The sequence below is a fragment of the Pongo abelii genome, chromosome Y (genome assembly GCF_028885655.2).
Source record: "Pongo abelii isolate AG06213 chromosome Y, NHGRI_mPonAbe1-v2.0_pri, whole genome shotgun sequence".
Classification (NCBI taxonomy): Eukaryota; Metazoa; Chordata; class Mammalia; order Primates; family Hominidae; genus Pongo; species Pongo abelii.
Genome location: NC_072009.2, coordinates 43,833,696 through 43,905,784, shown reverse-complemented (window position 1 = coordinate 43,905,784; position 72,089 = coordinate 43,833,696). Strand labels below are relative to the sequence as shown.

Here is a 72,089-nt window from a genome sequence, read left to right as displayed (position 1 = left end):
TCCTCCTACATGCCACATCCACCCACTGAACTTGGGAGCAGATCTGTTTTCCAAACATGAAGTGACTCTCCATTTGAAATGAATCACGAGGGGCCCGGCTTTCTTGGGTTGGCAGGATAAAGAAGTCATTCTGTGGCATAGAATGAGATATGCCTTGAGTCTTGAATCTCCAGTTAAAACCAATGATGGTGGCCAGACCCAGTGGCTCATGACTGTCATCCCAGCACTTTGAGAGGCCAACGCTGGTGAGCACAAATTCAGGATTGTGAGATCAGCCTGGTCAATACGGTGAAACCCTGTCTCTACTAAAAAAACAAAAATTAGCTGGATATGGTGGCACGCACCTGTAACGTCTGCTACTTGGGAGGCTGAGGCAGGAGAATCACTGGAAGCAAGGAGATGGAGACTGCAGCCAGCTGATACTATGCCAGCACCTTGGCAAGAGAACAAGACACAATTTACCTACAGGGATAAAAGAACAACAGGGTCCCCACAAGGATGGAGTTTCCCTAGGCAGTGAGGGAGAAAAGGAGGGGCCTCCAGAAGAGAAGGAGAGAAAGCAGTTGCCTGAGGCTCTGTGAAGTTGGCCAGGCCTCCCTCACGGCCACCTTTCAATAACAGTGGCCACTTTCAATAACAGTGGCCTTTCAATAACAGTGGCCATTAGATGATGACCTATTTATTTGAAAAACAAAACAAAACACAAATTAATTTTGAAAAATTGCAATTTAGGCTGGGTTCAGTGACTCACACCTTTTATCCCACCACTTTGGGAGGCTGAGGCAGGCAGATCCCTGAAGGTCAGGAGTTCAAGACCAGCCTGGGTCACATGGTGAAACACAGTCTCTAATAAAAATCAAAATTTAGGTGAGTAGGTTGGCATATGCCTGTAATCCCAGCTACTCAGGAGGCTGAGGCAGGGGAATCGCTGGAACCAGGGAGGCGGTGATTGCAGCTAGCCAATAAAACACCACAGCCTGGGCTAGAGAACAAGACTATATTTAAAATAAATAAATAAATAAATAAGTGAATGAATGTATGTAAAAAAAAAAATGCAAGGAAATTGTGGGACACAGGAAGGCTCCACTCATTCCAAAAGACCAGAGCAGAAAAACAGGACCATCAAGTTCATACACAGGCCATTTTGAATCTGTTGTCACCATGCTCAATTGGTGCCAAAGAAGAGTAGCTTTCTGTGGCACCCGTCTGTCATCGCCACTCTTGTCAAGTAAAATTGCAGGGTCATGACTACACAGAGATCCCTCAACCCACTGAATGCATCCAGATTTTTATGAGCCCAGTTGGGAGAATAAACAGGATATTTAGAAAAGTACTCATCGTGCATTCTTCAGTCTTCCATGTCTCTTGTGAAACCAATCACATTTATGGTCCATCTCTTTCTTTCCAGCCCTTGACCATCCATAGAGTATGTAAATAAAAGAAGAGTGAATGCATTTTATGGAACAAAGAAGAAAAACAACAAAGCGAAAGTCTCAGAGGCTTGTGATACACAGGGGGATACAGAATTAGGAGACCCTTCCAGAATCCAAACAAAGACAGACAGATGGAGGGATGGCAGGAAATGAATTGAGAAAAGAGAGACAGCAAAAAAGATGAAGAAAAATAAATGTAAAGAAAAACAGACAGATGTAAAGGGAAGAAAGATAAAGAAAATGGAAAGACAGAGAAACCGAAAAAGACAATAAGAAATGATAGAAAGAAGGGAGGAAGAAAAAGAGAGAGAAGAAAGAAAAAGAAAAGAAAGAAAAGGAAAGAAAGAAAGAGGAAGAAAAAAGAAAAATGAAGGAAATAAGAAAGAGGGAAGTGCATCACGGCTTAACAACTATAATCCCAACCCTTTGGGAGATTGAGGTGGAAGAATTGTTTGAGCCCAGCAGTTTGAGACCAGCCCTGGCCATACAGTGAGACCATGTCTCTACTTTAAAAAAATAAAATAAAATGTTAGCAGGGTGTGATGGCAGGAGCGTGTAGTTTCATCTCCTTTGGAGCCTGAGGTGGGAGCATCACCTGGGCTCCGGAGGTGGAGGCTGTGTTGGGCCTTGGTCAGTCAAATGCACTGCAGCCTGTTGTCCAGGCTGGTCTCAAACTCCCGAACTCTAGCCAAGTGCCTGCCTCAGCCTCCGAAATTGCACTTGCCATATTCAATGGCCCTGGGGATATCAGTGACAGATTTTAGTAGACATGGATGTTATGCCATATTACCCAGGTTGGTCTTGAACTTGAACCCGGGAATTTGAGGCTACAGTGAGACAAGGTCATGCCACTGAACTGCAGTCTGGGTGATAGAGCAAGACTCCATCTCTAAATAACTAAATAATAAAAACAATAACAATAATAACAAACAATAATACAAAGAAATAATAAGAACAGCAATAATAATAAACTAGTGAGAGAGTGAAAAATATAAAAATGTAAAAGGTAATTTAGATCACAATTAATTGTAGTGATTTCAAGAAGTTATTTCTTTAACCTGTCTCTCTTACTTTCTGAAACAGGGTCTTTCTCTGTCACTCAGGCTGCAGGTCAATGGCGTGATCATGGCTCACTGCAGATTCGACGTCCCAGAATCAAGCTATTCCTGCAATCTCAGCCACTTGGAAGGCTGAGATGGAAAGATCACTTGAGGGAGACTAGGAACATTGAGGCTGTGATGAGCCGAGATTGCATTCTCACACTCCAACTTTTCAAAAAAAAAAAAAAAAAAAAAAAGAAGAAGAAGTAAACGTAAAACCACAGCAACTTCAGTGTGTAGAAAAAGGAGTAAGAAAAGTAAAAGGAAAAAGAAAAACAAACTGAAGAACAACTGAAAATACTGTGGAAACAATTGGAGAGGAAGAAACGACGTAGTGAAAGAGCGACATCTAGTAGATGCAGGTGGTAGTGCTGCTGACCAGAGTTATCCGTTCTACCTTAGAAATCCCGAGTTGATGGTCAAGTCCAACGCTCCCCGCCGACATCCTATGGACCCAGGGCTCGCGGAGGGACCCAGTTGGAACCTTATCACAGCAAGCGGCCCACCTTTGATGCCATTTAATTCCGCCGACCTGCCCGCAGTTCCCCACTGTCCGCTGGTTGACTAGGAGAGCGGAGAGAGGAGGAAAGCACAAGAGTGACTGGTTCATATCCCATCCCCGCGCGCCTGGGGTAGAAAGAGAGGCCGTGACCCCAACGGCCACCACTGGGCACGCGTGAACACTAGTGGGACAGGAACCGCAGGGGAACACCCTCCGACAACCACTCCTCAGTCATTCTCACCAGGCTCGACGAATCCAGTCTCAGGCCCTGGAGGAGTTCCCAGCGGGGTGTGGGAAGGAGGTGGAATCGGAGAGGTGGAAAGACGAGCAGGGGCGCCACCCCTACCTCAGCAACCCCTGGTGCGGCACTTTGGAAAGCCCGAGGGTGGGGACGGGCGCCTCCCGAATGTACTGCGGGAGCCGATGAGCTCTCGCGAGGGACACCCACTGCGTGCTCCAGGGCTCCGGGGTGGCTGGGCATGAGCGCGCCAGGGAACGAGGTTCTCCGGAACAGGAGAAAGGAAGGAAGGCATATGTCAAGGGCTGAATTACACAGGACACGCCACATCACCAGTTCCCCCGCACACGGGTGCAGAGGACCTTGTGTGGAGGTCTGACTTTCAATACATAGCATCCAGGGAGCTGCTCTGCTCCTTAGAAAACCCTGACCCAGAAGCAAGACGTCTACGAATAGTTTAGCATCAGGTTCCCCACAAACACGTTATGTGATGGGTCACGGGGTGACCGCCTTTCTGGCAGCAGCCTGTTTCCCAGGATGAGGGGCTCTCTGCACCGGATTCCGGTTCCTAGAGCACTGCAGGACTTGCCCAGCACGGGGCGGAGCGGCCCCCTAGAGGGGACTGCAGAAGACCGCCTACCCGAGGCCAACAAAGGTTCCGAGGTGCTGCCGTATCGGTCCTCCTGGGTGGGATTCTGACTTAGAGTCCTTCAGTACTAATCCCGCGTATGGTAGCTTTACCCGATTGGCTCCTCAGGCAAGGACATACACCAAATGTCCGAACCTGTGATTTCTCTCCTACTGAGCAGGATTACCATGGGAGCAACACGTGGGCAACAACACATGGGGAACACAGACAGTAAAACTAACCTGTCTCCCATGGGTCTAACTATAATGCTTTCCAGGGCATGCGCTCGTCTCTCCGATGAATCCATTCCAGTTTGTCTTGCCCTTCGCAAAGAAAAGAGAACTCTCCAGGGGCGGTGGTTCATGCCTGTAATCCCAGCAATTTGAGAGGTTAAGGAGGGCCGATCATCTGAGATCAGGAGTTCAAGATCAGCTTGGCCAACATAGTGAAACCCTGTCTCTATAAAAATACAAAAATTAGCCGGGCATGATGGCAGGTGCCTGTAATCCCAGTTACCCAGGAGGCTTAAGTGGGAAAATCGCTTGAACCCAGCAAGAGCACATGCCACCACGCTGGGCTAATTTTTGTATTTTTAGTAGAAACGGGGCTTCACCATGTTGGCTAGGCTGGTTTTGAACTCCTGACCTCAAGCGATCTGCCTGCCTTAGCGTCCCGAGTTTTGGGATGACAGGCGTGAGCCACCGCACCCAGCCTATGTGTATAGAGCTCCTCGAGAGAAAAGCCTCTATTATTTTCATTGTAACAGTAAAAAAAGTAGTTCTTTTTTTTTCTTTTGAGTAAGAGTTTCACTCTTGTTGCCCAAAATGCGGAGCAATGGCCCGATCTCAGCTCACTGAAATTTCTGCCTCCTAGGTTGAAGCTATTCTCCTGCGTTGGCCTCTCAAGTAGCCACCAGGCATGTGCCACCACGCCTGGCTAATTTTGTATTTTTAGTAGAGACAGAGTTTCACCATGTTGGTCAGGCTATTCTCAAGCTCCTGACCTCAGGTGATCCATCTGCCTGGGTCTCCCAAAATGCTGGGATCAGAGGCTTGAGCCACTGTGTCTAGCTTTTTTTTCTTTTCTTTTCTTTTTTTTGAAATAGTGTCTCCTTCTATTTCCTAGGCTGGAACACAGTGACATAATCCTAGCTCACTGCAGCATCAAACTCCTGGAGCTCAAGCAATCCTCCAGTCTCAGCCTCCCAAGAGCTAGGATTATAGGTGCACGCCACCATGCCCAGGTCGGTTTTTTTTTTGTTTTTTTGTTTTTTTTTTCTTTTTCTACACAAAAATATCTTAACATCGGTTTTATTTTATTTTATTTTTTGGCAGAGATGGTGTCTCACTATGTTGCCCAGTGTGGTCTCAAAGTCCCCACCTCAAACCATCCTTCCAACTTAGCCTCCCTAAGTGCTGGGATTACAAGCATGAGCCACTGCACCCAGACCCAATAATTTTTATGTTCTTTTATTTTTTTGAGGCAGAGTCTTGCTCTGTCAACCAGGCTGGTGTGCAGTGGTGTACTCTTAGCTCACTGCAACCTCTGCCTCCCAGGTACAAACAGTCCTCCTGCCTCAGCCTCCTGAGTAACTAGAATTACACACACATACCACCACACTTGGCTATTTTTTGTATTTTTGGTAGGGACGGGGTTTCACCATGTTGGCCAGGTTTGTCTCAAACTCCTGACCTTAAGTGATTCACCTGTCGTAGCCACTCAAAATGCTGCGATTATAGGTGTGAGCTACCACACGCGGCTCCCAAGAATTCTCTAAAGGCACCTAGTGTCACAAGAACAGACAGCTAAACTGTATCTGAAAAAGTGGCTCAAGTGGGGAAATTTTTGGTGGATTTGGGGAAACTTAGGGCAAATTTTAAACATGAGGCCTTTTGTCAGATCACCTGCATTCCTTGGATTCTATGTGGGTTTGTCACAGATGAGTGGTTTGACAAATTACATGGCTTCTACCACTTCATTTGATCAGTCTCCCATTGACTTTCAGCTAAGTCCTACAGAATTGCTTCTCAGATTGTATCTTTCCGCAAGACAAATCTATTTCATAGTCTCTAACTTCCCCATTTTGTGGCTGTTAATTTATACTTATGTGTTTTTCAAGTTCTTATTCTGGTTTTCTTTTTGTGAAAGCTTCAGCCTGTGCTATTTTGAGGGAAATACTGAGGCATATATAAACTTTAAAAGTGTTTTTCACCCTGGCTACAGACACACAGTGAACTACTTTTTCAGATGATAGGAAAACCCATCATCATGAGAATGTAGCAACTTTTATTTTGCAGTAACTGTTAAAATTGTAGCCATGGTGCTCAGTAAAAGGGATCTTCCCCATGTAGGTGTTCAGGGAAGAGTGAAGTCCTGTCCTCCATTTTGTTAGTAACCTGCTTATGGATGGGACATTATCACCCAGAAAGGAAAGAGATATCATGGTATGCAGTTACACGGAGCTGCAGCAAGAACAAGACAAAGAAATTCCCTCATGTCTTCAATGCAGAGCCGGCATTTAGACCTATACCCCAGGCAGGGCCCACAAATCTCTGGCAGCTGTGAGTACCTGTTTTGTTTCTGCCTTCTTCCTGTTGGCAATTTGGGGTTTTTTTGTTTTTTTTTTTTTGTTTTTTTTTTTGTTTTTTTTTTTTTTTTGAGACGGAGTCTCACTCTGTTGTCCAGGCTGGAGTGCAGTGGCGTGATCTGGGCTCACCTCAAGCTCCGCTTCCCAGGTTCACACCATTCTCCTCCCTCAGACTTCTGAGTAGCTGGGACTACAGGCGCTCACCACCACGCCCAGCTAATATTTTTTGTGTATTTTTAGTAGAGACCGGGTTTCACCATGTTAGCCAGGATGGTCTCGATCTTCTGACCTGGTGATCCACCCGCCTCAGCCTCTAAAAGTGTTGGGATTTACAGGCGTGAGCCACCGCGCCAGGCCTTTTCTTTTTTTTTTTGTTTTTAAGACAGACTTTCACTTCGTCACCAGGCTGGAATGCAGTGGTGCGATCTCGGCTGACTGCAGCCTCTGCCTCCCGAGTCCAAGTGACCCTCTTGTTTCAGCCTCCCAATTAGCTGGAACTACAGGTGCACACCACATCGGTCAGCTGATTTTTTTTTTTTTTTTTTTTTTTTTTTTTTTTTTTTTTTTTTTGAGACGGAGTCTTTCTCTGCCACCCAGGCCGGACTGCAGGGGCGCTATCTGGGCTCACTGAGAGCTCCACCTCCCGGATTCACGCCATTCTCCTGCCTCAGCCTCCCGAGTGTCTGGGACTATAGGAGCCCGCTACCGCACCCGGCTAATTTTTTTGTATTTTTAGTAGAGATGGGGTTTCACCATGTTAGCCAGGATGGTCTCGGTCTCCTGACCACGTGACCCGTCCGCCTTGGCCTCCCAAAGTGCTGGAATTACAGGCGTGAGCCACGGCGCCCAGTCAGACAGCTGATTTTTTGTATTTTTAGTAGAGATGGGGTTTCGCCATGATGCCCAGGCTAATCTTGACCTCGTGATCTCAAGTGCTCCGCCGATCTCAGCCTTTCAAAGTGCTGTGATTACAGATGTCAGTCACCTTGCCTGGTCTGTTGACAATATGGGGGGCATGTAAAATATCTACAGCCCTTTTAGCCAGTAAAACACAGAAGACTATAGTATGTGGCTTCTCCATTCTCCCTCTTTCTCTGCTCTCCTAAATATTAAAGGGTCCTCCTCTTCCCAAGCCCAGCTGCAAAGCCTCAGGAAGGGTGGAGGTATGAGAAGCATCCAAAGGGATCCCATCAAGTAACTCCAAGACACTCTCATTCATTGCATTGGAAGTTCCTGTCATCCTGTATGCCCTGGACGCTTCCTAATGCAGGCAGATAATATCCTTGGTGTGCTGTTAGGATGGAGAACCCCTCATCTTTGCTCTTCTGCTTGAGAAAAAAAAGATGACTGCTTACGGTGGTTCACGCTTGTAACCTCAACACTTTGGGAGGCTGAGGCAGGTGGATCATTTAAGGTCAAGAGATCGAGACCAGCCTGGCCAACATGGTGAAACCCCATCTCTACTAAAAATACAAAGTTTAGCCAGGCTTGGTGGCAGATGCCTGTAATCCCAGCAACTCAAGAGGCTGAGGCAAAAGAATCGCTTGAACCCGGGAGGCAGAGGTTGCCGTGAGCCAAGATCACACCACTGCCCTCCAGCCTAGGCAACAGAGCAAGACTTTGCCTAAAAATATATAAAAATATAACATAGAAATATATTATATTTATATATACAAAATTTTTAAATAAATGAATAGAATTCATCACCTAACTTCTAAAGCTACTTCTCTGGATGAAATTCTGGGCACTTAGGAGCAAGCAGTGGTATATTGAGTGTATGGTTCTTGCTCACAGGTGCGTCTTTTCTGTCGCACGGCAGGCGGCACAAATAGAAGGCTTCCGCAAAGCTGAGAGCTCCTTTTACCCATGGATCAGGAGCAAAGTTTGTAGCTACGCTGTCAGGCTGTGTTTGGATGTCAGAAGTTAGTTTAGCTTTGAGTCTTCAGAACAATTGTTCTTAGCTACTCAAAAAATAAATAAATAAATAAATAAATAAATAAATAAATAAATAAAAATAAAAGAAAAGAAAAAATAAAAGAAAATGAAAGAAAAGAAAACTTAAAATGTTCTTCATTGATCATTCAGGAGCATACTGTTTAATTTCCATGTATTTGTACAATTTCAAAAGTTCACCTTGTTGTTGACTTCTAGTTTTATTCCATTGTGGTCAGGAAAAATACTCGATCTAATTTCAATAATTTTAAATTTGTTGAGACTTGTTTTGTGGCCTAACGTATGGTAGAATAGACCAGAATAGGGAGAATGTTTCTTGTGCTGATGAAAGAATGTGTTTTCTGCATCTGTTGGATGAAATGTTTTGTAATTATCTCTTTGTTAGTCTAAAATGCAGTTGCTTTTTCGTTTTTTTGAGACAGAGTCTCTGCTGCCCAGGCTGGAGACCAGTGGCATGATCTTGACTCACTGCGACCTCCAGCTCGCTCCTATGTTAAAGCAATTCTCATGCCACAACCTCCCAAGTAGCTGGGATTACAGATGCCAGCCACCACACCCAGCTAATTTTTGTATTTTTATTAGAGACAGCATTCTACCATGTTGGCCAGTCTGGTCTCAAACTCCTGGCCTCAAGGGATCTGCCTGCCTCAGCCTCCCAGTGTGCTGGGGCTACAGGTGTGAGCCACTGTGTCCAGTCCAAAGTTCAGTATAAATCGTGTTTTGATGTTGATTTTCTATCTAGATGATCAGTTCAGCGTGAGAAAGGGGTGTTGAATTCCCCAGCTATTGTATTGGACTCTGTGTCTCCCTTTAGATCTAATAATATTTGGTTTATATTATACACCTGGGTGCTCCAGTGCTGAGTGCATAAATATTTAGAATTGTTATGTCCTCTTGCTGAATTGATCTCTTTTTCATTATATAATAACCTTTGTCTTTTTAAAATCATTTTTGACTTCAAGTCTGTTTCATCAGACACAGGTACAGCCACCCTACTTGCTTTTGGTTTGTGTTAGCATGGACTATCTTTTTCCACACTTTCAGTCTATGTGTGTCTTTACAGAAGAAGTGAGTTTCTTGTAGGCAACCTATAGTTGGGCCACGTTTTTCAATCCATTCAGCCATTCTATATATTTTAAGGGAGGAAGTTTAATCAGTTTTCATTCAAGATTATTATGATAGGTGAGGACTTCTCTCATTTGTTAATTATTTTCTGTATATATATACATATATCTATATATATATAGATATATATCCTTTGTTCCTTTCTTCCCCTCTTAATTGTTCATCCTTGTAATTTGGTGGTTTTCTGTAGTGATAAAGTTTGATTATTTTCTCTTTCTCCTTTGTGTATGTGTTCTACCAGTGAGTTTTATACTTTTTTTGTGTGTTTTCTTCATAGTAATTATCATTTCACTTGCAGATGTGGGAATCCCTTGAGAATTTCTTGTAAGGCTGGCCTAGTGGTGATGAATTCTGTCAGTTTTTACTTGTCTGAGACATTTCAGGCATTTAGCTTCAGGAGCTGATTCTAGTTCCCTGCCCTGTGGCGACAAGTAGAAACAGATCCCTGGTACCCTGCTTCGATAAAAAGCCAGCTAGATATGAGCAGATGAGAAAATTAAATCCTTCTATTTTACCAGGGATTAATTCATTCCCAGGATTGTAAATACTACATTTCACTTTTCATCTCACTGAACCATGAGTTTAGAAGTTGAGCTGGGCAGCCTGCTTAGCAAGACATTATGATGTACACAACAAAATGAACTGCTAAGGAAGTGTCTTTAAAGGCATTTGCAGCACATAGCTTTTTTTTTCTTTTAACTTTGCTGCTCTTTATTTGTAGTGGCAGGTAAGGAATTAAGAAAGCAAAAATAGGTGCTTTGACTAGTCTTTTGCCTTTAAAGTAGCATTCCTAAAATCCCCCCCTTTTTTTTTTGTATAAACTTTACTCAATTCACTCTGCCCCCCAGCACATGTGTGTTCACATGCTGTTCTTGTTGCTCTCGGTTTTTAAAAGCTTATTCCAAAATTACATGAAAGCAACCCCACTATGATGAAATCAGAATTCTGGTAGGAATGGCTTACCATGAGGCTGTTGAAAGAGGCCCAGCAAGACTTTAGTACTTTTCATTTCAACCTCTCTCAGTTAAACCTACAGTTTGGTAGTTGATATTATTACCTCCCTTTAGCAGGCCTGTATCTCTGCCTTGGAGAAATAACAAAGTCCAAAGTAGTCTCCTCATTCAAAGATGTTTCAAATGAAGTCTTTTTTGATCTTTATGTATTAGCATTTGGGTTTTAATGCTTCTGGGGCTCTTGACAGAAAATTTATTTAAATTTATTATATAATTCTAAAATATTGGACATATTTGTCTCAACTATCTGTCAAAATTCTTACTCCTTTCATTCCACGTCTCATTGCCCTCATTAGTTTTCAGGTCCTACTGATTTTTGTCTCCTAAGTATTTCTCAAATCTGTCTTCTCTGTATGTGTTGTTGGTTATATAACTCCATATCCGTTGTCACTGTGCTGCTTTGGACTATCTTTTCTTTTCTAGATCAGTGACTGACTTACATTATGAACTACATAAATTTCTATCAATGAATGAATGATTCATAATCTCAGCAACTGCATTCTAACTCTTAACTGAAACAAAATCTTAGATCTATCTTCCATGTAAAAGCATCTATCTAAAATGCAAATTTTAATTTGATAATCTCCAGCTTAATAAACCTCTTAGATGGCTCCCAAACATCCCCAAAACCATCTCTCATTTCACTGATCAAAAAAAAAAAAAAAAATTTAAAGTTTTAAAACTAAAAAAAAGTGAACACTTTATTGGTCAAAAAACAAAAACAAAAATGATCTCTGAGCATACCTCACTCACACCCCACCTTGCTGTGCACCCCTCTTCCACTCGCAACCTACAGGGACCATCCAATAACCTCTTCTTTGCTGCAGAACCCTTACCCTCCTTCTTCAATACTCATACTTTCTCCTTAGAAACTTTTCCCCCCACTTCCTGGAAACAGTAGGTCCTTTCTTGCTTATGGTTTTTGTAATGACATCAGCCATTTAGAACTCATGATGTGCCTAGGCCCCACTATCTACCTCTCCACATATCTTGCTCAGACAATCCATCAGGATTTAGTCACAGATCCAAAGTGAGGAGCTAGAAGGGAGCTTCAGGCTTGTTTTTTTTTGGGGGGGGGGTTTGAAGCTTGAAAACTGATCTATGTTGAATGCAAAACAAACCAAGTAATAGCCAACTTATACATCCTGGGAATAACTATTGCTTCTTATTTTTGCCCCCAGCCATTCTCTCCATAGTACTCTCTCCTTCTTTACATTTCTTTTTAACACAATATATTAACACAACCCTGTGTGAGAACTGGGATTCAGAAAATCAAGATACAAGTCTCCTCCAGCTATGCTAGGAGTCAGCTGTGAAAAGTCTCTGGGTCTCACTGACTGAATTATAATATCTGATTTTAATGAGGATTATATTCATTGAACTCTGAGGTCCTGTCCATTTCTTTCACCCTGATTCAAAGACGGCAGAGAACCTCTAACCCTGGTGTTTTTTACCTAGGCTTCCTGTATGTCTGGGAAGATGATGAAAGAACTTCAAGGGGATCATGAGCTTTTTAAATTCTATCTAAAATCCAAGGCCGGGTGCGTGCCTCATGCCTATAATCCCAGCACTTTGGGAGGCAGAGATGGGCGGATTGCCTGAGCTCAGGAGTTCAAGACCAGACTGGGAAACATGGTGAAACCCCGTATCTATTAAAATACAAAATAATCAGCCTGGTGTAGTGGCACATGCCTGTAGTACCAGCTACTCAGGAGGTTGAGACACAAGAATTGCTTGAACCCTGGAGGTGGAGGAGGTTGCAGTGAGCTGAGATGATACCACTGCACTCCAATCTAGGAGACAAAGAGAAACTCTGTCCCAAAAAATAAATAAATAAATAAGTAAAATTAATTGTAAGTAAAATCCTATGTCAGCTGGCTACATCACCTTGGCCCACAGAGGGGATTTTCTTATCTTTATTTCTCTTCCAAGGTAATGACAGTCTATAGCTCACTGCTGCCTTGACCTCCTGGGCCCAAGCAGTCATCCCACCTCAGCCTCCTAAGTAGCTAGGATCACAGGAACACCCCAACCTGCCCAGCAAAATTTTAAAAAGAAAAAAATGAGGCTGGGAACAGTGGTTCATGCCGTGAATCCCAGAACATTGAGATGCTAAGACAGGAGGACTGATTGGGTCCAGGAGTTCAAGAAGCTGAGAAATAGAGACCCCATTTCTACTATGAAAAAAATAAAAAATAAAAACAGTTGTGCCCAGTGACATTCACCTGTAGTGCCACCACTTATGAGGCTGAGGTGGAGGATTGCTTGAACTCAGGAGCTCAAGGATGCATTGAGCTATGATTGTGCCTTTGGACTCAGCCTTGGTGACACAGAAAGACTCTGACAAAAAAAAAAAAGGCTACAGGTAAGACAGTACTTGGATAATAGTAAAAGAGTTAAACTCATGACATTGGACCTTATGAAATATGTTTACCCCGGGGCTGTTTATTGTATGAAAGGTCTCTCCTAGATAGTATTCAATTTTTAATAAAGAAACAGAGCAAGACTCTGTTTCAAAAATAAAATAAAATAAAATAAAATAACCAGCCATGGTGGCTTGCAACTGTAGTACCAGCTGCTCAGGAGGTTGAGGCAGGAGTATGTCTTGAGCCCAGAAAGTTACGGGCTGAAGTGAGCTATGATCACGCCACTGCACTCCAGCCTAGGTGACAGAGAAAGATGATATCTCTAAAAAAAAAATGATAACAAAAGTAACTAAAAAAGAACCCTGGGCCACACCTGAGAGATTCAAATTCATTTGCTTTATCACAGGGCCATGGAACCTGTCTCAGTATCCTAAAAGCAGCCTCAGTGAGTTAACAAAAATACTGGTATTGAAAGAGCTGTCAACATTCTGTAACAAAGAGAAGTCTCCTCTGTGAGGCTGGGAAGTGGGGCCAAATGACAGTTTTTTTGTTTTGTTTTGTTTTATTTTGTTTTTTTCCAGAAGAGTGGATTTAGGACATCTAAAACAGTTGTTGGAGAGCACAAGAATCTAAGGAAGGCTTGAGACCATGAAACTGTGCTGGCCTCAGCTGGTGCTTCTGTGCACTTTCTTCTCTCTCAGCAGGATGGATTCAGAAGCAGAGAAGGCATATGGTGTGATGACTCGAAGTTCAGGTTTTATCAGAGAGGAGGATTAGGAGGAGAGTGTGTAAGGCAGATTAAGGAGTGTTACTAAGGGGCTAAGGTCCTAGACCGTGGGCCAAGCAGGTAGGCAATGAGGGTCATGAGGGACTGGAAAGATGCATGACAAAGGGCCCTGAAAACAAGGTGAATACGGCAACACCAGGGCCCTGGAAGTTCCAAGAAGGGAGAAGGTCTAACAGGAATGCCCTTGCACTTGTGAAGGAGAGCAGCAAGGCTAGGAGGTTGCAGACAGTGGATAATTCAAAGGTGAACTTTCTACTGGACAGCAAATCCCTGGATGAAATCCCGATGGAGACCTAAGATAAAAAAATACTCTGGCATGGTCATAACTATGAATCGTATAATTGCCTTTTCAGCTGAAAACGACCTGCAGCTTCGTTTACCATTTTATGCTTCGGATGTCATGTAACATCTAGAAGCAATACCCTCTCCCATAGCAAGTCAAAGTAAAATCAGAAAATGTTCAATGGAATGGAAAAAAAAAAAAAAAAAGAGAAGACAAAAGACAGTAATAGAATAAATCTGCAAACCCAAAGCACCAGGAAAGGAAAGGGAAAAACACCTTCAATATAGACAAGCTTTGATGATGTGTGATTGGTGAAAACATATAGAAATGTTTCCTTACCAAAAAATTCCCAAAGTGCTTTACTTGCCAACCACTGGAAGGAAGTAGAAATTTCCACTCAGGGTGTTACTTTTAATTATCATTCCCTTTATGTTGTTTCCTAAAATAACAACAGGCATTCTAGAGATGATTTACCAAGATGGCTTAATGAGGTGTCAGATGAGTACCTGTACCCAGAAGCCCCTTTACCTCAGGCCTCCTTATGCAAATAAGATGGACTCTTCTGAGCCCCAGTAGATAAAAAAACAGGGATAATTGGAGCAACTGGGCTGGAAGCACAGCTGGGCTGTCCCCATAGAGACAAGACTCTAGAACCACACACTCTTCCTTGCCCCACTGTTTCTCCCCTCTATTGCTTTTCATAGCTGCAGCCCACCTGGATCTGGGTCTTTTTCAGATGATCTCCACATCAGTGTTTGTCAGCATTCAAGTGCACACAGATCACCTGTACAACTTGTGAAAAATACAGATTCAGATTCAGTGGCTGGGGTGGAGACTCTGGATCAATGTGTCTAACAAACCCCCCGGGTGATGCATGTGGTCATCAGATGTTCCTAGTTCCACACTAGAAGGAGCTATTTAGAGCCTGTAAAATAGTTACTCCTCTATACAGTGTTTGAGTCCTAGACTTCTGGATTCTGTCAGCACTCAGATGCTTCTGGGACACGAGGCTTCCTGTTCATCTTGGGTCAACATTTCAGAATGGACTTCCTATATTGAGCTGAGATCTGTCTGCCAAGGACCCATATTCACCTGGCCTACTTCTGGACCTTGGATTTTATGTAGCAGGCTTAATGCCTTAGAAAGAGGCTGGAATGTCCCTCAATTATTTTCTTCAGGCAAAACATGCCAGGTCCTCAGGCTATTATTTTTTAATTTTTTTTAGAAACAGGGTCTCACTATGTTCCCAGGCTGGTCTCAAACTCCTGGTCTTAAGTGATCCTCCTGCCTCAAGCTCCCAGATTGCTGAGATTACAGGAATAAGCCACCATACCTGGTCTTCACTAATGTTCTTATGCTATGGTTTGGTCATTCTGGTCATTTCTTTCTTTTCTTATTTATTTATTTATTTATTTATTGAGATGCAGTTCCACTCTTGTTGCCCAGGCTGGAGTGCTATGGCATGATCTGGGCTCACTGCAACCTCCGCCTCCCAGATTGAAGCAATTCCCCTGCCTCAGCCTTCTGAGTAGCAGGTATTACAAATGCCCAGCACCACCATTTTGTATTTTGGTAGAGACGAGGATTCACCACGTTGACCAGACTGGTCTCGAACTTCTGACTTCAGGTGATCCACCTCCCTCAGCCTCTCAAAATGCTGGCATTACAGGGGTGAGCCACCACACCCTGCCATAGTCATTTCCCTCTGATCCTGCTGTGTCTTTAGGCCTCTACTCTTGCAATATCCATGCTGCAAAAGTAGCTTGGTACTGTCACCACCTGATTACGGATAGTCTTTACGTGACTCAGGTTGTAATTGCTGTCAGCTGTTATCCTTAAAGTCATTTTTGCACATGCTGTGGATCAGCCACATTTCTTCCTAGTCAGTAATAATTATAATAATTATACTTAACTCTTATGAGAATTAGTACAGCAAGATGGTTAAGAACATAGGCTCTGGAATGAGACTGCCTAGTGGTAAGCACTATGATTGGCACCATGTGTTACACATCACCATCATCATCATCATCTTCCATCGCTATCACCACCATCATCATCACCATCACCATCATGTCCATCACCATCATCACATCACCGTCACCACCATCACCATCACTACCATTTTCACCATCACCATCATTATCATTGCTATCATCAATATCATCATCACCATCACTATCATTGCCATCATCATCACCATCACCATCATCATCACTATCACCACTATCACCACCATCCTCATCACCATCACCACCAAGATCATCACATTATCATCAACACCATCACCATCACTATCACTACCAGTATTACCATCACCATCATAACCATCACTATCACCATCATACCGCCATCACCATTACCACCATCATCACTAACATCATCACCATCACCAATCATCACCATCACTTCCACCACCATCATTGCCATAATGACCATCACCATCAACACTATCATCACCGTCACTGTCACCACATCATCATACCATCACCATCATCACTATCACCACCACCATCATCACCATCACCATAATCACCAGCACCATCACCCATCACCATCATCAGCATCATCTTCACCACCACCATCATCATACCATCACCATTATCACCACCACCACTACCACCATCATCACGATCATCATCATCACCGTAAGTAAGCACTTTGCCTACATTAACTGATTTAATTCTCGCAACAATATCATAATGTAGGGGCTATTATCCCACTTTTACAAGTTAGGAACTTGGACTTCACAAGATTATGTTTTGTGCCGAGGGTAACAGTGACAAAAATCTAAACCTGGGCAGGGTCCTTTGATTGCTTTTGTTAATGTTGTTGACCAAAGTGCAAGACTGTATCTGTTCCTGCTATTCATAAATTTCATCTTTTAATTAGCACTTTAGACTTATTTTACACTAGCTTTTGGATTCGTGGTTCTGTCATCTCAAGTGTATCTGCTTCTAGCTTCATGCTGTCTGTCATATTGTGAGAAAAATATGTATCTTCACCTAGATCATACACAAGGTCAGAGGCCATGTGGCAACTCCCTACAGATTCTGTTCACTGAGGCCTGACGGTGCACATCTCCTGAAGCTCCCTGAGCCTGTAGTCTTGTAACCTACTCAGAGAAGCCTAAGGAGTGGTCAGGCATGATTTGTATTTGAAAATTATTTGTATTTGGTTCCTGGGAAACATGTTTCCTCCTTGCTTTCAGGTCTCCATTCCAGAATCTTTTCCAAGATGGACAGCTCCCTCCAAATTTATGGTTGCTGAAATCAATCCTGGGCAGGGCCAGATGAGAGGTACAAATAGAAAGCAGGGTCTGCAGAACACGCATCCCAGACGAGATAATGACCAGTTAATCCCTGTGAATAGTTAAATCTAGGAGGCTATCCCTGCGTTTTGGGTCTTCCTGCCTCTAAATCCAGCAGTGCTAATGCAAGCCTGTATGGTCCCCCTAAACCATAGGTGGCTGAGTAGACGTGGTATTGCCAGCATTTCTATAAAGGAACAGCTCAGGGCAGCAATCTCAGCAGAGGGGAGGCTGGGGCTAGCCTTGAATTGAAGTTGTATGTATCTTTGGGGCAATTTGCAAGGAGGGGGTGCCTTGATAGAGATTAAGTGAGCTAAATCCCCCACATAAACCCATTTTGTGCCACTGCTCCTGTGCCAACTGACCAGAAAGGCGGGACTGATTTCTCTCCTCTCTCCTTTCCTTGTTGTGTTCTGTGACCCTGGATGATTAATGTAACCTAGCTATATTCAATTACCCATCCTTTTCAGGATGTCAGGATATCTGCCATCTGTCCCTGGTGTTCTTCTTGGCTTCCTGTGAGCTGTGACAATGGAAGCCTAGCAAATTTGGAGGAGAGTAGTGGGCCCTGGGTCTGCCGTTGGTCTGGGCTCCCTAATCACATGATTTTCACTGGAGCCTGCCCGATCTGGGAAGTTGCAAAACAAGCATGTAGGGAACATTCTTCCAACTCAATATATTCCCCTTATGAAATCATCAAGCAAACCTGAATGCTTTCTGTTGGTGTGGTCAGGGAGAAGTGCTGTCCATCTCATACTAGAGTAGTCAGTGGACATTTGCTGACTGAGACTAACAGCAGATCTAGACGGATTTGGAGAAGGCTGTCTGTGGTCTCTTAGAACAGCAAGTTTTTGGGACAGTTGTTCCCCCGCAAGCCATGAAAACTGAAGAGGCAGGTTGGGGAGCTGCAGCTGGAAATGGGAAGTGTCTCAAACATTAGTGAAGTTGTTGTGGGAAATTACGGACCCCAAATAGAGGGACTAGCTGAAGCCATGGCAGAAGAACATAGATTGTGAAGATTTCACGGACATTTATTAGTTCCCCAAATTAATACTTTTGCAATTTATTATGCCTGCTTTGCTGCAATCTCTAAACATAAATTGTAAAGATTTCATGGACACTTATCACTTTCCCAATCAATACCCTTTTGATGTCCTATGCCCGTCTTTACTCTAATCTTTTAATCCCATCAGCTGAGGAGGATCTATATTGCCTCAGGACCCTGTAATAATTGCATTAACTGCACAAATTGTACAGCATATGTTTGAGCAATATGAAATTTGGGCACCTTGAAAAAAAGAAGAGGATAACAGCAATGTTTAGGAAAGAAGAGAGATAACCTTAAACTCTGACTACTGGTAAGCCAGGCAGAACACAGCCATATTTCTCGTCTTTCAAAAGCACATAGGAGAAATATTACTGAATTCGTTTTCTCAGCAAGGAATATCCCTGAGAAAGAGAATGCAAACCTGGGGATGGGTCTCTGAACGAGCCTCTCTGGGCATGGCCATCTCTTATGGTCGAGACTGCAGGGTGAAATAGACCCCAGTCTCCCATAGTGCTCCCCGGCTTATTAGGAAAAGGAAATTCCTGCCTAATAAATTTTGGTCAGACCGATTGATCTCAAGACCCTGTCTACTGATAAGATGTTATCAATAACAATAGTGCCTGGAACTTCATTAGCAATTATAATGTTGCCCTAGTCCTGTGGATCTGTGATCTCGCCCTGCCTCTACTTGCCTTGTGATATTCTATTACCTTGTAAAGTACTTGATTTCGGTGACCTACAGCTATTCGCACACACCCTCCCATTTTGAAACTCCCTTATAAAAACTTGCCAGTTTTTGCAGCTTGTGGGGCATCATGGAACCTACTGACATGTGATGTCTCCCCAAGATGCCCAGATTTAAATTTCTCTCTTTTGTCCTCTGACTCTTTTTTTCTCAAGCTGGCTGATGCTTAAGGAAAGTAGAAAAGAACCTACATCAATATTGGAGCAGATTCCCCAATATCTGGTGCCCATGTGGTCTTTCTTTTTTCCTAAGTGTGTGAGGGAACCTGATTCCCTTTGGTAGGTGCAGTGAAACGTCAATCGGCTTGGCTGCAGATACGCGTGTTAGACTCCCTTATGAGTGGTGAGTAGTCTGTGTGAGGTCTGTTTTAAATATGGGTCATGAGGAGTCTAAACATCATGGTTATGTCTGGTACATTAAACTCCTATTAAAACAGGGTGGTGTCCGAGTAACCATGAAAAATATGGCCACTCTATTTGGACAATGGTGAAATACTGTCCTTGTTTTCCTGAAAAAGGAACTGTGTATATAAAATTGTGGAATTGTGTTGGTACAGCATTCTGGAAACTGATCTTGGCAGAGTAATACATTCCCACACTCTGTGGGGTGGTTGGGCCTTGGTACATGCTGTCTTAGTGGTGTGCAGATCTTGTGACCCCCTGCCATTCCTGCAGCTTTTGGCATTTTCCTCAGTTTCTCTGTCTTTTCCTCAGCCTTCCTCTCCCTCACAACCTTCATTATTTGACCAGACTCTCCCTTTGGCTACTCCTCCCCGAAAATTCAAAGTCTAACTTCGGTGACTTTGGCTTAACATTACTCCCTACTGATCTCACTTCCTTTCATGAATAGCCAGTACTTGAAACTCCCATGGCAGTGGCTCACAGGGCCCAGTACCATAGATAAGCTAACTCTCTTCTCTTCAAACCTTTTGACATCAGCTAATATCTCCAGGACCAAACTACAGTTTACCTATCATTCTGCAGGCTCTCCCCCATCCACTACAGCCCCTCATCCTCCTGTCGTTTTGGTTCCTCAACAAGTCATCTGGATTCAGCAGTGGCTGCTTTCTAAGGAAAAACTGGAGGCTTCAAATCAATTGATTTCTGAGCAGTTGCAACTTGGAAATGTGGAACCTTCCTTTTCCCCTTGGAATTCTGTGTTCCTAGTAAAAAAAGAAGTCAGGCAAATGGCGGATGGTAACAGATTTAAGGGCCATTAATGCTGTAATTAAACCTACGGGGGCCGTCCAACCTGACATACCTGCCCCTGCTTTAATACCTCTCATAGTTATTGATCTTAAAGATTGTTCTTTTCATATTGCTTTAAATAAATCAGAATGTGAAAAAATTTGCTTTTACTGTACCATCTATCAATAATCAGGAGCCCACAGCTCATTATCAATGGAAAGTACTTCCTCAGGGAATGCTAAATAGTCCTACAATCTGCCAGCTTTATTTTGGACAAGAGCTTTCACCAGTTTAAGCCCAATTTCCCGAGGCCTATATTCTTCATTATACTGATGATATTTTAATTACTGCCCCAACTAATAAAAAACTAATTGACTGTTACCAAATTTTAAGCCACTGTGTTACAGAGGCTGGATTACACTTCACTCAGGATAAAATTCAACAGACTACTCTTGTTCATTATTTAGGAATTGTGGTCGATAAACAATGTATTCAACCTCAAAAGTTCACATTAGGAGAAATTCTTTTAAAACTTTAAATGACTTCCAAAAACATTTGGGTAACATTAATTATTTAAGACCTACTTGAGTCATTCCAAACTATGCGCTAACTTGTTCACTATGCTGTGGGGAAATTCCTACCTCCATAGCGCCAGGACTTTGCCCCCTGAGGCTTTACTAGAACTGGACTTTGTAGAGGAAACAATCCAGAACACCCAGTTATCTAGAGTACAGCCGTTTCAGCCTCTTCAGCTTCTGATTTTTGCTTCTCCACACTCCCCTACTGGACTAATAGTTCAACATAATGATTTAGAGGAGTGGTGTTTTCTTCCTCATTCTCGGTCAAAAACACTATCTGTTTATCTAGACCAAATAGACATATTAATTGGACAGGCTCAGTGCAGAATACTTCAAATTTCTGGATTTGATCCAAATATTATTGTAGTTCCTTTAAATTGGCTCAAATTTCAAGCTACCTTTCAACATTCTGACTGTGGCAAATTCACTTGGCTGATTTTATTGGCGTTACTGACAATCATTATCCAAAAAACAAATTGTTTGATTTTATAAAAATGACGTCTTGGGCAGTTCCTCGATTAAAAAAAATCATCCCATTCCTGAGGCCGTTACAGTGTTCACTGGTGGCTCCAGTAATGGCAATGCTGGCTATATAGGTCTTACAGACAAACTTATTTCTACCTCTTATACTTCTGCTCAAAAGGCAGAGATAATTGTGATTACTCCCTCAGAGGATTTTCCCAAAGCTTTAAATATTGTCTCAGATTCTACTTATCTTGTACATGCCACTAAAAATATAGAAACTGCTACTATCAAACATATTGATAATTCTGAATTGGCTTCTTTATTTTCAAGGTTACAAAGGCGGTTCACCAATGTAGACACCCTTTCTATATTACATATATTAGGTCTCATATCACTTTACCAGAACCCATATCTGCCAGTAAATATAAAGTCGACTGTTTGGTCTCTTTTACAACCAAGAAGCTCAGGAGTTCCATAATCTCACTCATGTCAATCCCTCTGGATTAAAAGATAAATTTGCTTTTACCTGGAAACAGCCTAAGTTTATTGTTCACAGCTGCCCTCACTGCCAGTTCTTCATACCTGTCGTTAATCCTAGAGGCCTAACTCCTAATGCTTTATAGCAAATGGATGTGACTCATGTTGTTAGCTCCTTTGGCAGACTGTCATATGTGGATGTCTCTGTAGATATCTTCTCAGGTTTTATCTGGGCTACTTCCCAAACAGGGGAAGGCACAGCCCATGTTAAAAAGCATCTGTATTCTTGCTTTGCAGTTATGGGGCTTCTATATCAAATAAAGACAGACAATGTCCCTGGATATGATAGCAAGGCTTTTGATTCATTTATGCAACAGTGGGGAATTTCCCATATTACTGGAATGCCTTACAATCCTCAGGGAAAAGCTGTGGTGGAACATGCCAATTGCACTTTAAAAACCCAATTTTCCAAACAGTCTGAATAACCAAAAGATGATTTAACTACTCCACACTCCCAAATACGTTTGGCATTGTTTATTTTAATTTTTTTCAATGTTCCTAAAGAAAATACTCTAACTGCAGCCAAACGCCATTATACAGGCAAAAAATTTTCCTTAAACAGAGGCAATCCAGTGTTATGGAAAAACTCCCAAACAAATACCTGGGAACCTGGCACACTTATAACGTGGGGAAGAGGATATGCTTTTGTTTCAGCAGGAGATCATCAATCCCCTGTCTGGGTACCCACCAGAAGATTCAAGCTTTGGATGAATACTGACAATGAAAATCACAACGAAAAGACATCTGTGTCAGAGACTGCCTTCAGATGTGGTGAGATCTGTGCTGACTCCTCAGAAACAGGCACACCATATCACAATGGGTGTAAATCAATCCTCTTTGATGGCAATGGAGACCCATCTAACTAATCACACTTCTGATTACCTTTCTTTTTCTCCTTACAAACCTAAAAATCTCACCATTTCTATTAGCCTGAAAATAACATCCCTCTGTTCTTCCCTTCCTCCTTCAGAACTAAATTTCACTCACACTACGTTTTATTTAATGATTCTCTTCCTTATACTTTCTGTCTCACCAGTCTCCTCTCACACTGATTTACCTGACCAATTCTTATTGGGCTTATGTGCCTTTTCCTCCACTTATTTGATCTCTCAGCTGGATAGATGTTCCTACAGAAATCTACACTAACGATAGTGTGTGGATGCCTGGAGCCACAGATGACCATTGCCTGGCTCAACTAGGAGAAGAAGGCACTGCATGTAACATAACCGTGGGTTATAAATACTCACCACTGTGCCTCGGACATGCACCTGATTGCATCGATCTAGAAACTCGATTCTGGGCTGCTTACCTTCTGCAAAGATCAGCTAAAGATAAAATGGGACATTTGATCTCTGGCTTCTCCCTTTCTCCTTTAAAACAAATGAAAGGAGGAGTAATGGAAGATATCCCATACATTCAATATAAACCTCCAGGAAAACCATGCCCTAAAAATTTTGAGGGCCCATCTAAAACTTTAATTTGGGAAGATTGTGTTAACTCATATGCAGTAATATTAAAAAATGACTCATATGGTTTAGTAATAGACTGGGCACCAAAGGGCTATTTAAAAAACTATTGCTCCCCTGGTGAAAGGGAATGCCTGGAGGCTACTTATTTTATTTCTTAGCAGGAGAATGAGAATATCATTCTACTTTGCATAGGAGGATCAGCTCTCATTCTTTTCCTTAAAATGGGAAAATAAAAGCATTACCCTCCCCAGGCCTCATATGGTACTTCCCATTCTGAGCCCAGAACACCCAGAACTTTGGAAACTGGCTATTGCCATGTCTGGACTGCGAGTATGGGAAAGGAAAATTATTCTGACTGTTGTTCCCCCTACCGTCCCACTCTCTCAGTATCAACGTACACCCAGACATTCTGCTTTACTTACCTCCAACTTGACTGTTCCCATACAGAGTTGTGTTAAGCCTTCTTACATGCTGTTAGTATGAAATATCAAACTTTGGACAAGTAATCAAACTGTCAAATGAATTAATTGTTATCTATACACTTGTATTAACTCCCATTTTGACTCCAGGAAAAGTGTAATGTTGGTTCAAGCTTGAGAAGGAATCTGGATTCTGGTAACTTTGCCTAGACCTTGGGAATCCTCCCCCTCAGTACATTTAATTAATGAAGTGCTACAGCAAACTCTAGAAAGATCTAAAGGATTTGTTTCCACTTTAATCACTGTTATCTTGGGCCTAATTACAGTCACTACAATGGCTACCACTGCGGAATGGCATTACACCCATCCATTCAAATGGCTCATTTTGTTAATGTTTGGCAAGCCAATTCCACCCAAATGTGGAATTCTCAACAATGCATTGATCAAAAATTGGCAAATCAAATTAATAATTTAAGACAGTCTGTTATTTGGCTTGGAGACTGGGTAGTGAGTCTCGAGCATCACATGAAAATGCAGTGCGATTGGAATACTTTGGATTTCTGCATCACCCTGTATTCCTATAATGAGACTGATCATTCATGGGAAATGGTCAAAGGGCACCTTCTGGGTAGGGAAGATAATTTATCATTGGACATAACTTTCGTGTGTGTCCATGTGAAGAGACCACCAAACAGGCTTTGTGTGAGCAATAAAGCTTTTAATCACCTGGGTGCAGGCAGGCTGAGTCCAAAAACAGAGTCAGCGAAGGGAGACGGGGTGGGGCCATTTTATAGAATTTTGGTAGGTAAAGGAAAAAGGGGGATTGTTCTCTGGCGGGCAGAAATGGGGGTCACAAGGTACTCAGTTGGGGAGCTTTTGAACCAGGATGAGCCAGAAGGAATTTCACAAGACAATGTCATCAGTTAAGTCAGGAACAGGCCATTTTCACTTCGTTTGTGGTGGAATGTCATCAGTTAAGGCAGAAACCAGCCATCTGGATGTGTACATGAAGGTCACAGGGGATATGATGGCTTAGCTTGGGCTCAGAGGTCTGACATTCCTGCCTTCTTATATTAATAAGAAAAATAAAACGAAATAGTGGTAAGGTGTTGGGACGGTGAAAATTTTTTGGTGGTGGTATGGAGAGGGAATGGACAATCTTTCTCAGGGCTGCTTTGAGCAGTATTAGGGGCAGTGTGGGAACCTAGAGTAGGAGAGATTAAGCTGAAGGAAGATTTTGTGGTAAAGGGTGCTATTGTGGGGTTGTTAGAAAAAAACATTTGTCATTTAGAATTATCGCTGATGGCCTGGATACAGTTTTGTATTAATTGAAAAACTAAATGGAATAAGAGAAGGAGAAAAATGTGTATTAAAGGACTAAGAATTCAGAGGACCTAGGACATCTAATTAGAGAGTGCCTAAGGAGGTACAGCCTAGCCTTGCCAGTAAAGATTATTTATATACTTCAAGAGTTAAGAGTGGTGGTTTGGGGATAGCACCAGGAGATATCAGCTGTGATGGCTTGGAGAAACAGTGTAAACTGGCAGCGTAAACAAGAGCAGAGCGTGTATGAGTAGTTGAGAACAGTGAATAGGAGTATGACTAGACAGAAGACTGCAGGGATGACAAGTTTTGGGGGCACAGTCCAAATTGGTCTGGTGTCTGGAATGAGACTGGGGCCTAATAAAAAGGAGCCCAAATGGGCTGTACATTTTAGCATTCTGAGGACAGGCCTGAATTCTCAGAAGTGAAAGTGGTAAAAGTATTGTCCAATCCTTTTTAAGTTGGTGGTTGAGCTTGGTGAGGTGTGTTTTTAAAAGACTTTTAGTCTGTTCTGCTTTTCCTGATGATGGAGGACCATAAGGGATATAAAGGTTTCACTGAATACTAACAGCCTGAAAAAGTGCTTGGCTGATTTGACTGATAAAGACTGTTCTGTTATCAGATTGTATAGAGTTGGGAAGGCTAAACTGAGGAATTATGTCTCACAGAAGGGAAGAAATGACTGCAGTGGCCTTCTCAGGCCCTGTAGGAAAGGCCTGTACCTATCCAGTGAAAGTGTCTACCTAGACTAAGAGGTATTTTAGTTACCTGATTGGGGTATGTTGAGTAAAGCTAATTTGCCAGTTCTGGGTGGAGGCAAATACTCGAGCTTGATGTGTAGGGAAGGCAGCGGGCCTGAATAATCCCTGAGGAGTAGTAGAATAGCAGATGGAACAGTGAGAAGTTATTTCCTTGAGAATAGATTTCCATGATGGAAAGAAAATGAGAGGTTCTAAGAGGTGGACTAGTGGCTTGTACTATAGCATAGCCTGCCTTTGCTGGTGTGTGGCAATTAGGCCTGGTGGAACTACCATCAATAAATCAAGCTTGATCAGTTTGAGGAACAGGAAAGAAGGAAATATGGGGAAATGGGGAGAATATCAAGTGGATCAGAGAGATACAGTCATGGGGGTCAGCTGTGGCAACAGGAATAATGTGGGAGGCCAGAATTGAAGTACAGGCCAGGAACAATGGTAATTGTGGGACTTAACAAAGAGTGAGTACAGCTGAAGGAGCCGGGGTTCAGAAAGTATATGCATCAGGTATGAGGAAGAAAATAGATTTTGGAAGTTATGAGACATATAGAGAGTGAGCTGAGCATAGTTTGTGATTCTTAGGGCCTCTAGATATCGTTGTTGAGCGGTGCAAGGGTGACTAGGTTTTAATGGGATGGTAAGGGGTGCATGATGAGTCACTAAGGAGGGAGTAGAGGTGTCTTATACTTGTGGGTTAAGGTGGGGAGATACAAGGGGAGGATGTGAAGGAGGCTTTGAACTGGGGGAAAAGGCAGCAATGAGGTGTGCATGTTGCCTAGGAATAGTCAGGGAAGCAGATAATTTAGTTAAAATATCTCATTCTGATAAGGGAACTGGGCAGGTGGGGATAACTAAAAAAGAGTGCATAAAAGAGTATTATCTAAGTTGGCACCAGAGTTGGGGAGTTTTAAGAGGTTTAGAAGCCCAGCTGTTAATACCCACAACAGTTATGGAGGCAAGGGAAACAGGCCTTTGAAAAGAAGGTAATGTCGAGTGGGTAGCCTCCATATTGATTAAGAAGGGGACAGACTTACTCTCCACTGTGAGAGTTACGTAGAGTGTCTATGATGGTCCTGTAGGCTTCCAAGGCCATCAGGCAGTGTCAGTCTTCAGCTGCTAAGCTGAGAAGATATGAGAAGGAGTCAGTCAGGTAGGCTTGGGCCAGAGCTCCAGGGGCTCTGGAAGTGGTTGCCAAGTGTGTTGAACACTCTGATTTCCAGTGGGGTCCTGCACAGATAGGACATGGCTTAGGAGGTATCCTGGGCTGCAGGCATTCCTTGGCCTGGTGGTCAGATTTCTGGCACTTATAGCAAGCTCCTGGGGGAAGAGGTTCTGAAGGAACATGTGGCCACTGTAGTTCAGGCATTTGGAAGTTCTTGTGTGCTGGAGGTGTGGCTAGGGTTTGTCTCACAGTGGAAGCAAGGAATTGCAACTTTTTTCTATTATTGTACACCTTGAAGACAAGGTTAGTTAAGTCCTGTTGTGGGGTTTGAGGGCCAGAATTTAATTTTTGGAGTTTTATTTGATGTTGGAAGCAGATTGGGTAATAAAATGTATATTGAGAAAAAGACAGCCTTTTGACCTTTTAGGGTCTAGGGCTGTAAAGCATCTCAGGGTTGCTGCCAAATAAGCCATGAACTGGGCTGGGTTTTTATATTTGAAAAAGAGCGTAAATGCTATCTGATTTGGGAGAGGTTGGATAAAGAAAAAGGAGCATTAACCTGGACTATGACTTTAGCTCCAGCCATCTTTTTAAGAAGAAATTGTTGGACAGGTCGGGGAGGGCTACTCACAGAATGAAACTGTAAACCGGACCAGGTGTGAGGAGAGGAGGTGATAAAAAGTTTACAAGGTGGAGGAGCAGAGGTTGAGGAAAAATTGGGACCTAACTCGGCCAGGTGAGGAGCAGCCTGGGGAGGAGGGTAGACATCAGATTGGTCTGTAGAAAAGAAGATTAGAAATACTCAGTGATGTTTAGGGTTGGAACTGAGGAGAAAGGCGGGAGGGAAAGAAGGAAGATTTGGGATGAGTTGCACTGGGCACAGAGACTAATGAGGGACTGATGTGTAAAAGAATGCCTGGACATCAGGCACCTCAGACCATTTGCCCATTTTACAACAAGAATTATGTAGATCTTGCATCATGGAAAAATTGAAAGTGCCATTTTCTGCCTACTTGGAACCACTGAAGAGTTTGTTTTGGGGTCAAATGGCATTGCAGAGGAAAATAAGGTTCTTAGATTTTAGGTCAGGTGAGAGTTGAAGAGGTTTTAAGTTCTTAAGAACAAGGCTAAGGCAGAAGGAGGAATGGAGGGTGGAATGTTGCCCATAGTGAAGGAGACAAGCCCAGACAAAAGAGTAGAGACATGGAGGGAAGTGGTTAGGGGGTTCTTACTCCCCAGAAAAGTGGGAAAGAGGTCAGGGCACAGACATATGAGGTCAGAGTGAGGAAATAAGGGATTGGGGTGCAGAGATATAAGAGGTTGGGGCATGGAAATAAGGGATTGGGGCACAGAGATATAAGAGGTTGTGGCACAGAAATAATGGATTAGGGCACAGAGATATAAAGGGTTGTGGTATTTGCCACTCCCCCAGAAAAGCAGGACTTGCCACTAAGGGTGAAGGAGAAGGGGTTAGGGGTTTCTTGCCCCCAAGAATGGCGGAGAAGTGGTAGAGACATGGAGAGAAGGGTTTGGGGTATTTGTCCCACCCCAGAAAAGCAGGGCTTGCTGCTAAGAGTGAAGGACCAAGCAGGCATTCTTGCGTGGTCTGACACCTCTGAAACCTGGGTGAATAATCAGAGAGGCATCCCTGCAATGATGAAACACCAAGGGAAGGCTGCCTTCCTTAGTCTGTGACCAGTGCCAGAGTTTTGGGTCCACAGATAAAACATGTCTCCTTTCTCTCTACCAGAAAATAAAAGGAATTGAAATTAAGAGAAGGGAGAAATTGAAGTATGTCACCAAGATTGAAAGGAGAAAGAAGTTGAGGGATAGTGAGGGAGGCTGGAGAAGAGAGTAAAATGAGTCCACTTACCAGAGTTGAAATTGGGGAGATGATTCTTGGGCCGGTCAGTCTGAGGACCTGAGGTCATAAGTGGATCTCTCTCATGGAGCAAAGAGCAGGAGGACAGAGGATTGATCTCCCAAGGGAGGTCCCCTGATCCGAGTAACGACACTAACTTTCATGTATGGCTGTGTGAAAAGACCACCAAACAGGATTTGTGTGAGCAACAAATTTTTTAATCACCCGGGTGCAGGCAGGCTGAGTCCAAAAAGAGTCAGCGAAGGGAGATGAGGTGGAGCCACTTTACAGGATTTTGTTAGGTAAAGGAAAAAGGGGGGTTGTTCTCTGGTGGGCAGGAGTGGGAGTCACAAGGTACACAGTGGGGGAACTTTTGAGCCAGGATGAGCCAGAAGGAATTTCACAAGACAATGTCATCAGTTAAGGCAAGAACAGGCCATTTTCACTTTTTTTTTTGTGGTGGAATGTCATCAATTAAGGCAGGAACCAGCCATCTGGATGTGTATATGCACGTCACAGGGGATATGATTGCTTACGTTGGGCTCAGAGGCCTGATAATAACTAAATTATAGAAACAAATTTTTGAAGCCTCTCAAGCTCACTTATCCATTGTGCCTGGAGCTGAGGTGTTAGATCAGGTGGCAGAAAATATTTATGGATTAAACCCCATGATTTGGATTAAGTCTAATGGGGGCCCTACTGTAGTAAATTTTGGAATTGTGTTCATTTGTTTAATCAGCTTGTTTTTAGTGTGCCAGACCAGTCAAAGAATCCTGTGTCAAAATCAAGAGAATGAACAAAGCTTCATCACCATGACACATTTATATAAAAAGAAAGGAAGAGATGTTGCTGGAAGTCAGGGACCCCAAATGTAGGGAATGGCTGAAGCCATGGCAGAAGAACATAGGTTGTGAAGATTTCATGGACATTTATTAGTTCCCCAAATTAATACTTTTGTAATTTATTATGCCTGTCTTTACTGCAATCTCTAAAAATAAATTGTAAAGATTTCATGGACTCTTATCACGTCCCTAGTCAACACCCTTGTGATTTCCTTTGCCTGTCTTTACTTTAAGCTCTTAATCCTGTCAGCTGAGGAGGATGTATATCACCTCAGGACCCTGTAATAATTGCATTAACAACACAAATTGTACAGCATGTGTGTTTGAGCAATATGAAATTTGGGCACCTTGAAAAAAAGAAGAGGATAAGAGCAATGTTTGGTGAGCTGGGCAGAACAGAGCCATATTTATCTTCTTTCAAAGGCAAATGGGAGAAATATCACTGAATTCTTTTCCTCAGCAAGGAATATCCCTGAGAAAGACAATGGAAACCAGGGGATGGGTCTCTGAACTGGCCCCCCGGTCATGGCCATCTCTTATGGTCGAGACTGCAGGGTGAAATGGACCCCAGTCTCCCACAGCACTCCCAGGCTTATTAGGAAGAGGAAATTCCCACCAAATAAATTTTGGTCAGACCGGTTATCAAAACCCTGTCTCCTGAAAAGATGTTATCAATGACAATGGTGCCTGAAACTTAATTAGGAATTATAATTTTGCCCCATCCTATGGACCTGTGATCTCACCCTGCCTCGACTTGCCTTGTGATATTCTACTACCTTGTAAAGTACTTAGTGTCAGTGACCCACACCTACTTGCACACTCCCGCCCCTTTTGAAACTCCCTAATGAAAACTTGCTGGTTTTTGTGGCTTGTGGGACATCACGGAACCTACAAACATGGGATATCTCCCCCGAATGCCCAGCTTTAAAATTTATTTTGTACTCTGTCCCTTTATTTCTCAAGCTGGCTGACACTTAAGGAAAAGAGAAAAGAACCTATGTGAATGTCGGGGCATATTCCTTGATATGAAGTGATCTTGAATCTCTGATAAACAGGGCTGATGTTGACACATTATTCTCAAGAAAACAGTGGTTTAGGGCACAGTCTCAAGCTCTCTCTAGGTTGAGATTTTGTCTGGCATGTTGGTTCACATTTGTAATCCCAGCATTTTGAGAGGCCAAGGAAGCAGGATTGCTTGAGCTCAGAATTTTGAGACCGGTCTGAGTAACATAGCAAGACACCATCTTTAAATAAAACTTAAAAATTAATTGGGCATGACAGCACGTACCTGTAGTCCCAGTTACTAAGGAGGCTGAGGCAGAAGGACCACCTGATCCCAGGAGGTTGAGGTTGTGATGAGCTGTGATCATACCACAGCACTCCACCCTGGATAACAGAACAAGACCCTGTCTCAAAAAAAAAAAAAAAAAAAAAAAAAAAAAAAAAAAAAAAAAAAATTACCAGCTCTATGATCTAGCACAACTTATTTGAGTGTTGCAGCGCTCATCCAAAGACAATAATTGGACTTACCTTATTGGTTATGACAACTAATAAAAAATGATACATGAAAAGTGCTTAAAACAGTTCCTGCATTTAGTAAGAGCTTTGTGAATATTAACTACTATTAGTACCATCATCATCTTTATTGTCGCTGCTTACGGGGTGTTTAATGTGCAACAGTCATGTTTAAGCACATATAGCACATGCATTATTAGCTCATTGAACTTCACTTTGTTTGTCTGTTTGTTTTTACCAGGGGTTGTTGTTTTTTGAGATGAAGTCTCACTCTGTCACTCAGACAGGTGTGCAGTGTTGTGATCTCAGCTCACTGCAACCCAGGTTACAGCAATTTTCCTGGTTCAGCCTTTCAAGTAGCTTGGACTACAGGTGTGTGCCACCACACCCGGCTAATATTTGTATTTTTAGTACACAGGGGTTCACCATGTTGAACAGGCTGGTCTTTAACTCATGACCTCAAGTGATCAGTCTACCTCGAACTCCCAAAGTGCTGGGATTACAGGCTTGAGCCATTGTGAACTACACTTTGAAGTAGGGGCTAACCCTTTGCTTCAGTTGAGGAAACTAAAAATGGGAGAGTTTAGTAACCTGCATAAAGATAAACCTGCAAGTAAATGGAGTCAAACGTGGAATCAAGTGTTTTTTGTTTATTTTTTTGTTTTGGAGACAGGATCTTGCCATGTTTCCCAGGCTGGAGTGCAGTGGTGCAATCATAGCTCCCTTTAGCTTCAACCTTCTGGGCTCAAGCGATCCTCCTATCTCAGCCTCCTGAGTAGCTGGGACCAGAAGCATGCACCACCACACCTGGCTATTTTTTTTTTATTTTTTATAGATACAGGGTTTCACTATGTTGTCCTGGCTGATCTGAAACTCCTGGGTTCAAGTGATCTGCCACCCACCTTGGCCTCCCAAAGTGCTGGAATTACAGGCATGAGCCACCATGTCTGGCCTGGAATCCAGTTTTCCTAACTCCTGAGTTATGTTGTTATTGCCGTCTGCTACTGTCCATAGTAACAGCCATATTAATAACTACTTCCCACTTGCTGAGTAGGGTGCTAAGTACTTTACATGTCTTATTTAATTTAATGTTCACAATAATCCTATGAGGTAGATTCTGTTGTTAGTCCCATTTTACAGATGAGGTAACCAAGGTTCAGAGAAGCCAAGCAGCCTCCACAAATTTATACCGCAAAGAATGCCAGCATTTAAATCCAGGCCTGCCTGACTAAAATCTGTTCTACTGAATTTGGCTGGCAAACAGGTAAGCAGGATGCTCCTAGGAGTATGGTAACAGTAATTGGTGATCCACGACATCTGGGAGTCACTGAAACTCAGTTCTACAATTTGCCTAATCAGCCCTATTTTCTGAGCTATTGTTAGGGACAATTTTCACTTTCTCTGACGCTTCATTTCTTTGCAGCTTCTGAAAGATGCTGATTTGTTCAAATTAAGACCAACTTTTGTGCGTTTCGCATCTCAGATGGTTGTGCACGTGCTCAAGTGTACGGAGGAATCCTAAACAGTCCAGAAGGAGGCCTTGGCGTTCTGTGCAAAGTTTTTGCCACTTTGCTGTGGGAGGAGTCTGTCTTTCTTGACCGAACACTTGATGTTATGTGATTGTAAGATTCCAAATGTGCATTTCAACATCAGATCGTGACGGGCAACTTGTTTTGTGATGAATAGCACTATAAGTAGAATACATTCTATAGAGAAAGGATTCTTAGCCAGGGATACACGGCGGGGCTTCAGAGGCTCTGGGAACATTCCCTGTGTATGTGTGCATTTTACTAGAGAGAGCTCCTAATTTTTATAATATTCTCAAAGGAATTCATGCTCAAAAATATGATTAAAAAGCCATTGTTCTCAGGCCAGGTGCAGTGGCTCATGCCTGTAATCCCAGCACTTTGGGAGGCCAAGAAGGTCCGTTCACCTGAGACCAGCCTGGCCAAAATAGTGAAACCCCGTCTCTACTAAAGATACAATTTTCTGGATGCGGTGGTGCCTGTCTCTAATCCCAGCTACTCGTGGGGCTGAGGCAGGAGAAAATCTGGAACTCGGGAGGTAGAGGTTGCAGTGAGCAGAGTTCAGGTCTCCCATCTGCTTTTGCCGAATCAGAAAATGTGATTGCTGCAAGGCTTGAGGGGACGGTGCAGGGGACTGAAGGGAGAGGGCCAAAGGCTGAAGGGACAATAGCTCACCCTGGAATGTTTTCAAATTTAGTGGAGATGACGCAGGAAACAAGTTGACTCTGAAAACGTCACAGAATTCAGTGTTATTGCTTCTTTGAAAGGTGGGTTGTTTGTGGTTTTTCCTCAACACTCATTCATATACTTCAAATAAGTGCCATTTAGTTTCATACAATTTATATATACCTGGTTTCACTGCATCTGGAGAGATTCAGGACAGTACTTGTTAATGAGAAGTCCCAGGGTGGAGCTACAATGCACTCTCCATTGTGAACTCTAATAACTTGAGACAGGTCTCAGTGAATTTAGAAAGTACATTTGGCCAAGTTTGAGGACACACACCCGTGACACAGATTCAGGAGGTTCTGAAGACGTGTGCCTAAGGTCATCAGAACAGTTTGATTTTATACATTCTAGAAACACAGGAGACATCAATCAATGTGTGCAAGATTAACATAGGTTCGGTATGCAAAGGCAGGAGAACTTGAAGCAAAAGCGGGAATTCTCAAAGTGAGGAGGGGACTTCCGGGTCATAGTTAGTTGAGAAACAAATGTTTTTAATGACAAAAATACTTAAGATTGACTGAAGAACTGGAGGCAAATTCATCATATTTGTATTAGTTCTTCTTTTTCATGCTACAATTTTTGGAGGGATTTCAAAAGGCTCAGATGCACATTACACATGTGGAAGGTTTGTATCACAGCTGAGCAACCTCAAGATTAAGAAACCTCAATCTTGTAAAAGTAGGTTACAAGCAAAGGTGTCCAACATTTGCCTCACAGAGAAAACCTGTCTTTCTTATATTGGTTGAGTAATTTATCTGCCATTCACCTGAAAAGAAAAAATTACTACCCATTTCCCAGGCTATTTCTGTACAAAAATCTTTGAAAAATACCCTGGAAAAGGAGAGATATGCAACCTAAAAAAATAACAAACAACAAACTCTTAAAGACTTTTGGAGAATTATATCTCAGCAGCATGCATCCTTTCCATTAAATATTACACTAACCAATATTCTGATGTAAAAGATCCATTGAAGATTTTTAACATGAAGACTAACTTTGGTTGTTTTGTGTTGTGAGATTGTCAAAGATTGTAAGAGACAGGAATAAATACAATTACCAAGGACTTTAGGGACATTAGAGAAATGGAAGATGGAGAAATGGATTTTTTCTTTTTCCTTTTTTTTGAGATGGAGTACTCTATCTCCCAGGCTGGAGTGCAATGGCACGATCTCAGCTCACTGCAACTTCTGCCTCCCAAGTTCAATTGATTCTCCTGCATCATAGCTGGGACTACAGGCTCCTGCCTCCCTGCCCAGCTAATTTTTGTTTTTTTAGTAAAGACAGAGTTTCACCATAATGGCAAGCCTGGTCTCAAACTCCTGATATCAGGAGATCCACCCGTGTTGGCCTCCAAAAATGCTGGTATTACTGGCATAAACCACTGTGCCAGGTACCAGAAATTAAAGTTCTATGTGTGAAATGATGTAATTCTGGCTGAGTGAATGACAGGTGAGAAGAAATGAAAATAAAACACAATTGAACATATTTAGAACACAGTGAAATTAGCTGACTTATTGGAAATAGTTAAATGACTACCAGTGTAAATAGTGTATTTATTCTGAATGAATTGCTAATCTAGATTTGTGAGATAAAATCATTATTTTTAAAACACAGAAACATAAACTGCATTTCCATATACCAACAATAAATTTGAGAGTAAATTAAGAAAACAACTGGTTGCAACAACATTGAAATAAATATAATGCTTAGCAATAAATTTAATAAGGAGGTACAAAACTTGTACAATGAAATCTACAACATAAGAATATTTATAAAATAAACTAAAAAATATTTAAATAAGTGGCAAGGAATTCCATGTTCATGGACTGGAAGCCTTAATAAAGTTAAAATGACAATATTAGCCAAAGTAGTGTTACAAAGGTACTGTAATCCCAATTTTTAATTTTTTCCAACTTTTCTTCTGCAAAAACAGAATAGCCCATGCTAAAATTCATATGAAATTTGAAGGTACTCTGAATATCCAAAATAATCTTGAGGAAAAGAATAAAGCTAGGTGACTCACATTTTAAACAAGAACATAAAAAACTGCTATAATTAAGTTTGATACTGCCATAAAAGCAACGATAGAGAGAAAATTAATAAAATAGGTAACTCCAAAAAAAAAACCTTGCATAAATTGTTGATTGTCTTTTGACAAGTGTGCCTAAACCATTATGTAAAGGAAATGATAGTTTGTTCAACAAGTGAGGCTGGCAAAACAAGTCCAAATTTAAACCAGTAAGTTTAAATCTTTATCATATTCCATGTAGAAAGTTAAAACAAAAATCGATTCAAGACACAAAAATAACTGTTAAAACATTAGTGGTTTCTGATGATTGTTTTTATTTATGTGGGTCAGTACTACCATGAACAACTTTATACACACTATGTATAAAACTTAGAAGAGATAAATGCATTCCTAGACACACACACACCCTCTCAAGACTAAGCTAGGAATACACTGATTTCCTAAACAGACCAATAACGAGTTCTGAAATTGAATAAGTAATACATAGCTTGTAAATCAAAAAGAGCCCTGGACCTTACGAATTTACAGCCAAATTCTATGAAATGTACAAAGAACAGCTGGTACAATTCCTACAGAAACTATCCCCAAAAAATGAGGAGACTTCCCCCCCACCCCCAACTCATTCTATGAAGTGAGCATTATCTTGACATGAAAACCTGGCAGAGACACAAGAAGTGTAGAAAACTTTAGGCCAACTTTCTTGATGAATACCAACACAAAAGTTCTGAACAAAATGTTTGTAAACCAAATCCAGCAGCACATCAAAAAGATAGTCATCATGGTTAAGTAGGCTGCCTCCTTAAGATGCAAGATTGATTTGGCATATGTAAATCAGTCAATGTAATTCATCACATAGACAGAATTAAAAAGAAAACACGATTATCTCAATAGATGCAGAAAATAATAAGAGCCATCTATAACAATCCCACAGCCAATATTCTGCTGAATGGGCAAAAGCTGGGAGCATTACTTTTGAAAACCAGTACAAGGCAAGAATGCCCTCTCTCGCCATTTCTATTCAACATAGTATTGGAAGTCCTGACCAGAGCAATCAGGCAACAGAAAAAAATAATAAATAAACAGCATCCAAATAGGAAAAGAGAAAGCCAAACTATCTCTGTTTGCAGATAACAAGATTCTATATCTAGAAAACCCTGTAGTTAGAACTCTAAAACTTCTTTAGTCAATGAACAACTTCAGCAAAGTTTCAAGATACAAAATCAATGTGCAAAAATCCCTAGCATTTCTCTCCACCAAAGATAGCAACACTGACAACCAAATCAGAAAGGCCATCTCATTCACAATTGCCACAAAAATAATAAAATATCATGTAATACAACTAACCAAGGAGGTGAAAGAGCTCTACAATGAGAATTGCAAAACACTGCTTAGAGAAATCAGAGAAGACACAAACAAATGGAAAGACATCCCATGCTCATGGATGGGAAGATCCAGTATGTTTAAAATGGCTATACTGGGCAAAGTAATTTACAGATTCAATGCTATTCCTTTCAAATTGCCAATGAAATTATATACAGAGCTAGACAAAACTATTTAAAGTTCATATAAAACCAGAAGGCAAGGAGTGGTGGCTCATGCCTGTAATCCCAACACTTTGGGAGGCCGAGGCAGGCAGATGGTGAAGTCAGATCAAGACCATGCTGGCTAACACAGTGAAACCCTGTCTTTACTAAAAATACAAAAAATTACCAGGTATAGTGGTGGGTGCCTGTAGTAACCCAGTGACTTGGGAGGCTGAGGCAGGAGAATGGCGTGAATCCAGGTGGTGGAGCTTGTAGTGAGCTGAGATCCTGCAACTCCACTCCAGCCTGGGTGACAGAGTAAGACTCTGTGGGAAAAAAAAAAAAAAGGCACAAAGAGATGAGGCAATTTTAAGCAAAAAGAACAAAGCTAGAAGTATCATGTTTCCTGACTTCAAACTATTCTACAAGGATACAGTAACCAAAACAGCATGATACTGATACATATACAGGCACATAGAGAAATGGAACAGAATACAGAACCCAGAAGTAAGGCTGCACATCTGTAACCATGTGATAATCAACAAATCTGACAAAAACAAGCAATAAGAAAAAGATTACTTATTCAATAAATTGTGCCTGGATAACTGGTTAGCCATACATGGAAGATGAAGCCAGACCCCTACTATACACCTTATACAATAAATAAATAAATAAATAAATACATAAATACATAAATAAATAAATAAATTCAAGATTGAGGACTTAAATATAAAACTGAAATATATAAAACCCTAGAGGACAATGCAGACAATACAATCCTGGACATAGGAACGTGCAAAGATTTCATGACAAAAACACTAAAAGCAATGATAAGAAAAGGAAACATTGACAAGTAAGATGTAATTAAACTAAAGAGCTTTTGCATACCAGAAAATAAAACTATCAGCAGAGAAAATGGAGAACCTACTGAGTGGAAGAAAACATTTGCAAATTATGCATCTGAAAAAGATCTACTATCTCAGCATCTATAAGTAACTTAAATTTACAATAAAAGAAATCTCATTAAAATGTGGACAAAGCACATGAAAAGACACTTTTCAAAAGAAGACATGTATATCACCAAGAAGAGTATGAAAAAAACCTCAGCATCACTGATCATTAGAGAAATGAAAATTTAAACCACAACAAGACAGCGAGGTTCGGTGGCTCAAGTCTGTAATTCCAGGACTTTGGAAGACTGAGGCAGGCAGATCACGAGGTCAAGAGATCAAGACCATCTTGGCCAACATGGTGAGTCCCCATCTCTCCCAAAAATACAAAAATCAGCTGGGTGTAGTGTGTGTACCTGTTGTCCCAGTTGTTCAGAAGGCTGAGGCAAGAGAATCATTTGAACTTAGCAAATGGAGGTTGCAGTGAGCTGAGATCATGCCAGTGCACTCCAGCCTGGTCACAGAGTGAGACTCCACATCAAAAAAGAAAAAAAAAAAAGAAAGAAACCACAATGAGATGTCATCTCACACTAGTCAGAATGGCTATAGTTAAAGAGTCAAACAATAAATGTGGGCAAGGTTGTAGAGAAAAGGGAACTTATGGTGCAAGTGTAAATTAGTTCAACCATTAAGGAAAGCAGTTTGGTAATTCCTCAAAGAGCTAACAGCAGAACCATCATTCAATAGTTCTGCTTGCAATCCCATTACTCTGTATATTCCCAGAGAAATAGAAATTATTCTAACTTAAAGACACATACATGCAAATGTTCATTGCAGCCCTATTGACAACAGCAAACACATGGAATCAATCTAAATACTATCCATAACAGATTAGATTAAGAAAATGTGCCACATACACATTACAGAATACTATGCAGCCATAAAATAAAGAGCTTATGTCTTTTATGGCAACATAGATGTAACTGGAGGTTATTATCCTTAGCAAACTAACACAGGAACAGAAAACCAAATACCACACGTTCACAGTTTTATGTAGGAACTAAATAAGAACGTACGAACTCAAAGATGAAAACAACAGACATTGGGGTCCATTTGAAGTTAGAGGGTGGGAAGAGGGAGAGAAGCAGAAAAGATACCTATCAGGTACTGTTCTTAATACCTGGTTGATGAAATCATATGTACATTGAACCTCTGTGACATATGTTTACTGCGTAACAAACCTTCATATGTACCCCCAAACCTACTGTAAAAGTTTTAAAAAGTTAAACTTTAAAAACTCTTAGGAAAAAGAAAATGCAAAAATCTTACAACATTAAATTTGCTGATTGTTTCTTGACTGTTACACCAAAAGCATAGGCCACAAAATGAAAAACAGATAAATTGGACTTGACTAAAATATGAATCTTTTGTGTTTTTTTGATATGAAAACACTCTGTTGTTCATGTATTTTGATACCAAAAAAAAAAAAAAAACTCACTTCTACTAAAATTTGGTACAAAAAGCATGAACAACAGAGTGAAAAGACAACCAGCAAATGGGAGAAAAGATTTGCAAATCATGTATCTGACTAGGTACATAAGGTGTAATATAATAAGCAGAAAATATAAAGAACTTCTAAGACTCAACAACAAAAAAAACAACAACAGTATTTATAAAAAGGAAGAGGACTTGAATCTATATTGTGTCAATAAGCCTACAGAAAAATGCTCAGCATCACCAGTCCTGAGGGACATGCACATCAGTACCACAATAAGGTACCACGTTACATCTATTAGGGTGGCTATATAAAAACCAAAACAACAAAAACGAAAAAGATGCTGGCTAGGATATGGGTGAAGTGGAACCCTGGTGCATGGCTAGTGAGAATGGTTTATCAACTGTGACCAATGGTTTATCAACTGTGATCAATAGTTTGGCAGTATATCAGAAAGTTCCATATAGAATTACTGTATGTTTCAGCAACAGGTGACCACTTCCATATGTTTCAACTACAGGTGTATCCAAAATAATTAAATGCAAAGACTTAATCTGCAACCTCTGCCTCTGGGGCTTAAGCGATTCTCATTCCTCAGTTTCCAGAATAGCTGGGACTACAAGGATGCACCACCATGCCCAGCTAATTTTTAAATTTTTAGTGGAGACAGGATTTTTCCACGTTGCCCAGGTTGGCCTTGAACTCCTGAGCTTAAGTGATGTGCCCATCTCAGCCTCCCAAACTTTTGGGATTACAGGTGTGAGCCACCATGCCTGACCTCTGTTATTCAATTTAAGAACTGCATGCACAGATGTGTTTGGGTTTTTAAATTTTATTCACTCATGCACTGATACTATCACACCTATTTTTATAGCGGTATCATTTACAGTACAAAATGTAAAAACAAATCCAGATATCTTCTAAGAGATAAACAGATAAAAAAAGTGGTATAGATACACAACGGAATATTATTTAGCCTAAACATGAATGCAATGCTGCTGGGCATGGTGGTTCATGCTTATAATCTCAGGACTTTGGGAGGCAAAGATGAGAGGATGTCTTGAGCCTGGGAATTTGTGACCAGCCTGAGCAATATAGCAAAATTCCATCTCTACAAATAGTACAAAAGTTTGCTGGCCTTGGTGGGGTGTGCCTAGAGTCCCAGCCACAGGGGAGGTCCATGTGAGTCAGAAGGATCGCTTAAGCCTGGGGAGATTGAGGCAGCAGTGAGTCATGATTGCATTGCTGTGCATTCCAGTCTGGGTGAAAAAAGAGACACCATCTCAAAATTAAAAAAAAAATGCAATGCTGATACATGCTACTATATGGATGAAACTTGAAGACATTATACTACATAAAACAAGCCAAATACAAAAGGATAACTATTTAATGTCAAATTTTGTGTGTAGGGGAATGTCATATGAGGCTGTCCCATTCTGAGGAGGAGCAGATTGTTGGGTTGTTAGAATACTGATAGCTCACGTTTACAAACCAGGTCATGGTTGGCAAAGGAGGAAGGCAAAGGCAGCTGTGGTACTCATCCACCTGAATTGATTGTTCTGTGCCCTGGAGCTGTTATCTGGTGACTTCCAAGGCTGAAGGTCTGTGCAGACATAAGTCTATGCCTCATCTGGGGAGCAGAAGGTTGCATGGGGTATAAGGAGTATCACTGATGGCCAGAAATAGCTCTAAGTCTTCCAAATCTGGCTGCCAGTTACTGTCTTTGCAGAGCTCCACACAGGAGATTGACAAAAAAGTTTTAATCCGGTCACATTCTGTTTCCTCTGGTGCAGGGCAGAAGCTTGCTGTTGCCAACAAGGGCCAGCACTGAAATGAGGTGAGTGGAAGAACAGAGGGTTCTCTAAACCAGCCCAGAGATCGCTGAGAAAGGCCCCCTGCGCAGACACCGCCATGACAACCCAAAAGGGCTCTGTCCCATATATTAACACAGACATAGTTATTGACATAGAGGTAGATATTTGTTCTATTCCTTCTATTTCCCTGAATAAGTCTAATACAAACTGTAACTAGCAAAAGACTGCATAAATTATCAAAATCATACTAACAAGAAAAGTCGAGAATCAGATGGCTTCACTGATGAATTGTTTTAAACATTAAAAGACGTAAACCAATTTTTCTCACTCTAACAACTGCAGTTAGTCAATGCAATATACCAACTCAGTAGAATGATTTTTAGGAAAAAGAAATTATCATCTCAATTGATGGAGAAAAAATTTGACATAATCCAAAAGGTTTTTATAAGAGCATCTAGTAAACTAGATATAGACTAAAACTTACTTAACATTAAAAAGTACCAAAAAAACCCTCAAAACTACCATTACATGCAATGGTGAAAGACTAAAAGCTTTCTCCTTAAGATCAGGAACAAGACAAGGATAGCTGCGTTCATTACTTCTGATCAAAATTGCAATACAAATCAGGTGAGAATAATTGAGCAATACAAGAAAAGAAACATTTCAGTTGGAAAATAAATAAGCTTATTTCTACACATAGATGTTATAATTTTACATATATAATTAAAATCCTAAGTAATAATAAAACTGTTAACACTAATAATCAAATTCTGCCAAGTTGTAGAAAAGAGATCAATATATACACATTAATGGAATATAATTAAGGGTCAGGAAATATATCCATACATGTATAGAGATGGGGTTTCACTGTGTTACCCAGCATGGGCTAGATCTCCTGACCTCGTGATCCGCCTGCCTCATTCCCCCAAAGTGCTGGGATTACAGGCGTGAACCACGGCTCCTGGCTGGACTCCCTTTAATTTTTAATAAGACAGAATGGAGATCCCTGGGGCCGCAGCTCCTCCCACGCTCACTCGGAGTCGGTTTTTCTGCCTTTATGACCCACTGGGATCCCTGAACAATCTGGAGAGTATTCGGGGCTGTGGACGCACAGCAGAACTCCGCACAGGGAGAGGACAGGACTGCACGAGGTGGGATGCGGGGACCCCCGCTGCTGGTCCAGCCACCATCTTGCGGCCACAGGGGACTGACCGCCAAGCTGCACGGGAGACTCCGAGATGACTGTGGAGGAGCAGGTACTGCCGATTTCACAGCCTGATCTCTTCTCTTGGGATGCCGAACCCCCGTACTCACCATTTTACAGCTTGCAGGATGTCCTCGTATCTTAGCTATGCATCACAGAGACTGTAAGCTATTAACAGAGACTGTGAGGAAGTCTCCTGGATCTCCCAACGTGGAGAAGATTCCCAAGTTCCCGTACAAGAGAGAGAAAAAGTTCCTGCCAAACGCCGGAAGCCACGCCCTCCCTTCCTCTCCAACTGCGTGCCTGATTGGGCGGTTGCCACGCCACCTACACTGACTGGATAAAGTTCCAGGGCACACCCACTCCCGCCCCTACCCCCACGCTTTCCCCTACCCCCACTCCCCATCAGCCTTAGTGCTTTTTTTTTTTTTTTTAATTAAAATCTGGGATACATGTGCAAAACTTGCAGGTTTGTTCCATAAGTTTACATGTGCCATAGTAGCTTGCTGCACCTATCTCAAACTCTTGACCTCAGATGGCCCACCCACCTCCGCCTCAGAAAGTGCTGGGATTGCAGGCATGAGCCACCGTGCACCTCTACTGCACCTATCAATCCGCCATCTATGTTTTAAGCCTCACATGTTTTAGCTTTTTCTCCTAATGCTGTCCCTTTCCTTGACCATTCTCAGACAGGCCCCAGTGTGTGATGTTTCCCTCCTTGTGTCCATGTGTTTTCACTGTTCAACTTCTACTTATGAATGAGAACATGTGGTGTTGGATTTCCTGTTCCTGTGTTAGTTTGCTAAGGACGATGATTTCCAGTTTCATCTATCACCCAGCAAAGGACATGAACTCATCTTTTTATGGCTACAGAATATTCTATAGTGTATATGTGCCTAATTTTCTTTCTCCAGTCTATCATTGATGGGCATTTGGGTTCGTTCCAAGTCTTTGCTATTGTAAACAATCCTGCAATAAACATATGTGTGCATGTGTCTTTATAGTAGAACGATTTATAATGCTTTGGGTATATACCCAGTAATGGGATTGCTGGGTCAAATGATATTTCTGTTTCTTTGAGAAATTGTCACAATGTCTTCCACAATGGTTGAACTAATTTACACTCCCACCAACAGTGTAAAAGCATATCTATTTCTCCACAGCCTCACCAGCATCTGCTGGTTCCTGACTTTTAAATAATTGCCATTCTAACTGGCGTGAGATGGTATCTCATTGTGGTTTTGATTTGAATTTCTCTAATGACCAGTGAAAATAAGGTTTATGTTTTTTGGTCATGTAAATATCTTTTTTATTATTTATTTACTTATTTATTTATCTGGACGAAGTGTTGCTCTGTTACCCAGGCTGCAGTGCAGTGGTGGGATCTCAGCTCACCGCAATGTCCGCTTACCAGCTTCAAGCGGTTCTCCTGCCTCAGCCTCCCAGAGTGCTGGGATTACAGGCCCGAGACACCTCACCCAGCCAAATGTCTTCTTTTGAGAAGAGTCTGTTAATATCCCTTGCCCACTTTCTCATGGTATTGTTTGTTTGTTTTTTTCTTGTGAATTTGTTTATGTTCCTTCTAGATTCTGGATATTCAACCTCTGTCAGATGGATAGACTGCAAAAATTTTCTCCCATTCTGTAGGCTGCCTGTTCACACTGATGACAGATTCTTTGGCAGTGCAGAAGCTCTTTAGTTTAATTGGATCTAATTTGTCAATTTTTCTTTGTTACAATTGCTTTCAGTATTTTAGTCATGAAGTCTTTGTCCATGCCTATGTCCTGAATGGTATTGCCTAGGTTTTCTTCTAGAGTTTTTATGGGTTGGGTTTTTACATTTAAGACTTTAATCCAGCCAGGTGCAGTGGTTCACCCTTGTAATCTGAGCACTTTAGGAGGCTGAGGCAAGCGAATCACAAGGTCAGGAGTTCGAGACCAGCCTGGTCAACATGGTGCAACTCTGTTTCTACTAAAAATACAAAAATTTATCTAGATGTAGGGGTGGGTGCCTGTAATCTCGGCTACTAAGGAGGCTGAGGCAGGAGAATTGCTAGAAAGGTATTTCCTTTTCTATTTGAAAATGGAGGTTGCATTGAGCAGAGATCAATCCACTCTACTCCAGCCTGGACAAAAAAGTGAGACTCCATCTCAAAAAAAAAAAACACGAAACAAAAAAACTTTAATCCATCTTGAGTTAATCTTTGTAAACTATCGCAAGAACAAAAAACCAAACACCGCATATTCTCACTCATAGGTGGGAATTGAACAATGAGAACACATGGACACAGGAAGGGGAACATCACACTCTGGGGACTGTTGTGGGGTGGGGGGAGGGGGGAGGGATAGCATTGGGAGATATACCTAATGTGAGATGACGAGTTGGTGGGTGCAGCGCACCAGCATGGCACATGTGTACATATGTAACTTACCTGCACATTGTGCACATGTACCATAAAACCTAAAGTATAATAATAATAATAATAAAATAAAAAAAAATAAATAAATAAAAATAAAAAATAAAAAAAAAGATGTAAGAAAGGGGTCCAGTTTCGGTTTTCTGCATATTCCTAGCTGGTTTTTTCAGCGCCATTTGTTAAATAGGAATTTCTTTCCCACTTTGTTTGTTTTGGTCAGGTTTATTAAAGATCAGATGGTTGTAGATGCATGGTGCTATTTCTGAGGTGTCTGTTCTGTTCCATTGGTCTATATATCTGTTTTGTACTAGTACCATGTTGTTTTGGCTGTTATAGCTTTGTAATATAGTTTGAAGTTGGGTAGCATGATGACTCAAGCTTTGTTATTTTTGCTTAGGATTGTCTTGGGTGAACAGGCAAACAGGCTCAAATAGTTGGAGTCACATGTCCAGAGTATCACAGTTAATTAAGAAGTGAGCTGAGACTTGAAATGCATTTGTTCTTCCCCTTCCTTGATCTGTTGCATAACACATCTTAGCAGCTATTTAAAGGTGGGAAGTAGAACATTTGGACACTTTTTTCACAACTTTTTAAGCATTTTGATAAGGTAGTAAAGACCCTCGTCCCATCCCTGAGCCCCTCTCTTACCACACTGCACACCATTGCTGACCACATCGTGAGGTGGCCATAGGGAATCAGGTGGGAAGCAAGGGCTGGGAATAAATAAGCGAGAATTATATTGCCCAAATTTGTAAATCTAAGAAAGGCTCCTCAACCATTCTGTGTGAGGAGGTTATGCCACAGTAATAGTGACCTGACCGTGCTGCATCTCAGTTTGATTTCTGTTTTTGAGAATCACTGTATTACTCTTATTAATGGGGGTAATTCTCTTTTTTTTTTCCTTTATTATTATTATACTTTAGACTCTATGGTACATGTGCGCAATGTGCAAGTAAGTTACATATGTATACATGTGCTATGCTGGTGTGCTGCACCCACCAACTCGTCGAGGGGATAATTCTCTTTCTACTTGAAAATGACCAACTGTCCTCTGCAGGTTCTCTGATTTGACTTGCTAGGTTAGATTCTGAAGGTAGTGGTGAGAAAATATTTGGGCCACATTTAGAATACCTCAGTCTCAGCTGGAGAATATACAGAAATTTCTTAATACTATCTAACTGTTTTCTCAATAATCATTATATTTAACTCTGATAACTTGGAGGGCAGGGCTACACACAGATGACACAATCTTCAAAGTTTAATTTTGTTGTAAGTATTTTTTTGGTTTCATTTTGCTTTGTTTTTGGATATAAGGTCTTGCTCTGGTGCCCAGGCTGGAGAGCAGTGGTGCGATCATAACTCATAATTTGGATGTAACGGTTCTTTAAAAAATATATTTTTGGCTGAGTTTGGTAGCTCACAGCTGCAATCTAAAAACTTTGGGAGTTGAATGTGGGATGATTGCTTGATCCCGGAAGTTCAAGACCATTCTGTGCAACATAAGTATGCTCAGTCTCTAGAAAAAGATTTACAAATTGTCTGGGTGCAGCGTTGCTTGCCTGCAGTCCTAGCTACTTGAGAGGCTGAGGTGGAAGCATCACTTGAGCTGAAGAGTTTGAGGCTACAGTGTCCCATGATTCAGCCACTGCACTGCAGCCTGGGTGACAGAGTGAGACCTGTATGTGTATGTATGTGTGTGTGTATATATATAAAAATATGTATGTTAAAAAATTCAAGCATGGGAGATAAGTGAAAGCCCACAGTGGGGTATGTGGAGAAAGGCTAGTATGGCTCTTGCAACTCAGTGAGACTTGGTTTTCCATCTTGAAGAAGTGCCCATCCACAATGACACCATAGCCTAGCACAAGTCAGTTCTCACACTACGCCTGCTGGGATACCACTATGTACCCTTTTTTAAAAAAGAAAATCTTTCACCTAAGAGAAAGAGAGTAGAAGAGGAGGGTTTCACATTCATAGCCTTCTTTTTTTTTTTTAATGAAACAACAGCCACTTGTCATAGGAGTTGTCAAAAGGTGACCGACAGTAATACACTTAAGGAATCAACCAAAGAAAATAGGCCTCTCAGGTGAGGAGAAGGCAGAATGGTAACTAAACCCAATCCATTCTCAGCTTTGCATGGTGAAGACATCTCAAGAACAGGTGTTAGCTGTGTGAACGGTGTTCACTGGACAAGGCCAGGGGAAAGGAATTTCTAAGACATAGAGCACTCTCTAAACACTTCAAAAGACATTCACTTATACACGTGGCTGATGACATGCTTGCTCTGAGAAGGGACTGCTGAGCAACAGCCACCAGCTGTAAAAGCTGTAAACTCTTCCTCTCATAGGGTCATGCCACCCCCACACACACCCCCTCCCCTCCGAGAACCATAGGCTCCAGTCATCAGATTCACCTGAGGGACTGCCTTCCTCCCATCTCATTAGCTCTCCAAGAGTGTCCAGATCACTCTAAAACCTACCCTAGGATGGCCAGTTGTAGATTCTCCTCCATTCTCCCAGCAGTGTGACTCCTGAAGAGTGCTGCCCAATCCTCTTACCTCAACTCATGTGTCAAGGGCCAGTGCCTGGGCAGTTAGATGTCCAGTGACCTAACAGGCTTAGCATGCCCAGGGCCTAGCCCCACAGCCTGGCACCTCTCCCCCACCTAGCCTTCATGCTGGCCTTTTCTCTTCTGTCACCAATGTCAGGTGAGGTTCCCCAGAGCCACACTCATGAGCCTGGTAAGTGACAATTGGGTAAACTCCTACTAAGTGCCTGTTACTCCACCCTCTTATATCCCACATAAGTGACATTATAAGCATAATTTTACATTTGATTAAATTTATACATATTCTTCTTTTCATAACATTTCTGACAACAGCCCTCACAACCAAATGAGTCTGGGTTACAGAACACATGGGTGAGGCTGCTGCAGCAGGTTTCACTTCCCTTATTCCAATGTGAAATGAAAATGTGATGGTTTAAAGACAAGAAAAATTTATTTATCAAGTGTGGGGTTGCTGCACTTGCTAGTTCATGCTCACTTCCTTTGAAATAAGGTATCTGGACAGAGCATATTCATAAGTAACTCTATGCAAAACCCCAGACAGAAACAACTCCTTCAGGCTCACAGGGCATCAACCTCTCCCTTCATGTTGGGCTCTGACAGCAGGAAAGATAAGGAGCACAGACAGGGGTGACAGGGAGCAGCCTCGGGCCTTAGGGATCCCCAAACTAGCCAGAGCTGGTCTCTGTAGATGGGGCTGTGTGGCAAGGATCAGGTAGGGAGCTGGGCTCCACAGAGAGGTGACAACCACTCCTGTATCACTAAATTTCCACCAGGATCCATGATCCAGCCCTGCTTTCCCCTGGGCCCTTCACCCACCCATCCCCTCTGTGTGTTAGGTGGCTCAGGTCAAAATGGGAGAATAATACATTCAGACAGTAGCTTCTGGGTATTCCCATCTGATATACAAGGAGTAAGGAGACAAGTCAGGGCCTGTGGTGGTGCCTCTTGATATGTCTGAGGGCAGGCAGGCCAGGGTTGGGCACGTAGATGTCTACATGTCCACCACTGCTGACTCCCTCCCTATCACTCAGAGTTACAACCAGACCAGGCCTATCATGATTAAAAAAACCACTGCAACTCTCATCCTGTCACAAAACTAATGTGCACCCAGTGCCACCCCTACACAGATCCCTGGCTTCCTATTCCAGGACACAGAAAAGCCTCTTATCTTTTCTATTTAAAATCCAGATTTTAAGCGAGATTGAGCTTGGGGATAATGGCAGCAAAAGCAGCAGCCAGATGTATTCACTCTAGGTGTATACACTCATGGCTTGGGCGTGTTCCACAGTTGTTGGAGGATGAGGCCTTGGAGGCACCTGTTTGCCAGCTGCTAACTGATATCCACACACTCCATTCATGTGTCTTCATTTAGACCTCTGCATCAAATATTCCTTGAGCCATTGCCAACACATCTTTTGGGAGATGTCGTTAATTGCAGAACCAGCCCCCACTTGTTCTAGAGGCATTCGGGAGCTATCTGGTCAGCTGCTAATCCCCCAGGACATAGGTGCTGTCCTCTTGCCAGTGCTCACATTCAGCAGTACCATCTCAGGATGTTTTTTTCAAACACAAGCAGTGTGAGGTAGCAGGCATGGCATGACAGGCTCAGGGCCATGGGCAGCTGATTCCTGGAGAAACAGCACAGGGCAGATGCATCTGTGGGTGGTGCCATAACAAGTGAAGAGAGCCACAGCTCCTGCCCCCCACAGCCCCAGCCTAGATGATGTTCAAATCTTCCCAGATGGTATTGGGGTGCCTGATGCCCATCACTCACCCGCTAATTAGCACTGCCTTGTGTTGGTTACTCAGGAGAGGGGGTGGGGGGTGTAGATCCAGGGTGGGCACCGCCTCACAGCCAGAGTCCACCTGATGGCAGACAAGCAAGCAAGCCCAGGCAGTTCTGCTCTAGACACTTGGCCTCATCACCTCTGGCTGCACTTTCTGTGTATACGTTGCACAAAGGTAGTAAAAAGAGGTCAACAGTAGCTGTTGTGTCATGAAAGTCTATGCCACCTTAAGATCTTCTAAAATTTTGTTGTCTGAAGCCATCTTTCTTCTAATAAAATGTTTACAAATACACAAATACAAGCCTGAAACTAGTATAAATGAAATATTAGGATATTTTAAACCCATAAATAAATAGACAACATGAAAACAGTCACTGTTTGGTTGCAAAGCACACCCTCAGGAAGCAATGCTCAGATGAGCAGGCAGGCCCCAGATCCCCTACCCCATGATGCTCTGTCCCACTTTGCAAAGCTTCTCCATTGGCCGGTACCCACTGCTTTCTGGTGAGAAGTCCAAGGTGAAGTGAGTGCTGAAGGCTGTACAGCTGATGGAGCTGACTGCCTTGCACACCTTGAAAATCACCCCCTGGCTCCAAGGGTCAGCTGTGGTGACACCTCTTGATGGGAGGTAGTGCCAAGCCACCATCAGTGTGCCTGGGCTGCCCTGATCTATACACCCCAGCTCCTTGCTGGGATGTCTGTCTGCTTCTTTCAGGGCCTGGGTCATGAGCCACCTCTGGCAAGGACCAGCTTACTGGACAGGCTGGGCACTCTCCCCCAGCATCCTCAGCAGCCCTGCCTATGCTGTCACCTGTGCTGATGATCTCCAAGGTAAGATTAGGGGAAATTTTTCAAGGCAACTCTTTCCCCCTAATTTCTAAATCTTAATAACAGCACTGATAACTTTTATGCCCTAGTAAGCTGAACCTGTAAGACAAATGATCTCCTGCCTTAGAAGGGCCAAGGTTGGGCAGTGTGTGCCCAGGTGAGAGCCCATTGGTTGTTACTGAAGGGGGAGAGCTGGATGGACCTGGCCGCTTAGCCTAGTGAAATGTAGGTCCTTCTCCTTCCAGAGAATCAAAGTCTCCAAGGCCAGAAAGAGATGCTTGGGTGGTCTTCCAAGAAGCAGAAAGCTAGAAGGCCTTGCAGGGAACCCCAGACAGCCTTCGGGGTGACTGAGAAGGCTGGATTCATTCCTGCTTTCCTTGGTTTCATTCTGTCAGCAAGAAAACCTGCCTGCAGATGGTAGGTGGGACTGAGGCTGCCAGTCAGTCACTAGGGTCTGTAGGCACTTTGATTGTGGTTCTTTTTTGAAGCAGCCACTCAGGCTAGTTCTTGCAGAGCAGTTCCCTCATTGTCTGCAGCTCCTTGTTTCAGTCCTGGGACCATAGAGGGACAAGGGAGGGAGGCAAAGGCTCAGCCTGTGCCCCACAATGTGCTCTGAGAAGTCTCCCTTCTCTTTCTTTCTTTTTTTTTCCAAATGGAGGAGAAGTCTCTTTTGTTAACTGCCTATGGACAACCTCAAACTTCCAAATGAACAGACCCAGCATGGAGCCTCCAGGAAAGTGCACAGAATTCTGTCTAGTACACAGGAGGAAGGGGGTACTAGACACTGAGGGCAGGATCAGTCTGCATGACCCTGTTCAGGAATGTTCTCCTCATAGTACAGCCTCAAGGTGTATGCATTCTCTGTGTGCATGCGGTCTATGGCAGCCTCTGCCTGGGGAGCCATCCAGCTGCACACATGCAATGGAGCAGTGATCTGGGTGAGTGTGTGGTTCTGGAACTCATGACAATCAGGGGAGAGGGAGATACACAGCCCACTGAGCCCAGAACACTGCCATAAGCTACTTCTCTGAGACTTCCATCTGCTGTAGGATCTTCTTGCCCCGATAATCTGCACCGAGGTCAGATAGAAGCAAATGGCCACCACTCTCAGGGATGCCCCCTGTCATACTGACAGCTCCCTAGAGGGAACTCAAGCAGTGGGGGTAGATTGTTTGGGCAGAAACTCTGGAGTTTTGGCTGGCTGGTTCATCCCATAAGCCCCTGTAACTTGACACATGTCAGGGAGAGATGAAACAGTGACATTATATTTTATTTTATTTTATTTTATTTTATATTTTACTCTATTTTATTTTGTCTATTCTATTCTATTCTATTCTATTCTATTCTATTCTATTCTATTCTATTCTATTCTATTCTATTCTTTGAGAAGAATCCTCACTCTGTCACCCAGAATGGAGTGAAACAACATGATTTCAGCTCACCGCAACCTTCACCCCCCGGGTTCAAGAAATTCTTCTGCCTCAGCCTCTGAGCAGCTGGGACTACAGGCATGCATCACCACGCCCAGTTAATTTTTGCATTCTTAGTAGAGATGGAGTTTCATTGTATTGGCCAGGCTGATATTAAACTCCTGACCTTGTGATCTGCCCACCTTGGCCTTCCAAAGTTTTGGGATTACAGGCATGAGACACCATACCTGGCAGCCTTACCTTTTCTTTCTTGGCATGACAAAGTGTTTTATGAAGTTCAGGCTGTGATACTTGAGCAGCTCCACTGGGGAATGGCTTAGGAAGCAAGGGCTAGTGGGCTTGGGGTTGAGCAATTGGCTGTAGGCCTACAAGGAGGAAGTGGGCACTGAGCCAGTGCCCTGGTTGTCTGTCCACAGACCCAGAAAAAATGACATCCCAGGAGTTTGTGGGGAGCTGGCAGAGACTTACTGGACCCAGTAAAAGCCCCATGTGGATGCAGTGATGGGGCCCTTCTTGTACTAGTCTGTAATTACAAAGAGGTACATGAAATCCCCTTGCATCTTGCAGTTTCCAGGAAGTGGGTTCCAGATGCTCATGCTAATCACTTTTAGGCACTGAAAGCGCTTCAAGAATGGTCAAGTAGAAATAAGCCCTTCATTTCACCTAGGACCCTCTTCTTTGCTCCCTTTGGGAGTTCCACCTTCCAGTCTTGGCTCTGGAGACACCATGGTCCCTCCTGGGTCCCTGGCAAGATGTACTCAGGAGGCACACAGTCAGTGAGGCTCATCTGCAAGCCATTCTTTCACTTCCTACTGTTTGAGGGACTCAAGTCTGGTGGTAGCACAGGGCCACCCAAGGCCAGCTGTCTCCACCTAAATTTGACCCTGGTTTGAGTGCCTCTAGGCCAGACCCCTCCAGGTGGGAAAACCTGGTCCTCAGCCTCTGGCCTCCATGCTCCCCTTCCCTCTTTTCAATCCTTGCCCCAATGTCTCCCCCACCTCTCAGGTCATTGGAGAAGATACTCGGGAAAAACAAGCAGTTTAGTCAGCCCTGCTGAAGTTGGCAGATGGGTCCAGGCTCTTAAGCTGCTCTTGGAAGTGGCTTATGTGGAAGCAGGCCTTGAATAGTGTGTGTAGCTCTTTCAGGGAGAGGGATGTAGGATGTTACCTGGGCCCTGTACCCTAAAACATCGCATCTAGCACAGATAGTTTACAAGATGCCTTCTTGGGTGATTTTAATTTTCAACTTTAGGCTTCCATTTTCAAATTCCATAACGAACACATTAGTTGGGGTTCTAATTTCAACACACACACACACACACACTCTCACAGAAACACACTCTCCTGTCTGCTAGTGGGCAGAGATCCTTTCTTATGAAGAATCTTCTGCCAAATCCCTCTGAATCACATGTGGGTCTTGAGGAGCAGACAAGGCTAACTGCTTTTTTTCCACTAGTGTCTTGGGTAGGTGGAGTATTTAGAGCTGCCTTTTTGGGCAGCCCTAATGCAGGGGTGTGCTGAGGACTCCCCAGGGCCTCCAACTTCAGGACTATCTTCCAGTGTGTGTTTCACTGAATTTTAATGGTGGCTGTTTTGGGAAAGAAGAAAGGTTCTGTGATCAACTACGGGCACCATTGAGCTACAAATCTTTTCCACAATTCCTCTTAGCAAGCAGGTAAACCCTGGGAACATGAGTGGCTTTTCCCCAGGGAATATGAGTACATGAGAGATTTTGCTTTAAAACCAGGTGAATCTCACCACAGCAATTGGTGCTGTACTGGGCAGATTTCTTCACTCAAATACTGTGAATCTTTTTAAGTTTTTTTTTTTTTCACACAAGACATCATTTATCTTTACAGAATTTGATTGGGCTGATATCAAGCCTGGCTTGGTACTGCCATATTTTTTTAGAATCACAACTCTGCTCTTTAACTTGTGGGCTATGAAGTTATAAGGTGTTGGTGTGACAGGCTGAGAAGGAGGTCTGTGCTCCAACCCTACATTCACATGCTTATCTGTGACACAAGACCTCCAAGGATTGGGGAAGTGCTGCCTGGCCCTTCTTTGGGGGTCCCTCCTCTGGGCATTCTACCCAACTTCCAATCCAGCCTTCCCTCATACACAGCCCCAAGACCTCCTGCAGCTCCTCACTGTTTTGCAGCCCTGGGAAGTGTTTTGGCATGTTGCTGTTCAGGTGCAGTGAGAAGCAGGTGCAGTGACACATTTCTTCATGGACAATAAGCACTGGCTAAATCTCCTGCAACGTCTCCCTAAGGCACACCTGCAGGAAGATGGCCCCAACAACTCTGATAAGAAACCACATGGCTGGAAGCAAGGACTTGAGATTTCCCCAGCCCAAAGCCCTGAGAATCTTTCCCAAAATTCTCAGTTTTCCATTTTTTGAATATTTAATTCTTTTTAGAATCCTAGGCCCCCTCTATACATGCCATGCCTACCTACACCTGTCTGTCTGTGCAGAACAGAGCCTGGCCACACTGACTATTCTTGCAGACCAAGAAAATTCCCTATGCAGAATAGAGGGTGATGGAAAAACTAAGGGAGACAAAATGGCAGTTTTATCTCATCCCTTGCCCAGTGCTAATGTCCCCAGGGCAAACAGCTTTTGCCTTCAACTTCAAGCTAACAGCATACAAAATATATTGATTTTTACTTCCACCACTCTCTTACTAATGTTACAAATTATATCGCTATATATTGTGTGTATTTTCACAGAGATTTAAGAATTTTATACACCATTATTATTACAACAGCAAATTTTATATCAGTGTATATATTTATATTTAACAGAGAGCTTTATATTTTCTTATGGCTTTATGATGCTGTCCAGCATCATTTAATGTTTCAACATAATTGACTATCCTAAGCATTTTTTTCTAGGGTTATTCTAGTAGTAAGCAACCTTAGATTTTTTATTTTAAACTTAAAAACGTTTTATTTTTTCTAATTTTTGAAGTACAGTGTTTTCCAGATCAATTATTCTTGGTTACTAGTATTTTTTGTTTCATCACAGAAACATGTAAGGTTCTCAGCATCCCCTCTTTTTCTCCCAAATAACATTTATGTCATTTTCTTCCTATATTCTTTTTATAAGACTCTTTCCCTGAATATATTGGTTTACTTGATGATGTCCAGTAAGTCTCATATTTCACACTCATTTTTTTCCAAAAACTAGTTTCCAGGCCTAAATATTTGTGAATAATATATGTTTAATTTTCTGATTCTTTTTTTGCTCCATTTTTTGCTATTGTGTCTCTGTAGTGAATTTGTAAATGCCAGTTATTGGATCCTTCAATGCCACAATTTCTGTTGGGTTTTTAGAAAAAGGTTTCATCTCTTTGTTGATATCACATTTTGGTCATTTATTATTTTTAAATATTATTCAATTGTTTATTTTTGTTTTATTTTTGTTCACTAAGAACTTTTAATTGTTTTTAATTCTTTATCAGATATGCAAAAATCTTCATTTCTTAAGAGTCAACTTTTGGATATTTATTCTGTTTCTTCCAGTGAAGTGTATTTCCCACCTTCTTCATATGAACTGTAATTTTTTTATAAGATCTGGAAAATTATACAATGTACATCAAATCTAGCATTTAAAGCCTGCCATGGCTGGGCACAGTAGCTCATCCTGTTATCCCAGCACTTTGGGGTCCAAGACGTGCAGATACTTGAGGCCAGAATTTTGAGACCAGCCTGGCTAACATAGCAAAACCCGTCTCTACTGAAAATACAAAAAAATTAGCTGGGCATTGTGGTGTGCACCTCTCATCCCAGCCATTAAGGAGACTGAGACAAGAGAATCACTTGAACCCAGGAGATGGAGGTTGCAGTGAGCTGAGATTGCTCCACTGTACTCCAGCCTGGGCTACATAGCAAAACTCTTTCTCAAAAAAAAAAAAAAAAAACCTGCCTTAGTAAAGGGGGATATTGACAGCAATCAGCCAGGCTATAGATTCTGGGCACTTCACAGATGCATTCTCAGTATGTCTTCTATAAATCTGGGTGTAGTTCTCAGTTAAAGATAATTTGTTTCATTGTTTTTAGATTGATTACCTATTTTCTTCCCCAGTTGACTGTCTGTGGTATTGCAGCCTCTCTAGTGCTGCAGTTTTCTTTCTTCTCATCAGACACAACTGTTATCTGTATGACTCCATCATGTCCTTCAGCACTCCATGTCTATTCATTAGGCAATCTCTTGGAAGGAAAAACATTTCAACACATACACTACAGCTTTAATTCTTTCCTGATGAAGATGCTGGGAGTTTGGCATTTTCTGGTGAGCCCAATTACTATTGTGGGGAAGAAAAAAAAACTCTGGTGGATAGTCTGTAGCAAAGAAAAAATTCCTGCATTGTGAAAAGAGAGGAGGCAACAGCCATATACAAAGCAAGGTGAAAAAAAAATGAGCATGTAAACCATGGGAGAGGTCCAAAGGTCACAGAGAAAGCCACAGTTTAAATATGGTTTGGTCATCTCTGTTCTAATGGAAATTGTTTTAGAAAAGCCTAATTTTATTTTTCTTGCTGTCACAGAGAAACATGTTCCTGTCCCATGCTTACAATGCTCTTCAATCTTCTATGGCTTCCTTTCTCCCTCCCAGAATCTTCCAGTGCATTCACACTGAAAACCAAAGTCCTCCCAGAATCTGTAAGAACCTACATGATCTGACTAGTTTTCATTAGTTTTGGGAATCTGGAGAAATCTGCGCACATTTCTAGAGACCTCTATGTTACGTAATTTTTAAATAAATATGTGGTTTCTCAAGTCAAAGATGTGTGAAGGGTGTTGTGGAGGTATTGAGAGGCATTGGGATTTCGTTTGGAAATTCCAAGAACAATAGTGCAAAGGACATGTGAGCAAGGCACTCAGAGCCATCGCGGCAAGCCGTCATTGCTTCTCAGCATCCTGCTCACCAGTACCCCAGGGGTTGGAAGAACCATAGTAGGCAAAGAACTTGCATCAATATCAGGACTGAAATACATTGATGTGGGTGATTTATCTTGATAGGAGCAACTGTATGATGGCTATGATGAAGAGTATGATTGTCACATTTTAGATGAAAACAGAGTAGTTGATGAGTTAGATAACCAAATGAGAGAAGGTGGAGTTATTGTTGATTACCACTGTTTTGATTTCTTCCCTAAATGCTGGTTTCATGTAGTTTTGTGCTGAGGACAGATACCAATGTATTGTATGAAAGACTTGAAACAAGGGGTTATAATGAGAAGACTCTAACAGACAATATTCAGTGTGAGATTATTCAAGTCCTTTATGAAGAAGCCACAACATCCCACAAGGGAGAAATCATGCATCAGTTGCCCTGCAATATACCAGAAGAGCCAGAAAATAATGTAGATCAGATTGGATGGGTGCAGTAGCTAAAGCCTGTAATCCTCACACTTTGGGAGCCCAAGGTGGGTGGATCACCAGTTCAAGAGATCAAGACTATCCTGGCTGACACGGTGTAACTCCATCTCTAGTAGAAATACAAAAAAAAAAAAAAAATTAGCCGGGGCACGGTGGTGGGTGCCTGTAGTCCTAGCTTCTCAGGAGGCTGAAGCAGGAGAATGGCATGAACCAGGGATGCGTAGCTTGCAATGAGCTGAGATCGTGCCATTGCAATCCAGCCTGGGCAACTGAGTGAGACTCCTTCTCAAAAGAAATAAAAATATATAAATAAATAAATAATTAAGAAAATAATCTAGATCAGATCTAGAAATGGATTAACAGTGGTCAAATATCATAACTCTTGACTTATAAGGCCAGCTACTTTATAATGATTCTTGTTGATATTACTCTGCCGACATCATAGAAATTGTTCAAGTATCAGTAACACTTTATTCAAATCATGTGCAGGACTAGCAGGTTGATAGTATAGAGGTTTATGCCTGTGTTTCTTTTTCTCCATGAGAAACCCAAACACCTGAAATACAATGAATATAGTATTATTAAGGATTGAGACAAAAACTGTACTTTTAAAACACATCACTAAGGAATAAATAAATCTGACAAAATGGGTGGATATGTTAAGTTTATTACAGAAAAAAATGCAGATGATCCCTTAAAATAAAACCAAAGACTAAAGAGAAAGCATCAGAGTATTCCTTTTTTCTTTCCATAAATTAAAAAATCATGGAAGTGTAGTACTCTATACAAAATTTAAAAGGTACAAAAGAGCAAGTTGAAAAGTTAGGTCTCCCTTCCAGACCACAATATCCACAGGCACTCCAGGATCCTTCGCTTTAGGAAATAATGTTACTTGTTTCCCTTATGTCTTTTGAGAGTTTTTATGCCAGGACAGTGTATATATATATATATATATATATATATATATGTGTGTATAATTTTTTTAAGAATATAGTAGTACATGGCACACACTATTCTGTACCTCTCATTTTTTAATTAATATATTTGTAGATTATATCATATCAGTACAGAACTCCCTGTTCTCTTTTATTTTTAGCTGAGATATACATATCATACAATAAAATTTACAATTTTGAAGTGATTCAGAACTGGATATGGTGGCTTATGCCCATAATCCCAGCAGCTGGGGAGGCTGAGGTGGAGAATTGCTTGAGGCAGGAGTTCAAGAACAGCCTAGGCAACATAGTGAGACTTTAGACTCTAAAAACAAACAAATGAAATATACAATCCATTGATTTTTAGCTTACTAGAAAGGTTATGACTGTCACCACAGTGGGGGAGGCAGTGATGATAAAGGATAATCCTATACGCTTTAGCAGTCACTCTCAATTCTTTCCTACTCATCCCTTTGCAGTTACTAGTCTGCTTTCTGTCTCTATGGATTTGCATATTCTGGATATTTCATATAAATTGGATTATACAATAAAAAATGAAATTTCAGGAACACTAGAGAGAGATGACACGTTTCTGCTTTATAATTTCACATCCTATGAAGGTTTAAAACATAATTCCACAAAAAAGTTGATGGAAAATCTTTATGTGCAAAAGTATCTTGTTAAATATAAGAAAATTATTTTATGAAGAATTCTTTTTTCTTATCAGGACCTAATCTTAAAAATTTAAACTCTACATGCCAATAGTATCTACTGTAATGTAATACGGTTTATTGTATGTATTCATTTTATGGATTTCTTACAAAAACTTTTCCCATTGGGGAAATTAGAACATTGCTCTACATACATTGAATTTCCAATTATTATCTTATTTCTCACTTATTATTTTGTGATTCTGTCTTCTTTAACATTAAGATTATCATTACTGTGTTGTCACTTTCTGAATTGTCATATGTCTGTAATTTGTCTGTAATCTTAGTTTCAGTTCTACAATAGCATGCTCAAGGCCTGGCATGGTGGCTCATGCATTTAATCCCAGCATTTTGGGAGGCAGAGGTGGGCAAATCATGAGGCCAAAAGTTTGAGACCGGCCTGGCCAACATAGTGAAACCCCAACTCTACTAAAAGTACAAAAATTAGCCAGATGTGGTGGCATGCACCTTTAATCATAGTTACTTGAGAGGCTGAGGAAAGAGAATCACTTGAAACTGGGAGGTGGAGTTTGCAATGAGCCAAGATCCTTCCATTGCACACCAGCCTGGGCAGCAGTGAGGTTCTGCCTCAAAAAAATGAATACATAAATAAAACAATGAAACATTCTCAAATATATATATTGTATATAATTATGTAACTTATTAAAATATTTGTCTTGTAAGTTTCATTGACATTAGGCACAATGTTATTACTAGCATTTTCTTCCAGTTTCCTCAACTTTTACCTGAATAAGAGCAAAACTTATTCCCAATTGTATTTTATATATCAATTCTTTGTACTGTATTTAAAACATATATAATTATTATATCTAGAAATGTAAGACTTTTCTTCTAAAGGCTAGATTACAGCCTTATTATTTTGTAAGAAAAGCAGCAAAGGGCCGGGCATGGTGCCTTATACCTGTAATCCCAGCACTTTGGGAGGCCAAGCCAGGCGGATCACCTGAGGTCAGAAGTTTGAGACAAGCAGCCTGACCAACATGGAGAAACCCCATCTGTACTAGAAATACAAAATTAGCTGAGTGTGGTGACACATGTCTCTAATTCCAGCTGCTCAGGAGGCTGAGGCAGGAGAGTAGCTTGAACCTGGGAGGTGGAGGTTGTGGCGAGATAAGATCATTGCCCTCCAGCCTGGGAAACTAGAGTAAAACTCTATCTCAAAAAAAAAAAAAAAAAAGGGAAAACAAAGCAGGAACAAATCAATGTATCAGTAGCATAATTTAAAAGTTTCTTTAGTATTACTTAAATGCTTTTTTTAAAACTTTCTCATCAAAGCTCCTTATAAATAATTATGATGGGTTTTCTTTGAAATGTTGTTGCCCTAACAGTATGAAACAATTCAAAATTAATGCTTTTCATGGATGCACAGTTAGAGTTGAAAATTGTAGTTATCTAGAATTTTTTCTCTGTTTATTGAGGATTTTATGGGTTAAAGTTGCTCTTCATTAATTTTGTATTTTATATTTCTGTATTTTTCAGAGTAGGCTGCCTCACATCAGTTGTGTTTCTAGTTTCTACCTATTTATTATGGTTTTGAATTGCAGTATTCAAATCAGAATTTTGGGGGTTAATGTTAATTTCAACTTTGTTTGCAATTTTGTATCTGTTTCATTTTTTTAGGGCAGGCCACCTTACATCAGTTTACTGTTTTTAGTTTTAATTTATATTCTATAATTTTGTATGACAATTGCCAACTCTGTACATCTTAATACAGTGTGAGGCAAAAGTCAAGTATGAATCAGGTCTACTTCCTTTGTCAATATAATTATCTAAGTGTTTGCGTGTTTAAACATTACCACTATTTTGTTTATGATTTGTATATTTTTCTTCTTGGCTGGTGGCCAACAATTGATTCTGTCTAGGTGATATTCATGGAAATTGTCTTAATTTCAACATCTTTATCTTATAATATCTTAGTGTCAAAGAAACTGTTTTGTGGTTTGATGGTAAATTTTTAGAAAGTTTGTAGCTCTATCTCTGTTAGCTGTCTTATTTATTTTTAAGACAGAGTCTTGCACTGTCACCCAAAGTGCAGTGGCACAATCTCAGCTCACTGCAACCTCCACCTCCCCAGTTAAAGCAATTCTCTTGCTTCAGCCTCCAGAATAGCTGGGATTAAAGGCATGCACCATGCCTGGCTAAGTTTTGTATTTTTAGTAGAAATGGGGCCAGGCTGATCTTGAATTTTTAATCTCAAGTGATGTGAATACCTTGGCCTCCCAGAGTGTTGGGATTACAGACCTGAGCCACCTACCCTTAGGTGTGGTTGTTAATTTTAATTGTAGTAAAAATACATAACATAAAATTGAGAATCTTAAATATATTTCTTATACAGTTTAGCCATGTTGAGCATATTTACATTGCTATGAAACATATCTGTAGAACTTTTTTCTGTTGCAAAACTAAAGCTCAATATAAATAAATAATACCCATTTTTATTTTACCACCTGGCTCCTGATGAAAACCGTTTCAATACTTTAGATATTACATGTAAGTGGAATCATAGAGTATCTGTTTTATTGTGGCTAAGTTTACTTAGCATCATGTGCTCAAGGTTTATCTTTATTTTGGATGTTACAAGATTTTCTCCTCTTAAAGGCTGAGTAGTTTTCCATTACTTTTATATCACAAATTGTATTTATTCATTTATTTGGTGAGGAAAGTTTGTTTTGCTTTCAAATATTTGCCTTTGTGAATAATGTTTCAATATGTATAGGTGTTCCAGTAACTATTTGCTCATATGTGCAAGGTTTTCATCTGTGCTACATTGTGTTTTATTGGAAAACTTCTGTCTTTATGCTAGAACAAAACTATTTTTATTACTGTAGCTTTGTAATGTGCTTTAAAATAAGAAAAGGTGACATCAATAACATTATTTCTTTTTTAAAACATTTTTGGGCTCTTTTTTATCCCTTGAGATTCCATATAATTGGTTGGTTATTTTTTCTATTTCTTAAAAAAAAAAAAAGTTAATTTAAAAGGGATTGCATTGAATCTGCAGTTCACTAGGAAGTATGAATATTTTCACAAGATGAAGCCTTACAAACTTTGAACACAATCATGCTCAAAACTGAGTTGTTTAATTTCCATTTGTGCTGATATTTTTGTTTTCTTCTGTTGTTGATTTCTAGTTTTATTCCATTTTGATCAGAAATAATAGTCTTTAAGATTTCTATTCTTAAAAAATTGTGAAGTCTTGTTTTGTGGCCTCATAGGTGGTGTATCTAGGAGACTGTTTTATGAACTATTGAGAAAATTGTGTTCTGTTGTTGTGTATTCTGTATATTCTCATTAGGTCTAATTTTTTTCTAATGTTTTCATAATTTCTGTTTCCTTATTAATATTTAGGCTAGCTTTACTATTTATTATTTAAAATTTGAATTGAAGTATTCTACTATTATTATTTTTCTGTCTATTGTAATAATTATTTCAATGTTTGCTTTGTGCATTTGGAAACACTGGTGTGAAAAATTTATGTATATATATATACAGACACATATATATAATAAAATTTCATAAGTTCTAAGTGAATGAGCCCTCTTATTATTATTTAATGGCCTTCCTTGTCTTCTGTGACAGTTTAGACTAAAGGTTTATTTTTATTTTTGAGAAACAGTCTCACTCTATTGCCCAGGCTGGAGTGCAGTGGCACAATCTCAGCCCACTGCAAGCTCCGTCTGCTGGGTTCACGCCATTCTCCTGCCTTTCCTCTTGGGTAGCTGAGACTACAGGCACCCACAACCACTCCTAGCTATCTTTTTGTATTTTTAGTAGAGGTGAGGTTTCACCGTGTTAGCCAGGATAGTTTCCATCTCCTGATCTCGTCATCCGCCAACCTTGGCCTTTCAAAATGTTGGGATTACAGGCATGAGCCACCATACCCAGCTGACTTAAAGTTTGTTTCATGAACTATGACTAAAATGTGTTTTGCCTAACATAGATGTGACCAGCACTGCTCTCATTTGATTTCCATTTACATTAAAAGTCGATTTTGATCTTACTACTTTCAGCCTAGTTTTGATATTAAAGCTAAAGTGAGTCAATTACGGAGTGGATAAAGTTGTTGCTGTTGTTGTTGTTGTTGTTTATTAATCCCTCTCTTCAATTTATATGTTTTGATTGAAAAGTTAAGTTCATAAATATAAAGTTATGTTTTTGAAATTGAAGAACTTATTGTCATTGTTTAATCTGATTTTTACAGCTATGTGGTCCACAATACCTACTCCTTTTAATCTTCCCTTTTGTGTTGATTTTTGTAGTGACATGCTTTAACGTATTTGTGTGCTGTGTGTATCTTTGTAAATATTTTTCTTGCGGTTACCATGGGGATTTCATAAAACTTTTTTTTTTTTTTTTTGGAGATGGAGTCTGACACTGTTGCTCAGGTTGGACTGCAATGGTGCGATGTCAGCTCACAGCAACCTCTGCTTCCTGAGTTCAAATGATTCTCCTGCCTCAGCCTCCCCAGGACCTGGGATTACAGGGCACCACCACCATGCTTGGATAATTTTTTGTATTTTTAGTAGAGACGGGGGGTTTCACCATGTTGAGCAGGCTGGTGTCTATCTCCTGACTTCATGATTTGCCGATCTCGCCCTCCTAATGTGCTGTGATTACAGGCATGAGCCACCATGCCCGGCCAGTAACACTAATTTTAATTGCATACAAACATTCTTTATCTTTCCATCCACCTCAACTTAATATTATTGATGTCACTAATATCTTTTTAAATTATATATCATTAACAAATATTTTTACTTATTTTTAGGCTTTTTAAAATTATATTTCATAATTACATATGTTTTCTGAACCATCATTTGAATTCATCAGAATCTTATTTTTGTGCCTGCATATTTCTTTTCCAGAGAGTTATGTACTTTCATCTAATTTTGTGATGCTATTTATCATCACTTCATTTTTGTCATGAGAAAATCTCTCTTTAGCATTTCTTGTAGTGCAGTCCTAGTGGTGATATGCTATTGCAGTATGTGGTCATCACAAAAAGACTTTACTTTTTCTTCATTTTGATAAATAGTATATCTGGATATAGTATTATTGCTTAAAATTATTTGTTCTTTCAGCACATTGACAATATTACCCATGTCCCTTCTGGCTGGCAAGATTCCTGCAGCTAGATTCACTGATTATCTCATAGAAGCACCCATATAAAAGACACATAGCTTTTCTTTTTCGGTTTTCAAGATTATCTACTAGTCTGTGACTTTCAAAACTTTGCTTATAATTTTTCTCATTAGGAATCTTTTTGTGTTTATCCTAGTTAAAATTTGTTGAACTTTTTAATTTTTGTGTTTTTTACTTAAGCTTGATAATTTCCCAGGCATTTTTTTCTTTTTATATTCTTCAACTCCATAATTTGCTCTTTAATATTTTTATGTTATTGTTTATGTTCTTATTTTCCTGATTTTATTTCATTGTCTGTGCTCACATTTTGCTCACTGAGCACCATTTAGATAATTATTTTAAAATTTTGTATGTAATTTATACCTCTCTATTTCTTTAGGGTAGATTTCTGGGTATTTATCTTTTTTTAATATTATTTTGTTATATTACCCTAATACTTTGTATATGTTGTAATTTTTGGCTGATTATATTATATTACATTATATATGTCCATTAAACTTGGCCATTTAATATAATCACTGGTCACAGTTTTTACATACAGGCTTTGTTCTGAGAGAATCTGACACAACTGGTTGGCCTAGAAATTCTGAAGTTCTCTCAAACCTTTTCTCAAGATTCATTTTCTTTTATTACAGTTGGTCTCAGCCAAACCAATCTGTCATTCAAAGTACACCACCATGTCTTTGAGCATTCTGAAGCCAGGAGTTGGGAGTCCACTCCTAAATGCACCATGCTATATTGAGAAGGAGAAAGAACTGTCGTGTGTAAATGTACAAAACATTCCTTTCTTTTGGCGGGGGGGATGTGGTTTCACTCTTGTTGCCCAGGCTGGAGTTCAATGGCACGATCTCAGCTCACTGCAACCTCTGCCTCCCAGGTTCAAGTGATTCTCTTGCCTCAGCCTCCTTAGTAGCTTGGATTACAGGCATATGTTTCCATGCCCAACTAATTTTGCATTTTTAGTAGAAATGGGGTATGTCCATGTTGTTCAGACTGCATTTGAACTCCTGACCTCAAGTGCTCTGCCTGACTTGGCCCCACACAATGCTGAGATGACAGGCATGAGCCACCGCACCTGGCCACAAACATTCCTTCTTGTGAATGTGGAGGACATGCATGTCGCTGACAAAAAATTTTAGACTTTTTAAACATTTTGATATGGGTTTGAGGGTAATCTACCCACTACTAGCTACAAGAAATCCTCATGTAATTTTGTGAACTGTTAAGCAACAGCATCCATCAGCATTAATAGCCTATATGAAGTGCATTTTTACACTGAGTTCTCCAAAAAGCCCTCAGTGTAGAGATGAGAAAACACAGGCTATGCAAATTTCAAAAGGCTGCTGAACAGCATGTGGGTCAGACCTAAGAACCTTCCAGAGAGGGCTGCATGAAATTTCCTCTAAATTACCTGAAACACAGAAGCTTCTGACATTGAGTGCAAGAAACTGGAGAAGCCATATTTCCTCTCCATTTTGGAGACAATGAACAGGCAAGACAGCTTAGAAAGAATTAAATCAACAATTTTTTCTTCCTTTTTTTTTTTTTTTTTTTTTGAGACAGAGTCTCGCACTGTCACCCAGGTTGGAGTGCAGTGGCAGGATCTCTGTTCACTGCAAGCTCAGCCTCCTGGGTTCATGCCATTTTTCTGCCTCAGGTTCCTGTGTAGCTGGGACTACTGGAGCCTGCCACTACTCCCGGGTAATTTTTTGTATCTTTATTAGAGACGAGGTTTCACCGTGTTAACAAGGATGATCTCGATCTCCTGACCTCGTGATTTGCCCACATCAGCCTCCCAAAGTGCTGGGATTACAGGCATGAGCCACCATGCCTGGCCATCCCTTCGTTAATATTAAAAGAAATCTTAAGAAAGAGACACAACATTTTCAGACCTGGTAAGAAGATAACTGCTGGGAGACTGCAAGATTGATGACAGAGTCAAATACAGAAAATCCATATCTACATTTAAAATAACAACTAATAAGTGACTTAAACATATCAGTTGGAAAAATGGAAATAAAAGAAACAATGTGTTTTTATTGGCACCACAGACATGAGATTGTCAGAAAATTAAAAGAATGTTAATATCTAGGAGAGGCTGGGTTCAGAGAAGCAGCTTTATTCAGGGACTGTCGATGACAATGTACTTGCCATAGACCTTGTGGAAATTTATCTGGCTGAAGCTTTTAAAATTTTACACATGTATTTCCTTTTACCCAGTAATCAGTTTCCTGGCAATCTACCATTAATACATATCATGTTCTTAATTGTGTCCCTTCTCCCAAATTTATATGTTGATATTCTAATATTTATATGTTGACATTCTAAGGCATATATAATGTAGTTAGCCTCAAATTGTGAGTGAATGTGTGTTTGGACATATAATTTTTAAAGAGGTGACTATGATTAAGTAAGTTCAGTAAAGTGGACCATAATCTAACATGACTGGAGTCCTTTTAAAAAGAGTAAAGACACAGAGGCTCAAGAGAAGACCCTTGAAAACATAAACAGAAGGTGGTCAATTAATCTCAAGTAGAAAGAGGCATTAGAGAAACCACTTCAGCCAATAGCTTGTTGTTCAATTTCTAGCCTCCAGAATTATGAGAAACTCAGTTTCCATGGAGAAACTCAGTTTCCAGTACATGGTACTGGATTATGGAAGCCCAAGCAAACTGCTACAGCCAATCGTGACACACAGAGAAGTTTTCTTCATTACAGCTAAAATGAAAATAGAATGTTATCATGGCAGGCTCTACCAACATTGAAAGGCTAAGCCACTCTGGGGAATGACCTTCTTTTATAGAACATTACAAAGACATGTGAAAGCACAGCTTCTACACTAAAGGCCTACAGGGATGAGCTATCTGAGGTGACACATTGCAGGCAAATGCAGGGAACAAAGTAACCTCTTTTTCATGTAACCTCTTCCCTATTTTTGTGTAAAAACCTCCCTAGGAATAGTGGTGGCTTTTAAGTCTCAGAGAAAGTCTGGCAATACAGTGAAGCTGCCTGCTACAGATGATAAATGGGGTAAATAATTAAAACAATACAAACTGTAGCAACAAGAATAAATATAGCCTAGTGTAAAGTAAAAACAACACAAAGGCCTCCTCTGGTATTTCTACAAGTATATGAACAGGGAATTTACATCTAACAAAGTTGCCTTTGGGACAAATGAAGGCCACATTTTTGGCAGCAGAACTCTGGGTCACTCTGAGAAAAAAGCTCTAAGACAGAGCCCAGAGAGAGTCCATATTTGTGTCTGGGTTTTGGACCCATCCTGGCCTTGTCAGGCCCCTGTCTGTAGACATTCCCATGTGCCTGTTCTCACCATAGCTCTCTGTGAGACATTCTTGGTGGTAAGGTGAAATTGCCCCTTGTCCAAGGTGATGGGGACTTGAACTCATCACACAGCTTCTCATTGATTTTGATACATTTCATTAAAGAGAATGCCCAGCAGCCAAGCCAAGCCAAAAAAAAAAAAATAAAATTAATGGTCTCCCTTGTTTTTACCACAAGGTTACATCCCCATTGTAAATTTTGCTCCCAGCTGGGTGTGGTGGCTCACGCCTGTAGTTCCAGCAGTTTGGGAGGCTGAGGCAGGTGGATCACAAGGTCAGTGGACTGAGACCATCCTGGCTAACACGGTGAAACCCTGTCTCTATTAAAAATACAAAAAAATATAAAATAGCTGAATGTGGTGGCAGGAGCCTGTAGTCCCAGCTACTTGGGAGGCTGAGGCAGGAGAATGGCATGAACCCAGGAAGCAGAGCTTACAGTGAGTGGATATTGAGCCACTGCACTCCAGCCTGGTGACAAAGTAAGATTCTGTCTCAAAAAAGAATTCTGTTCCCCAGATCAGGCACATAGGAACATCTTCATAGACCCACAGCACATGGAAAAGAACAGAGGACAGCTAAAGCCTTGGGATTCACATCTGAGTAGACACACTTGGTCCCCAACACTCAGATTTTTATTCAACCAGCCATGACCTGGGTGTGGACATGACAGACTCACCAGAGTTCCAACACCTGACAACCTGCACCTGCCAGGAAAAGCCCCTTCCCTTCCTATTCCCCATGCAACACATGACCTGTGGGTGCCTCTTGCCAAATGGACACAGGTATCAAGGATGTGGGCTCAGCCAATACCTGTATTATTTTAAAAGGCTCTCACTTTGGACCCTTCTAAGGCAACAGCTTACGAATGTCACCATGAAATAAGAACATAGTGTTCTCTTAAGCATATCCCATGAAATGAGCTATGTACAGGGCTGTCTCTAGAATGTGGGTGTCTAGTTTTCAAAGTTTCACAAGAGGAGTGTGTTAGTTCTTCAAGTTTCCATCATCCCCTGAGCGCTTTTCTTCTATAAATGTATGCAAAGTCTCTGCACAGCTGCTGATTACTCACCTTCCTATCCCATGTCAACTCTTCATCTGTATGCAATTATGCAAACACACAGCCCCTTACCCCCTGAAAATATCTAAATACAGCCAGGGCCCCAGGTTTGAGAGAACAGAGCTGGATTAGAAAATTCATTTTCTGCTCATTTCTGTGACCATAAAAGAATCACTGTGTTTCAAGTCTCCCCAGCCCTGATATATATGCACATTGGGGATTATGCTAGCATCTACTTCCAAGCAATTTCTTTGAGAATATATGAGACAGAGTGGATAAAATTCATTTAGGTTCAGTGGCTCATGCCTGTAATCCCAGCACATCAGGAGGACAAGACAGGTGGATGGAATTAAGGCCAAGAGTTTGAGACCAGCCTTGGCCAACATGGCAAAAACTCAGGAGGCTGGGGTTGGTGAGTCGCTTGAACCAGGGAGGCTGAGGTTGCAGTAAGCTGAAATTATGCCACGGCTCTCCAGCCTAGGTGTTAGAGTGAGACCTTGTCTCAAAATAACAATAATAATAAAAATGATAAAAAGATTAGCTAGGTGTGGTGGTTCATGCCAGTAATCCCAGCTACTCGGGAGTCTGAGAAAAGGAGAAGATCACTTGAGGCCTGAAAGTTTAAGGCTGCAGTCAGTCATGACCCACTCTAACTTGGGCAATCCTGTGAGAAATACAGAAAAGAAAGAAGGAAAGAAGGAAAGTATGAAAGGAAGAAAGGAAGGAAGAAGGAAAGAAAGAAAGAGAGAAAGAAACAAATGCGGGCAGATCACGAGGTCAGGAGATCAGGATCATCCTGACCAACATGGTGAAACTCTGTCTCTACTAAAAATACAAAATTAGCTGGGAATGTTGGCGTGTGCCTGTAAATTCAGCTACTCGGGGGGCTGAGGTAGGAAAATCACTTGAACCGGGGATACGAAAATTGCAGTGAGCTGACATCACACCACAGCACTCCAGCCTGGTGACAGAGCTAAAAAAATAAAAAATAAAAATAAAAATAAAAATGAAAAATAATAAAAAGAAAACTGCAATTCAAGCTTGGCCACCATCCCATGTGCATCTCATAGTGGATCTACCCATTTGTCAACTCTGAGATCTATAATTTCCATCTTTTTTTTTTTTGAGATGGAGTCTCCCACTGTCACCCAGGCTTGAATGCATTAGTGTGAGCTCCTCCGCCTCCCAGGTTCAAGTGATCCTTTTGCCTCAGTTTTCTGAGTGTCTGGGATCACAGGTGTGTGCCACCATGCCTGGCTGATATTTGCATTTTTAGTAGAGATGAATGGGGATTAGCCATGTTGGCCAGGCTGATCCACCCATCCTTTTTTTTTTTTTTGAGATGGATTCTTGCTCTGTCACCTGGAGCAAAATTGTAGTGTCCTGATCTTGGCACACTGAAACCCCCACCTCCTGGGTTCAAATGATTCTCCTGCCTCAGCCTCCCCAGTAGCAGGGATTACAGGTTCCCAACACTGTACCCTGCTGATATTGTATTTTTAGTAAAGACATGGCTTCACCACCTTGGCCAGGCTGGTCTTGAACTCCTGGCCTCATGATCCACCCACTTCAGCCTCCCAAAGTTCTGGGATTACAGATGTGAGCCACCCCCACCCCCAGCCACACTCATCTTTAAGATGACAACACTGTACAGTAGTTTAAGAAAACAGGATGCATTTATCGAATTCTACACACATTCCTTCCTTGTTGGGTTTGTGTAATTTTGGTCACCAGACAAGGAGATACACTTTCCCCCACATTTTTCTTTTTTTTCTTTTTTTCTTTATTTTAATCTTCCCACCTTGGCCTCCCTAAATGATGGGATTGCTGGGATGAGCCACCATGCCTAATTGTCTTAAGGAGATATCCATTGAAAGTAAGAAATAGAGAGGTCCTTTCAGTGATTTGATTGATTGATTGATTCAGAGACAGCGTCTCACTCTGTCATCCTGGCTGGAGTGCAGTGGTACCAGCATGGCTCATGCACTGCAGCCTGGACACACATTAGCTCAAGCAATCCCTCCTCCTCAGCCTGCAGAGTAAAGTAACTGGGACCACAGGCACACGCCACTGTGCCCAGATTATTTTTAAATTTTTTCTACAGAGTCTCATCACATCATTGCAATCCTCCTGTACCAGCGTTTCAGAGTGCTGGAATGATGGGTGTGAGCCAATTTGCCTGGCCTCCCGGTAATCACAACCATGACTAGTGTACTGATTTTTCTTTTTCCTTTCTTTTTTTTTTTCTTTCTTTCTTTCTTTCTTTCTTTCTTTCTTTCTTTCTTTCTTTCTTTCTTTCTTTCTTTCTTTTTCTTTCTTTCTTTCCCTTTCTTTCTTTCCTTCCTTCCTTCCTTCCTTCCTTCCTTTTTTCTTTCTTTCTTTCTTTCTTTCTTTCTTTCTTTCTTTCTTTCTTTCTTTCTTTCTTTCTTTCTTTCTTTCTTTCCTTCTTTCTTTCCTTCTTTCTGACAGAGTCTTGCTCTGTGCAAGGCGAGGAGCATCACCTTGGAAGCCACAGTACTGTGTTCCAAAGTCCCATTCACATGCACAAAGCTTTATTCCCTTCCTGAATTCCTAGCTGGTGACTTCCATTGCTTCAAGCTTCTCTCCATTCAGAAGCTTTTTCAGGAGCCACCCCACCCAAAGACTGGGCGGTGAGATGGGTATAGAAATTCAGTCTCCCACCTTTTCTAGCTTGGCCACAACATCCCCTACCCCCCACCACTTGCTCACCCTTTGAGATCACCCACCTCCACCACCTTGGAGGCTGACTTCTTACTTTACTTTATGTCTTTCTTCATTTCTTGGGCTTGAGTAAGGGATCCAGGGGTGAGAGTGTGTGTGGGGAGGGATGTGTGTGCTGAGGATATAGGGGAGTGTCCTAAGGATTGATTTACTCTCATGCCTCTTTTATCACCATCACTGTATAAGAAACCAGCAATAAACTAAATACTGCATGTTCTCATCTGTAAGTGGGAATTACATAATGAGAACACGTGGGCAGAAAAAGGGCGACAACAGACATGGGGCCTTACTTGAGGGAGGAGGAGTGGTAGGAGAAACAGGTTCAAATTAAAACATGAAAACCATCTGGTATTGCACTGAGTACCCAGGTGATGAAATAATCTGCACTCTGAACCCCCCAGTCAGAAGTTACTTATATAACAATCTTGCACATGTATGCTTGAACAAGAAATAAATGTCGAGAAAGAGAGAGAAACAAAACCAAACACCATCTCATTGACCTGAGACAGGGGTTATCCGGCCTTGTAGGGGACATTCAGTGACAATGTAAGAAAGCCACAGTTAGCCCCATGCAACATATTCTGCCACTTAAGGGATCAGAAACTGTAAATAACCGTAGGTTCTAAAGGGGAAAAGGGAAGGAAGACAGGCGGGCATTTCAGTAGTCTTTTCCTTTTTTTTTTTTTTTTTTTTTTTTTTGAGACTGAGTCTCTTTCTCTGCTGTGCAGTCTGGGGTGCAGTGGCACTATCTCGGCTTACTGAAACCTCTGCCTCCCAGGTTCCAGTGATTCTCATGCTTTAGTCTTCAGTAGCTGGGATTACAGATGCACACAGACAAAACCAGCTAATTTGGGTATTTTTAGTAGAGACGGGGTTTTGCCATGGTGGCCAGGCTTGTCTCGAACTCCTGACTTCAAGTCTCCTGGCCCTCCCAAAATGATGGCATGACAGGTGTGAGCCACCGAGATTTCAGCCTTTAAAAGCACATGTTTTGCCACCTTTCACTGTGGACCTTATGTTGTGAATGGTGTGTCATTTCTGCTATAGGTTGACTCCCTTAGTTCCCTCTCCTCGTTAGTTACTCAGTTAAGTAAGTTAGTTATGTTTTGTTTTGTTTTGTTTTCTATCTTCTTGGCTTTTAGACGGTGTGGTTACCACAGCTGTTGTCGGTGGCTAGCAGACTGTGTGTCACCCCAAGTTAGAATCCCACTGGGAAGGGAGAAACGGATCAGGGTATCTAGAGACTTTTGCCTTGGGAGACTGTCATTTTTCACTGCTCACAAAAAA

General features: G+C 41.4%; 1 pseudogene; it reads left to right on the top strand.

Moving 5' to 3' along the window:
- The first annotated feature begins 42,472 nt into the window (after positions 1–42,472).
- LOC129053265 (adenylate kinase isoenzyme 6-like) lies at positions 42,473–56,865 on the top strand (annotated as a pseudogene).
- The last annotated feature ends 15,224 nt before the right edge of the window (positions 56,866–72,089 follow it).